The following is a 72,089-nucleotide window of genomic DNA, read 5'->3' on the forward strand; positions in this document are numbered from 1 at the left end:
TTCTTAAAACGATAACTCTAGATTATACCTTATAGCAAGAAATTTGAAATGTTTGAAAAATTTCATAAATTTCTAGCAATGGTTAAAACCATTAAGGAAAGTGGTTAAAGATCTTGCGAACTGATAGGGGTGGAGAAATAGTTAGTAGATATGCAGTTCAAAGATCATTAAATTAATTTTTGAATTATATCCAAACTTACCTCCTTAGAAATTTCGAGTTGCATATTGATGATTAGTTAGTAGTCGTTGCCTAAATCCTTCTATGGTAATACAATTTCAGAATGATGTAATGGTTGGGTACTTAATGTAAATCATTACTAGATTCATGGATGACCTAATCAAAATCTTAAGAAAAGCTAGAACTGTTAACCATGGTTTCTTAGCTATTCTAAGTGATTAGGGGTGGACCATCCCATTGTCAATAGATAAGAAAGTGTTTGTTCAAACAAATACTACTTTTCTAAGAAAATGACTAAGTCTGAAAAACAAGTAGCAAATAAAGGAGATATTTAATTCTTGATTCCAAAAGTGTTCTATCATCTTATATAACATATGATGATCCCACTGCCTCTGTTGTCTTGTCACAACCGAAGAGATCAATACCATTTAGTTTTCTTCGACATAATTCACGGTACCTTGTCGTAGTGGGAGAGTTTCTAGGAACTCACCTTCTTATGACTTGGGAGACACTAGTGATTAAAATCCATTGTGAGTTTAAACAAGTAATGGATTGTCAAGATAAGAAACTAAGAAGAAAGCCAATAAAACTATGGTTTAATCCATTCACATGGAGTAACCTAAAGTTTTCTATTACAAGGACATAAAAGGAAATTTTTGTTTATAAGTCCATTCAATGGATTTAACAAAACTTCCTGTTCCTAGTATTATAGGTTTGAGTTTATCTAAACCTATGGCTTGTGGTATACCTGGTAATTACTTACTCTAATACAAGCAACTTACTTTAGTAAGATGCTGAAGCATTTTCTTTCTAATGGAAATCTATAGAAGATTAAAACTTCTTAGGTATAGATTTTGTTTATCTAAGGAAAAGTCTTAACTATTCCAGAAAAGATAAAGCCATGAAAGAATTTCTTATATCAACAGTGAGAGGTCTTAGATATGCTTTTGTATGCCTTAGACCAGACATCTGCTGTTGAGTGGGAGTAATGAGTAGGTATCAGATTAATCCAGGAGAAGAACATTGGAAGACAATCAAGTAAATCTTAAGATAAAAAAGAGGAACTATATGTTAGTCTATAAGGGTGTGTTTAAAACTCTTAGACTACACCATATCAGATTTCGAAATTTGCCTTTGTGCTAGAAAATCTTTCTGATAAGATGGTGATTACTCTGGGGGTGGAATAGTGATTTTAGAGAAGTGTAAAAACCTATCTGAAGTCTCTAAGTCTACCAGAGAGAGACTGAATGTTAAAGCTGCAGGAAAGGTACTTATTCAGTCTAAGGAAAGTTCTATACATCTTTGGCACCATTCCAAATTGCCTTAAACTACTAGTGTTAATTTCCTGATTAACCAAAAGTAGTTGCCAAAGGTATAGAATCCAGTATCCCAAGAGAGTAGACATATAGAGAGGAATTTCACATTATCAATGATTTTGTGATTAAAGGAAGAGTAATGGTGGAGAAAAGGTTGTGGTTAATTCAACCTTTCAGATCCTATTACGAGGAGTTTACTACTACTACACTTGATTTGTATATCAAGGTGTTGAGATTATTTGAAACGCACTTTTTGTTTTATATTAGTGCAAGTGGGAGTTTGTTGGGTTTTATGCCCTAAATAAAACTCATTTCAATATAATCAGATTTACTTATTAATATAGATCAGAAATAACATTTAATGTTGCATGGTTCACATGATTTATTTCATGATTATATGTACATAATGTATAAATTCATCTGAAACCCTTTTCACATACTTGATCCTGTTTATTGTGTCGTCAACACATTGGAAAGTAAACATGACTATGTGAATAAAGTTTCCTAGATTTATCAGACACAGGGTTTTACTGATATGATAATCTACAACAGAGTTTACTTGCATTTGGAGAAGTGCTATGTTCTTTCCAGAACATTGGTTAAAGTAAAGCTCAGGTTGGATGCATGGAGTATGCATCGGAAGTGTAACACCCTAACTATCTTAGGCGTATTACGTGATTTTTAAACGTACTGTGCAGCTCGTTGCTAGTCAACGAGGTTTATGGAAAAACATGATTAATTAAAATTTTGCTTTTTCATTAAACTTATAAACCGTTTTACAAAAAGTCTCGGGATCCCGATTTATAAAAATATTTACAAACGTTTTAACTGTTCAACTTTTACATCAAAATAAAGTCGTCTAACGACAGTTACAAAAATCTCAGCCCTGCTGTCCCGAGGATCGTACGCTCCAGGCCTAACCGCCCCGACATGTACAATCTCATATGCTCGGTCACGGTCCATCAGCTACAGCCTTGCCTTTACCTACACATGAACGTAAACTGTGAGTCGACAGACTCAGTAAGAAAAGCATAATAATAACATACATAAAACTGACTGCCGTGTCCAACACGATACTGAGTCCCGCTACTGCCATGTCCAACATGGTACTGAGCACTACTGCCATGTCCAACATGGTACTGAGTTTTGAACGTTCAGGGGACGGTACTATTGACAAGTATCCTCCTGATCGGTCGAACCGGTCATACTCCGCCGCGGGTCATACTCTAGCCCGTACCGACGGGATAGGTCAATAGTCTTGAACCACCAACCGGTGTCGGCTGATCGGTCGAACCGGTCATACTCCATTCTTGGTCATACTCCGGCTGTACCGACGTGACGGGGTTGGGTGGTTCGAAGCCTAAATACATATCTAATGTAATCTAACGGGCTTCCTACATGCACGCTAAACATGTAATCTACATATGCATACCGTTATACTAATCTTACCCGGATTCCGATTTCGGGTGTGCGGTCAACCCGACCGGAACCGAAGGCCGAACGGCGGATTATCGGCTCCTAAACCATAAAAATCACAACGCTATAAGTGACACGCTAAATCACTTCCGGGGACTAAAACTTGAAACTAAAAGTTTCCCTATCGATAAAAAGCATGGCAATACCCCTAAAAACCCAAAAACGAGGAAAACTAGGGTTCGAAAAATCCCCAACCTACAGACGGTTGCCCAACCGAATTCCGTTCGGGAAATTCTCGAACCCCCATCCGAATTCCGGATACTCAACCGAATTAGGTTCCTCGCGAGCAGACAAACTAAAAATCTCCTAACTTGACCAATTCGAACCCAATTGATCCCAAACTTTCCGGACACATGCTCTATATGCCCCAAATAACAATTCCAAGGCATCGAATTCACCCAGAAAACACATATGCAAAATTCACCATTAAAGACCAAGCTTTGAGTTCAAGAACTCAAACTTGGTTAAATCCACTAACATGCATCCTAGCCTAGTTAATTCTACTTAACTAAGCATAAAAACACCTCTGAAAACATACAGAAACCTTCAGCAATTCACAGAAACAAAACACAACATTTTCTTTCAAAATTCCTAACTTTTTCACCTAAGCACTTAACCAAGTAGAACAAGGATTCAAGCATGCTATACAATCTCCTAAAACCTAATTATTTCAGCATTTAAACAAGGAACAACAACAATAATAATCAGCAGCAACAACATCCAAGAATCAAGCATGCAACACCCATTTTCATCAAGAATTTCAAGAAAAACAAGGAAGAGATTAAAGCCAAGAATTACCTTAAAGAAAATACACTTTGATCTTGCTAAAACACTAGAAATCACCAAACAAAATCCCAGCCTTGAACCCTCCAAGCTCAGCCGAAAGAGAGGAAAAGAGAGAGAGCTTTTCTATTTTTTTAAACTTTCTAATTTTGACTAAGTGTAAAAATGAGAGAAAAAAAGGATTTTCAAGCTTAATATACCATTTTATTAAATTTATTTCAGCCAACTAAAAATAATCAAATAACATTTAATTTCCATTTAATAAATCACATAAAAGACAAAACACTAATGGGGCAAAAAGACCATTTTGCCCCTCCACCATAAAATCATGAAAATCATACTAACGGGGTATTTTTGGGACATTCTAAATTCCCGGCCATTCCCGACATTCCCAATGTCTAAAACCCGTCCCCAAAATACTAACATACTAAGTTGTGATTTCTACTGAGCCAAACGCCGAGTTCCAAAATACCGGACACCGGAAATGCGAAATATAAAACTGCTGATGACATAATTATGCATATCTGAATTCCATAAATAACAATGATAAATTATTTAAATAGCTATAAATAATTTCCTGATTAACATAAATAACTGCTAATTTCCAAATTAACTAAGCGGGCTTTACAACTATCCCCCCCTTAAAAGGATTTCGTCCCCGAAATCTAACCTGAATAACTCTGGAAATTGAGCTCGCATATCTGAATCTAGCTCCCAGGTGGCTTCTTCCACCTTACTGTTTCTCCAGAGGACCTTGACCAACGCTATGGTCTTATTCCGAAGGACTTTATCCTTTCTATCCAGGATCTGCACTGGCTGTTCCTCATAAGACATATCTGACTGAAGTTGAAGGCTCTCATAACTGAGTATATGAGAGGGGTCTGAAACGTATTTTCTCAACATTGAGACATGAAATACGTTGTGCACTGCTGATAAAGCTGGAGGCAATGCTAACCGATATGCCACTTGACCTATCTTCTCGAGAATCTCGAAAGGTCCTGTAAACCTAGGGCATAACTTGCCTCTTTTCCCGAAACGTTTAATCCCCTTCATCGGAGATACTCGCAAAAACACATGGTCCCCTACTCGGAACTCAACATCTCTACGTTTCGGATCTGCGTAACTCTTCTGTCTGCTCTGTGAGGCAAGCATTCTAGTTTTTATCTTTTCTATTGCCTCATTGGTCCGCTGAACTGACTCTGGACCTAGGTATTTCCTCTCCCCTGTCTCATCCCAGTGGATAGGGGATCTACATTTCCTACCGTACAACAGTTCATAGGGTGCCATCCCTATCGTACTCTGATAACTGTTGTTGTACGAGAACTCTATTAACGGTAGGTATTTATTCCATGAACCCTCAAAGTCCATAACACAGGCTCTCAGCATATCCTCCAATATCTGAATTGTCCTTTCGGACTGACCATCTGTCTGAGGATGGAATGCTGTACTGAATTTTAGCTTCGTACCCATTGCCCGTTGCAAACTTTGCCAAAATTTGGAGGTGAATTTCGGATCCCTGTCCGAAACTATAGACTTTGGTACCCCGTGAAGTCTCACTATCTCCCTGACATATAACTCTGCCAACTGATCCACTGTAAACGTTGTTCTAACCGGTAGAAAATGAGCAGATTTCGTAAATCGATCCACCACTACCCAGATGGAGTCATACATACCCGTGGTCCTAGGTAACCCGACCACAAAATCCATCGTAATATCCTCCCATTTCCATTCTGGTAGGGTTAGAGGCTGCAACAACCCCGCCGGGTCTCGATGTTCGGCCTTGATCCGCCGACACGTGAGGCATCTCGATACGAATTCTACCAAATTCTTCTTCATACCGTTCCACCGAAGTACGGTTTCAAGTCTTGGTACATCTTGGTGGTGCCGGGATGCATAGAATATGGAGTAGAATGAGCCTCCTCAAAGATCTCGTTTCTCAAGTCCACACTGTTCGGGACACAAACCCTGGCTTTATACAAAAGCATCCCACTATCTGACACTGAAAAGTCTTTGGCTTGACCAGCCAATACCTCATCTCGGATTTTCACTAACTCCGGATCTGTCGTCTGAGCAACCTTTATTCTTTCCAACAGATCAGATTGCAGCGTCAAGTTGTGAAGCTGACCTACCACAAACTCAATGCTGGATCTAACCATGTCCTCAGCTAGCTGGGGTGAGATCTGAACCATGCTAGCTACTTGCCCGGGACCCTTTCTACTCAGGGCATCAGCCACCACATTGGCTTTTCCGGGATGATAGAGGATCTCACAATCATAATCCTTCACTAATTCCAACCAATGCCTTTGTCTCATGTTCAAATCTTTCTGAGTAAAGAAATACTTGAGACTCTTATGGTCGGTATAGATCTCACACTTCTCTCCATACAGGTAATGCCGCCAAATCTTCAGTGCAAAAACCACTGCGGCTAATTCTAAGTCATGGGTCGGGTATCGCTGTTCATAATCCTTTAACTGACGGGAGGCGTAAGCGATAACCCGATCGGCTTGCATCAATACGCACCCCAAACCCTGTTTGGATGCGTCACAATAGACCACGAATTTCTCCTCGTCCGAAGGCAAAGCTAGTACCGGAGCAGTAATCAACCTCTGTTTCAGCTCCTGAAAACTAGCTTCGCATTTATCTGACCAGATAAATCGCTGATTCTTCTTTGTAAGCTCGGTTAGGGGCATTGAAATTTTGGAGAACCCCTCCACGAACCTACGGTAGTACCCAGCTAATCCCAAAAAGCTTCTGATCTCTGTCACTGTCTTCGGTCTCGGCCAATCCCTGACGGATTCAATCTTCCCGGGATCCACCTTGATCCCATCTTTACTCACAATGTGACCTAGGAAGGACACCTGAGACAACCAGAACTCACATTTCTTGAACTTGGCGTAGAGTCTATGTTCTCGAAGTCGTTACAGTACCATCTGAAGATGTAACTCATGCTCCTCTTCTGACTGAGAGTACACGAGGATGTCGTCGATAAACACAATCACACAGATATCGAGGAAATCCTTGAATACCCTATTCATCAGGTCCATGAATGCTGCAGGAGCATTGGTTAGTCCGAATGACATAACCAGGAACTCGTAGTGTCCATACCTAGTGCGGAAAGCCGTCTTTGGAATGTCCTCCTCTCGGATCCTCAACTGATGATAACCCGAACGGAGATCAATCTTAGAAAAGACCGTCTTCCCCTGAAGCTGATCGAACAAGTCATCGATCCTAGGTAACGGATATTTATTCTTCACCGTCAGCTTGTTCAACTCTCTGTAGTCGATGCACATCCTCATAGATCCATCCTTCTTCTTCACGAACAAAACCGGGCTCCCCCAAGGTGACACACTGGGCCGAATGAACCCTATGTCAAGCAACCCTGGGAGCTGAATCTTCAATTCCTTAAGTTCGGTGGAGCCATCCTATACGGGGCTTTAGAAACCGGATCCACCCACAGTGCCAAGTCAATCACGAAGTCAATCTCCCGATGAGGTGGTAACCCACGGAAGTTCTTCGGGAAAAACGTCCAAAAATTCCCGAACCACTCGATGTCTTCGGCCGAATGGTGTACGGCCGAGTGGTGTCCACCACCACGGCCGTAAACCCTAAGCACCCACCGTGCAATAATTCTCTCGCCGACATAGCCGAGATCACCGGATCCGAGATCCCTGAACCGAACCCACAAATACGAACGGTTCTTCACTTTCCGGTTGGAAGACCACCATCTTCCTCTTACAAATCAATGCTCGCCGAATATTTAGATAGGAAATCCATTCCTAAAATAATATCAAATTCGACTAAGCTCATCTCTATCGGATCGCCGCTTAACTCTCTACCATCTATCCCGATCGGCATAGACCTAATCCACCTATTGGAGATAACCAATTCTCCGCTGTGTAACAGGGTTCCAAACCCTGATGCATATCTATCAAAGGGTCTACCCATCTTACTAAAGACTCTGGCCGCCACATAAGAACGTGTAGCCCCGTAATCAAACAAGATCGAATAAAGCGAGTTGTTAATAAAAAGCCGACCCGTAACAACCGATGGGCCGGCATCGCATCGGCCGCGTGATAGCGAACACCCCGGTCGGAGTGGGTATCGCCGGAGCTCTCGGTGCCTCCGGCCGGGCCCGGGGACATTCCCTCTTGAAGTGCCGGGCATGCCACAATGAAAGCATCCCGCCCCTTGCACTCTCCCCGATGATGCCTCTTGCAGCGAGGGCACTCGGGGTAGGAGAATCGGGTCTCATTACCACCGGGACGACTCCTGCGTTCGGTTCCCCGAACCTCTTGTTCGGCTCGAGCCGCCGAAGCGATGGGTGCCCTCTTCCTCCGATCAATGGCCGAACCACTACTCCCCGCCGAAGCCCGATGCAGAGGGGTAGGAGCTCCGCCACCAACCGAGTATCGGGCCGAATCCGACATACACCCCACCGCGCCCTCGGCTCGCAGCCTTCTCCACCATCCGAGCATAGGTGGTGCCGTCGTCGCGGGTAATCATCAGGTCATGCCTGATCTTGGGATTCAACCCGTCCAGATACTTCTCCTTCCTGCTGAAGTTGGTCGGCACAATTCCCGAGGCTAACCTCGCCAACCGGTCAAACTGAGTAGTATACTCAGTGACACTCATGTTCTCCCGCTGGGTCAGGTGAACGAACTCTTTCCTCTTGGCGCTTCTAACCGCCTCATTGTAGTATTTCGCGTTGAAGAGTTCCTGGAACCTTTCCCAGGTCATGGTGGTGACATCGTGAATCTGAGACACCATGTCCCACCATACCAGGGCATCCTCCCGGAACTGGAATGTGACGCACACCACTCTGTCGTTGCCGGTGACACCCATGAAGTTCAAGATTCTGGTGATCACCGTAAGCCACTGCTCGGCTTTCGATACATCTGGACCTCCCAGGAATACCGGAGGTGCTTGCTTCCGGAACCGCTCATACAAAGGTTCCAATCTATGGGCCGCCACCACTATCTCGGCACAGGCGGCGAGGGCGAGGTGCCACCGGAACTGCGGCACCGGAACCGCAGGAGCACCCCGCCGTCTCAACCTCTCGAATCTCGAGGTCTTGTTCTTCGATCCGGCTTGCATCTCCGCAAACCGCAACTCCCGCCCGTGGCTCCCCGATCGGGCAGGGGAGCACAGGCGCCCCGTGGCGGGTTTTCATCACCCCGGCCACGAGCCCTGCCTCGGGGACCTCTACCTCGGCCCCTAGCAGGTGGGGGAAACCGAGCTCCCTCTCCCTGATTCGACCCCACGGAGTTGCCCCGACTCCTGGTAGTCCGCCTGGCGTCCATCTAATTAGAACCGCCTGCGAAACCAAGAGTTGGCATATCAGGTCGTATTCAAGGCGAGCTTACTAATGCCGCTTAATTTGGAAATTAGAAATGAAACATGCGCCTATTCTACTATCAGGCTACTAACATGCTTCCTAACAGGCTTTTCTTTTTCATAACTGAATAAAATAAACTACTAAAGCAATAAAGGCTTACTGAACCGTGAACCGAGCTAACTGCTGATGATGATTGTACATGTCGTGACGATCTTCGGAAGACAACCTGGCGGCTCTGATACCAAATTGTAACACCCTAACTATCTTAGGCGTATTACGTGATTTTTAAACGTACTGTGCAGCTCGTTGCTAGTCAACGAGGTTTATGGAAAAACGTGATTAATTAAAATTTTGCTTTTTCATTAAACTTATAAACCGTTTTACAAAAAGTCTCGGGATCCCGATTTATAAAAATATTTACAAACGTTTTAACTGTTCAACTTTTACATCAAAATAAAGTCGTCTAACGACAGTTACAAAAATCTCAGCCCTGCTGTCCCGAGGATCGTACGCTCCAGGCCTAACCGCCCCGACATGTACAATCTCATATGCTCGGTCACGGTCCATCGCCCACAGCCTTGCCTTTACCTACACATGAACGTAAACTGTGAGTCGACAGACTCAGTAAGAAAAGCATAATAATAACATACATAAAACTGACTGCCGTGTCCAACACGATACTGAGTCCCGCTACTGCCATGTCCAACATGGTACTGAGCACTACTGCCATGTCCAACATGGTACTGAGTTTTGAACGTTCAGGGGACGGTACTATTGACAAGTATCCTCCTGATCGGTCGAACCGGTCATACTCCGGCTGCTGGTCATACTCTAGCCTGTACCGACGGGATAGGTCAATAGTACTGAACCACCAACCGGTGTCGGCTGATCGGCCGAACCGGTCATACTCCATTCTTGGTCATACTCCGGCTGTCTCGACGTGACGGGGTTGGGTGGTTCGAAGCCTAAATACATATCTAATGTAATCTAACAGCTTCCTACATGCACGCTAAACATGTAATCTACATATGCATACCGTTATACTAATCTTACCCGGATTCCGATTTCGGGTGTGCGTCAACCCGACCGGAACCGAAGCCGAACGGCGGATTGCGGCTCCTAAACCATAAAAATCACAACGCTATAAGTGACACGCTAAATCACTTCCCGGGGACTAAAACTTGAAACTAAAAGTTTCCCTATCGATAAAAAGCATGGCAATACCCCTAAAAACCCAAAAACGAGGACAACTAGGGTTCGAAAAATCCCCAACCGTGCAGGTTGCCCAACCGGAATTCCGGTTCTGGGAAATTTTGAACCCCCATCCGGAATTCCGGATGCTCAACCGGAATTCCGGTTCCTCGCAGGCAGCAAACTAAAAATCTCCTAACTTGACCAATTCGAACCCAATTGATCCCAAACTTTCCAGACCTGTTCTATATGCCCCAAATAACAATTCCAAGGCATCGAATTCACCCAGAAAACACATATGCAAAATTCACCATTAAAGACCAAGCTTTGAGTTCAAGAACTCAAACTTGGTTAAATCCACTAACATGCATCCTAGCCTAGTTAATTCTACTTAACTAAGCATAAAAACACCTCTGAAAACATACAGAAACCTTCAGCAATTCACAGAAACAAAACACAACATTTTCTTTCAAAATTCCTAACTTTTTCACCTAAGCACTTAACCAAGTAGAACAAGGATTCAAGCATGCTATACAATCTCCTAAAACCTAATTATTTCAGCATTTAAACAAGGAACAACAACAATAATAATCAGCAGCAACAACATCCAAGAATCAAGCATGCAACACCCATTTTCATCAAGAATTTCAAGAAAACAAGGAAGAGATTAAAGCCAAGAATTACCTTAAAGAAAATACACTTTGATCTTGCTAAAACACTAGAAATCACCAACCAAAATCCCAGCCTTGAACCCTCCAAGCTCAGCCGAAAGAGAGGAAAAGAGAGAGAGCTTTTCTATTTTTTTAAACTTTCTAATTTTGACTAAGTGTAAAAATGAGAGAAAAAAAGGATTTTCAAGCTTAATATACCATTTTATTAAATTTATTTCAGCCAACTAAAAATAATCAAATAACATTTAATTTCCATTTAATAAATCACATAAAAGACAAAACACTAATGGGGCAAAAAGACCATTTTGCCCCTCCACCATAAAATCATGAAAATCATACTAACGGGGTATTTTTGGGACATTCTAAATTCCCGGCCATTCCCGACATTCCCAATGTCTAAAACCCGTCCCCAAAATACTAACATACTAAGTTGTGATTTCTACTGAGCCAAACGCCGAGTTCCAAAATACCGGACACCGGAAATGCGAAATATAAAACTGCTGATGACATAATTATGCATATCTGAATTCCATAAATAACAATGATAAATTATTTAAATAGCTATAAATAATTTCCTGATTAACATAAATAACTGCTAATTTCCAAATTAACTAAGCGGGCTTTACAGGAAGGGACCGATATTGAACTTTGACTTAGATTTAATTAAACAACCGTAAAATCTATTCAAGTCAATATCGCCTAGTTGATCCTAGATCAAATGTTCTTAATCCTGTTATGATTAGGCTCAATCTTGAAAGGCTATTCGTGTTCCTTGAATTGTTAGTTAAGCCTACCTTTTGGTCAGGGTGATACGTACTTTTTGGGAACACGATAGTGCAATTGAGTGGGAGCGCTATCATAAACATGGAATCTATAGCTTCTATCTGGCGAATAGTAAGCAAAGGATGATCTCCTTCGAGCTTGACCAAACGAACATAAATGGTGGAGTACTCATTTCACATAAGCTGAAATATCATTTATACGGGGTCAAGTGTTTTAAGGAATAAATACATTGTAGGGTGTAACGGTAATTTAATCCCTTTACAGTGTAGATCATTCATATAGAGGATCATTGATCACATTAGGATTATAACAATGGATAACTAATGATGTGTCTATATGGTGGAACATATAGAGCATTCTATATACTGAGAGTGCAATTCTAAGTTCTATGCGTGGATTCAACGAAGAATTAATAAGTTAGTGAATTTTAGTGCTAAATTCTTGATCTACTCATTGGAAGCTCGGTTATATAGACCCATGGTCCCCCCACTAGTTGAGATAATGTTGCTTGTAAGACTCATGTAATTGGTTTTGATTAATCAATTATAATTCTCAATTTAGACTATGTCTATTTGTGAATTTTTCACTAAGTAAGGGCGAAATTGTAAAGAAAGAGTTTATAGGGGCATATTTGTTAATTATGATACTTTGTATGGTTCAATTAATAAATATGATAAATGACAATATTATTTAATAATTATTTATAGTTATTAAATAGTTAGAATTGGCATTTAAATGATTGAATTAGGAAATTGGCATTTTTGAGAAAATCAGATACAAAAGGTGTTAAAATTGCAAAATTGCAAAGCCCAAGGCCCAATCCACTAAGTGTATGGCTGGCCACCTATGTAGCTATTTTAAATTGATTTTTTCATTATTTTAATGCCATATAATTCAAATCTAACCCTAGTGGAATGCTATAAATAGATAGTGAAGGCTTCAGAAAAATAAGACTTTTCTTCTGACTTCTTCTGATTCAGAAAAACTGAGCCTTCTCTCTCCCTATCTTTAGCTACCACTTCTTCTTTCTTCTTCCTTTGAATTTCGAAATCCTTAGTGATTAGAGTAGTGCCCACACACATCAAGTGATACCTCAATCATAGTGAGGAAGATCGTGAAGAAAGATCATCAGCAAAGGAGATTCAGCATCAAGGATTCAGAGAAAGAGATCCAGGTTCAGATATTGATAATGCTCGCTACGTAAAGGAATCAAGGGCTAGATATCTGAACGGAAGGAGTCATTATATTCCGCTGCACCCAATGTAAGGTTTCTTAAACTTTATATGTGTTTAATTTATCGTTTTAGAAAGTTCATATTTAGGATGTTAATAAACATACTTGTGAGTAGATCTAAGATCCTGGTAAAATAATTTCCAACAAATAGAACCTGAACCTTCAATGTTGCATGTTTGGTCATTCCCAAGAATGACTTTGCCCCCTCTAGATTCCCTGTAATCAAACAAATAAGACTTATTGTTAGTCATGTGAAAAGTACAACCCGAATCAATAATCCAATCATCTTTAAAAGATGATGCAGCCACATAGACATCTCCACTTTCATAACCATCACTTAAGTTTGCATTTTGATAGTCATTCTTAGCCTTGTTTGATTTGTTTGATTCCTCTTGATGATCTGAATTTTGTTTCCAATTGCTCTTGTTGTAAAAGTAGCATTCTCTCTTGAAATGCCCTAACTTTCCACAATGGTAGCACCCATTTGGATCTTTAGGACCCTTTGAATTTGACCTCCCTTTGTGATGATGATTGCTGCCCTTGTGTGAACCCCTACGAGTGCTTGAACCTCTACTAGTGCTTCTACCCTTATTATGCCATGGTTTCTTTTGTCCAGGCCTTCCCCTACTTAGGTTAACATCCCCATTAGTATGCCCCGGTCTTTCAACCTTCATTTCCAAATCTTTTGATTTCAAAGCTGAGATTACTTCTTCAAGAGTGATCTCAGTTCTCCCATACTTAATGGCTGTCTTAACCTCCCTGTAGGATTCCGGTAGTGAATTGAGAATAATAATTGCTTGATTCTCATCACTTAAGGCCTCATTTTCCCCCGAGTTTGCTAACTCAATGTGTAATCTCAAAAACTCATCCAAGTTTTGTTCTAGAGATTTAGATGGACTCATTTTAAAACCAAAGATTCTCTCTTTCAAGTAAATCTTGTTGATCAAAGATTTCTTTTGAAATTGCTCTTCCAACTTGTTCCAAATCTTGGTGGGTGTATTTTCCTTGTCAACCAATCTGATTATAGCATCAGAGAGGTTGAAAATGATCAATCCGGTTGCTGTTTCAAGCAACTCTTCTTGCTGGTCTTTAGTTGTATCAGCTGACCATTCCACCGGATCTTTAAGAACCTTCAACAGCTTGTGTTGAGCCAATAGAGCCCTAATCTTCTTCCTCCAAATACGATAATCACCTGACCCATCAAACTTATCTATATCAACCTTCATGGAACTCATAATTGTATATGTATAAAGTTATTTCAAAAAAATTATATAGATAATGAGTTTAGAAAAATCCTGGTGTTATTCTTTGCAATCTTGGTTTTGTGTGTTTGAATTCTTGCTGGTATGAATGTGAATCTTGATGCTTTCTTGATGATTTCTTTATGCTTTCTTTATGCTTTCTTGATTAATCTTTGCTGCAGATTGTGCCTTGTTTGGCTCTGATACCACTGTAGGATTTTTATTCCTAATATATAACCTACACACAGCAAAGACTAGTCAAAGAAATGGTCAAATCTGACCTTTAAAACCCAGTCAAACCACCTTTGTTGACTCCCTTTTGATGAACCTAAACGACAGCCCCTAGTTAATAACTACAGGTCGTTTATTCACCAAGCTGAAACCCTAAATCATATCATATATAAGCATCATTTCATACAAACATACACACGGCACACACAAATAAAAAACCCTAGCAGAGTGTTATTTCCTTCTCCATTCTTCTCTGAAGAGTACAGAGATAACCACAACATAAACCCAGAAAAATCCCTTTGCCCAGTTTGAATCAAACCCGATTGCACCCAAGATCAAACCCAAAGAAATACAATCAACACAACCTATATACTAATCCATTCCAGATCATAAACACAACCCAGAAAAATAGTCTACAGCCCAATACGAATCAACCTCAACCAAGCTTTCTTCTATGTTCTTCTTTGAAGAACATGAAGAACACAAAGAGAAAAATCAAGCAGAAAATAGTATAAACACAATAGTAAATGCAGAAAATAAAATGGAGAGAACACACCAAAATTTTATAGAGGTTCCCCGAAATTGTGCGGGTACGTCCTCTTCGAGCTCGCCTCGTTCCACTATGAATCTTCAATGTTCAAGAGTTACAAAGCATGGATTCCAACTCACAAAGGTTAGTGGTAATCCGAATATATATTACAATGTTTTTCCTTTTTCCTCTCTGTTTTTCTCTCTAATCACAGTACTAACTATTGTGTTTTTCTCTTCTTTGATGCATGAACACACCCCTGGCTATTGGATCTCCGAACCACCACCTAGGTTCCAAAGCTTACACCATTGTAAGCCTCTTCCAAGAAGCCCCCAAAAAAAAAAAAAACAGTCGGTTCCCTCTTGTAAAACCAGATCTGTTTTTCCCTTTTTTGTTGTTCTTGCTCTAATTTTCTATTGTTGATGTTTGTACTGATCTGTTTGTGTTGTTGTCTCTGATCTGGTATTGTGTTGAAAAAATCTTAATCTGATCTGTTGTAATTTTGCCTTTTATATATGTTGTAGAGGAATACAGGAAAAAGAGTTAATAATAAAGTTTTAAACAAACTTTATTAATTAACTTATAAACCTGTCTAGGTAAATAAAGGCCAGAGGCCACCTAGTATTTTACTGCTTGTAAACTCTTTGTAAATGTCTGGTTTTACAGTGTGGTTAATATGGGGTTTACTTCAACATTAATTATGATGAAGAATCTACAACCTATGTTAAATGAATTATATGCTTCATTAATTTGTTACCTAGATTAACTTGTCTTCATAAAATTTAATATTTTTTCTAAGTTAAATAAATTGCATGCTTCATGGATCTATTGCTTAGTAAAAAGATTTAATTATTGAACACTTTACCGTAATTAATTTTAATTGGGAGACTGAGATAAGTCATTATCTGTAGGATTAATAGTTCAAATTAAAAATAAGAAATAATACTTATTATTGTTGTTCTTGATTGATTATTGAAAGTAGAGAATAATTCTTAACTGCTTTAATAATTATAATCGTAATTGTCATTTATTATTTGTTTTCTTTTTTACTTGCGAATTCAAAATCTCTCATTTTACTTTAAGTTTCATATTGAATAATAAATTAATTATAGTTCTCGTTTGTTCGGTCTGTATTTACTGTTATATTGAAGTAACTAGTAATATTGAAATAATAAAATTATTAAATTTGTTGTGATAAACGACACACCTCATAATCTATTTCACATGCATTTAAAATAAAAGAGACACACTTACAATAGAATATTTGAACCTCATTTTTGTCGAGTTAAATTATTTTAAAAGTAAAAAAATATTAAGAAAAACACCGATACTGTTATAAATATTAATAATTATGTGGATGTCCAAATCTTTTATTTATTACCATTAATTGTAATCAACATTCCTCTTTTTCTTAGTTTCCCTTTTTCTTAGTTTCTTAATATCTCACTCTTGTATTTGTATAAATAGGGGTTCACCCCATTGGAATAAACAACTCAGAAATTCTCATTCACTTTTTCTTTCTCTCTTCATCTTCTTCTTCTTCTCATCTACTTTATATTATTTTATAACACGTTATCAGCACGAGTCTCTGCCCAAGCTTTAAGCATGAGTCTCTGCCCAAGTCCCAATGTAAGTATCTTGTTAAAGTTCTTGAATTGTTTCAAAGTCAAAATACACTAAATATATATTTATATATATACTCCTCTGACTGAAACAATTTCAAGAATCATTTGGTTTCCTTTTTCTTTTTATCTATATATCTATATATTATATATGTATGTATATGTTTTTATATATTTATTATTGATTTCATATATATATATTATGTTCTTATCATTCATAATATTTACAATATATGTGTGCCTATGATATGATAGAGAAAATCTATATAAATTATACATATATCCAGAAGATTATGTATCATCGATAAAATATTGCATATATCCTAAAGATTATGCATCATCGATAAAATATTGCATATATCCTGAAGATTATGCATCATCGATAAAAAAATTGCATATATCCTGAAGATTATGCATCCTCGATAAAATATTGCATATATCCTGATGATTATGCGTCCTCAATAAAATCTTGCATATATCCTGAAGATTATGCAAACGTAATATTCATTATATAGTTGATGGATATATAATGAAAGAGATGAATACATATTTATATATATGTTCTTGTATTCTTTGAGGACAATGAAAAGTAATCTAATATCAATATAGATTTTGACAGACATTTCCTGAAGTAAATGTTTTATATTTGTCAAAAAAAAATGATTGTATTTATGTGAATACAACTAAAGAATCATTAAAAATGATTATTATTGATGCAATTTTATAGAGAGTTTTGAATACCTAAAAAGAATGTTAAGAAAATTGCATTGAAACATCAAAGTATAAGAATAACAGTGAGCATGACTAATGTTATTTAAATACATGAGACATGTATTTATTGTTCATCATTCCCTGCAGAGAATGATACGAATTGAATTCAACTACTTTTAAAGATTGTTTGTATTAGTCATGTTACTATACATTGTTATTGTTGGAATTTATTTTACCAGGATCTTAGATCTACTCACAAGTATGTTTATTAACATCCTAAATATGAACTTTCTAAAACGATGAAATAAACACATATAAAGTTTAAGAAACCTTACATTGGGTGCAGCGGAATAATATGACTCCTTCCGTTCAGATATCTAGCCCTTGATTCCTTTCTGTAGCAGAGCATTATCAATATCTGAACCTGGATCTCTTTCTCTGAATCTTTTATGCTGAAACTCCTTTGCTGATGATCTTTCTTCACGATCTTCCTCACTATGATTGAGGTATCACTTGCTGTGTGTGGGCACTACTCATACACTAAGAAATTTCGAAATTTCAAGAGGGAAGAGAAAGAAGAAGTGGCAGCTAAAGATAGGGAGAGAGAAAGGCTCAGGTTTTTCTCTGAAGGAAAAATAGAAAATTTTAGTGTAATTTTCCTGAAGCCTTCACTATCTATTTATAGCATTCCACTAGGGTTAGATTTGAATTATATGGCATTAAAATAATGAAAAAATCAATTTAAATTTCCTACAAAAGTGGCAGGCCATACACTTAGTGGATTGGGCCTTGCTTTTTGCAATTTTGCAATTTTAACACCTTTTGTATCTGATTTTCTCAAAAATGCCAATTTCCTAATTCAAACATTTAAATGCCAATTCTAACTATTTAATAACTATAAATAATTATTAAATAATATTGTCATTTATCATATTTATTAATTGAACCATACAAAGTATCATAATTAACAAATATGCCCCTATTAACTCTTTCTTTACAATTTCGCCCTTACTTAGTGAAAAATTCACAAATAGACATAGTCTAATTTGAGAATTATAATTGATTAATCAAAATCAATTACATGAGTCTTACAAGCAATATTATCTCAACTAGTGGGGGGACCATGGGTCTATATAACCGAGCTTCCAATAAGTAGATCAAGAATTTAGCACTAAAATTCACTAACTTATTAATTCTTCGTTGAATCCACGCATAGAACTTAGAATTGCACTCTCGGCTATATAGAATGCTCTATATGTTCCACCATATAGACACATCATTAGTTATCCATTGTTATAATCCTAATGTGATCAATGATCCTCTATATGAATGATCTACACTGTAAAGGGATTAAATTACCGTTACACCCTACAATGTATTTATTCCTTAAAACACTTGACCCCGTATAAATGATATTTCGGCTTATGTGAAATGAGTACTCCACCATTTATGTTCGTTTGGTCAAGCTCGAAGGAGATCATCCTTTGCTTACTATTCGCCACATAGAAGCTATAGATTCCATGTTTATGATAGCGCTCCCACTCAATTGCACTACCGTGTTCCCAAAATGTACGTATCACCCTGACCTAAAAGTAGGCTTAACTAACAAATCAAAGAACACGAATAGCCTTTCAAGATTGAGCCTAATCATATCAGGATTAAGATCATTTGATCTAGGATCAACTTGGCGATATTGACTTGAATAGATATTACGGTAAGTTTAATAAATCTAAGTCAAAGTTCAATATCGGTCCCTTCCGATGCATACTCCATGCATCCAACCTAAGCTTTACTTTAACCAATGTTCGGAAAGAACATAGTATTTCTCCAAATACAAGTAAACTCTTGTTGTAGATTATCATATCAGTAAAACCCTGTGTCTGATAAATCTAGGAAACTTTATTCACATAGTCATGTTTACTTTCCAATGTGTTGACGGCACAATAAACAGGATCAAGTATGTGAAAAGGGTTTCAGATGAATTTATACATTATGTACATATAATCAAGAAATAAATCATGTGAACCATGCAACATTAAATGTTGTTTCTGATCTATATTAATAAGTAAATTTGATTATATTGAAATGAGTTTTATTTAGGGCATTAAACCCAACAAACTCCCACTTGCACTAATATAAAACAAAAAGTGCGTTTCAAATAATCTCAACACCTTGATATACAAATCAAGTGTAGTAGTAGTAAACTCCTCGTAATAGGATCTGAAAGGTTGAATTAAACACAACCTTTTCTCCACCATTACTCTTCCTTAATCACAAAATCATTGATAATGTGAAATTCCTCTCTATATGTCTACTCTCTTGGGATACTGGATTCTATACCTTTGGCAACTACTTTTGGTTAATAAGGAAATTAACACTAGTAGTTTAAGGCAATTTGGAATGGTGCCAAAGATGTATAGAACTTTCCTTAGACTGAATAAGTACCTTTCCCGCAGCCTTTAACATTCGGCCTCTCTGGTAGACCTAGAGACTTCAGATAGGTTTTTACACTTCTCCGAAATCACTATTCCACCCCCAGAGTAACCACCATCTTATCAGAAAGATTTACAAGCACAAAGGCAAATTTCGAAATCTAATATGGTGTAGTCTAAGAGTTTTAAACACACCCTTATAGACTAACATATAGTTCCTCTTCTTTATCTTAAGATTTACTTGATTGTCTTCCAGTGTTCTTCTCCTGGATTAATCTGATACCTACTCATTACTCCCACTCAACAGCAGATGTCTGGTCTAAGGCATACAAAAGCATATCTAAGACCTCTCACTGTTGATATAAGAAATTCTTTCATGGCTTTATCTTTTCTGGAATAGTTGAGACTTTTCCTTAGATAAATAAAATCTATGCCTAAGAAGTTGTGAAGCTTCTCTAGATTGCCATTAGAAAGAAAATGCTTCAGCATCTTACTAAAGTAAGTTGCTTGCATTAGAGTAAGTAATCCACAAGCCATAGGTTTAGATAAACTCAAACCTATAATACTAGGAACAGGAAGTTTTGTTAAGTCCATTGAATAGACTTATAAACGAAATTTCCTTTTATGTCCTTGTAATAGAAAACTTTAGGTTATTCCATGTGAATGGATTAAACCATAGTTCTATTGGCTTTTCTTCTTAGTTTCTTATCTTGACAATCCATTACTTGTTTAAACTCACAATGGATTTTAATCACTAGTGTCTCCCAAGTCATAAGAAGGTGAATTCCTAGAAACTCTCCCACTGCAACAAGGTACCGTGAATTATGTCGAAGAAAACTAAATGGTATTAACCTCTTTGGTTGTGACAAGACAACAGAGGCAGTGGGATCATCATATATTATATAAGATGATAGAACACTTTTGGAATCAAGAATTAAATATCTCCTTTATTTGCTACTTGTTTTTCAGACTTAGTCATTTTCTTAGAAAAGTAGTATTTGTTTGAACAAACACTTTCTTATCTATTGACAATGGGATGGTCCACCCCTAATCACTTAGAATAGCTAACAAACCATGGTTAACAGTTCTAGCTTTTCTTAAGATTTTGATTAGGTCATCCATGAATCTAGTAATGATTTACATTAAGTATACAACCATTACATCATTCTGAAATTGTATTACCATAGAAGGATTTAGGCAACGACTAGTAACTAATCATCAACATGCAACTCGAAATTTCTGGGGAGGTAAGTTTGGATATAATTCAAAAAGCAAATTAATGATCTTTGAACTGCATATCAACTAACTATTTCTCCACCCCTATCAGTTCGCAAGATCTTTAACCACTTACCTTAATGGTTTTAACCATTGCTAGAAATTAATGAAATTTTTCAAACATTTCAAATTTCTTGCTATAAGGTATAATCTAGAGTTATCGTTTTAAGAATACAACGAAAAACTCATATCCACCCCTGAATGTACATCCATCTGCGAATGAGATGAACTACTTTCAGTGGATATAGGCATATTAACTCTTTGCAGAGATTGATCTTGTCAAATCCACTATGAACAAGATACAAATGCCATAGATTAAAAAAAAAATGTGGTAGTGTCTATGATGACATAGGTTTAGTTACATCAAAGAGTTCTTAGAATACTGCAAGTGGATCCTGGTCACAGAATACCTAACTCATATTCCATACAGTTTTAATCCATTAATAGAAGATGGATATTAAACACTTGAGAAAGTGTAACTGTATTGTATTCTGGAATTAGAAATATAAGAAAATTTCTATTTGGAATCTAAAATTAAAGTCAAAGACTTAAATTTATACCAAATATTATGAGTAATTCTATCTTGGACCACCACTACTGATACAAACTCTAAGTCAGATTTGCCCGTACAAGTAGGAGATTTCTAAGATTGAGGATTTTTATCAATTGGGAATAGAATTTCGGGATTATAATCATATGCGTCATTTAATTTCTTAAGAGAAAATATAATGACATGAAATGACTTATAGACCATTCATCCAATGATATATTATGGAGCTAATTCGAAATGAATAAGCTAAGAGGAATTAGGATAATTTCGTTTATAAATAAGAATCCAACGATGCTTCGATTAGCGAAAGACAAAGTAATCTTATTCATGTAATCTTCTTGTTTCATATTGTAAAAATACTAGTCTAAGGTGTCATCAATTGATGAACAGCTAGATGTCGCATATACAATATTTATCTTTCGAGATCTAACACTATTATGAATGTCTAATGGTGAAAATCCACTAGGGATTTATCTCATTAGATAAACAAGCCAAGTTAGACCAACAATGAAGATTCGAAATTAAACTACAACTTAATAACAGAAAATAACATGGTTCAATATAAATTCATACACAATTCAGAAATTATAAGCATATAGCAAGTAGGAATGACAAGTGAAAATACTAAAACATACAATCCTAAATAATTTCCAAGGTTTTCAACAAACTGATATCAGTGTCCTGTTTAGGCGAGAGTCAAAGCTACCATTCATTGAATAGAGTTGTCAGCTCGTCTAAAATGTTAAACATTCTAGCAACCTTTTATTCGATCAAGATTGGAATTCAGCGTTGTCCCGTTTAGGCGAGAGTCAAGGCAATTCTATCTTATGAGCTTCCACCATTGTTTCATAATTTGCAAGTCAAGTATGGTCGCCACCATTAGGGTGATCCATACCATACAAAACACTTACAAACTACTTATCATGCGAGGTTAAACGGTGCGAAATTGCTAATGAACGTTCCTCCATTAGGGAGGATTACTCACTAAAACAAACGCGGTGTAAAACCCACAATGGAGATCGAATGTCTTAATAATAAAGCTCATTATTTAAAAAGAGTTGTATTTTCTTTGATTCTCTTTATTTATTCTATTTATTTTAAATATATATTCATTTAATTAAAATCTTCAATTTAGAATGAAAAATTCTAAATATAAATTTTAATTTAATATTTATAAATTTTACTTAGATGGATATGAAAATAACATGAATTATTTCCATCTTAGTAATAATTTCCAATAAATATTTAGAAAAAAATATTTAAGTTGTTACAAAATTAATTTACAACTCAAATTTAATTTTCTATAAATATATATTGCATTTCGAAAAATTAAAGTATATAAGAATACAATTTTCGAAAAATGCATATTAAAATAAAAAATAAATCCTGGAAAAAATTATTCTAATTTAATGTTGGCCCAAAATTAATTAATAAAATTAATTTACAACAAAAAATATAATTTTCCTATTTAATTAAATATATAAGAAAAATTACAAATATTTAAGTATGATGATGAAAATCAACTTAAATATTAATTTTCTATTTAATTAAATACACTAGAAAATTACTTCAAGCAAAAATATCACCTATCTAGATTTTCCTTTGACTAATTAATTCTATTTCTAATAATATACTTTAATTCAATTTATTTTAAATTAATCAATAAATGAAAAAATCATTGATTTAAGTTGATCCAAGAATTAATTAAAATAATTAATTTACAACTTAATCTATTTTTCAAGATAAAATTCGAAATTCTAGCATTTAAGAAATGCAATTTCGAAAATTGATTAATAAAATAAAGAAAAAATATATTTTGAAAATTATTTAAATTTAGTTGAAAAAATAAATTTCAACTAAAAATAATTTTCTATTTAATTAAATGTCATGAAAAAGAAATATTTAAGTATGATGATAAAAATCAACTTAGATATTTAATTTTCAAATTAATTAAATGTATTAAATTCAAGAAATAAATAATTAAGTGTAGAGAAGGCTTAATTATTAATCTCTAGTTTAATACTAGGAAAAAATATACTTAAAATAAATTGTACCAAAATTAATTATTTAAATAATTAATTTCACAATGTATAATATTTTCCTATTTAATATTAGAAATAATAAGTAGTCTAGAAATAACTATCTAGAAAATATCTTATTTGACTAAGTATCTTTTCCACAAAATTTGAAAAAATATCTAATTTAAGTTGTATTAGAAAAAAATCTAGAACTTAAATATTTTTCAAATTTAAATTTAATTAAATATCAGAAATTAAGTTGTAACCACTTAATTTAAAAATATTCCATTTTAAGTTAATATTCGAAAAGATATTAACTTAAAAAATATCTAAAGAATCTTAATAACCAATGCCTAAAATTCTTCAACTTAATTTTGAAATTTAAAATTCAAAAGATATTCAGATTTAAGTTGGTTAGTTGTAGATAACTAAATATCAACTTAAATAGGAATATTTAATGAAAAATTTAAATTAAGCTCCAGAAAGAATCTAGATGGTTATAATTCTATATTTAATTAAATACAAGAAAATACATATAGTTTAGCTTAGAATAAAAAATTCTTTAAACTATAATTTTCTTAAATTAATTTCAAAATAAATGAAATTAATTATGTTGCTAATCAATTTTATTAGGTTAAACTAGTTTAATTAACCTAGTAGAGTTATTCAAATCAGGCAAATGGGCCTTCACAATTGGGTTGGTTCATGTGAGGGGGTGCTGGGTTCAGTATGTCGTACCCACTTCTATGGCTCCCAACTCTCACACAAGGCCCAAAAGAGAGGAATTTAACCTTAATAAGAACAACTTTTATTAATTGAATAGGCCCAAAAACTAAATGGGCCTAAATAAATTCTATAAAGAACTATGATAATTTATTTTAGCAAAAACAACCTATATGCATCTATAATAAAATTAAACATATAGGCTCACACAGACACACTTTGGATGGGTCCTATCATGTTGCTAGGTCATACACAAATGAAAGAAGATTGTAAATATACCTGTTACAAATTATTATCTTGACCAAGGGAGCCATCAGATCATTAGATCTGGCAAAAAGTAACCATGGCTATTTGCAATCAAGTAATAATAGGTTTTGAAAACTTACACACAAGCTAAAACAAATACTCCTCCAACAAGGTTAGCTGGATAGTTGGATGTAGGATTTATTTAATTTTAAATTAAATAATTAATTTTGAAAATTATTAAAAAAAAATTCGAAAATTTAAAAAAAAATTGAAAAATTAAAAAAATTCGAAATTTAATCAAATATTTAAATTTAAAATTAAACCTACAATTTTTTTTGAAAAATTAGATTTCAACCAACCTAAATATCATTTCAAAAAATTTGCTAACTACTTTTAAATTTTAAATGTTATTTTATAAATAAAAATTAAATAAAAAATTAGAAAAGTTAAATAAATATCTTTTTCAAATTTTAAATGTAATTTAAATAAATAAAATAACAAAATTTAAAAAATTAGCAAAATATCTTATATCATTTAAAAATTACATGATTATAATTATCTTATTTTAAATTTAAAATAAGATAAGATATAATCAAATTTTAAAATAAGATAGATTTTTAAGCAAGAAGATAGATACTAATTCTATTCAAATTCAAATTACACTAATATCTTGAATTAAATTTAAAAAATATTTAATTAATTCAAAATGATAATTAGAATTGAATTAGGAATAGTAATAGTATAAATATAGAACTACACAAAAAATCGGAAGTTAATTCCATGAAAAAGCATGAAAAATCGAAGAAAAACGAAAAAATTGTGAGCTGTACGGACAGTTTCCGCGATCGCAGGAAAATTTCAAGACAAATTCGATTTTTTCAAATCTTCAAAAATTCATAACTAATTCAAATAAAATCGAAATTGAGTTCTGTAAAAAAGTAACTTGCTTAATTTTTTCCATACTATCCAATAAAAATAATTTCAGAAACAGAATCGCAATTATTTTTCACGAAAATTTACAAACATCAATCAATCATCAAATAACACTCAATACAACATGATACCATCCAAAAACAAACAAACAATCGTTTTAAAGTCCAAATTTCTTGCAAGTAAATCAATTACCATGGCTCTGAGGCCAGTTGTTGGAATTTATTTTACCAGGATCTTAGATCTACTCACAAGTATGTTTATTAACATCCTAAATATGAACTTTCTAAAACGATGAAATAAACACATATAAAGTTTAAGAAACCTTACATTGGGTGCAGCGGAATAATATGACTCCTTCCGTTCAGATATCTAGCCCTTGATTCCTTTCTGTAGCAGAGCATTATCAATATCTGAACCTGGATCTCTTTCTCTGAATCTTTTATGCTGAAACTCCTTTGCTGATGATCTTTCTTCACGATCTTCCTCACTATGATTGAGGTATCACTTGCTGTGTGTGGGCACTACTCATACACTAAGAAATTTCGAAATTTCAAGAGGGAAGAGAAAGAAGAAGTGGCAGCTAAAGATAGGGAGAGAGAAAGGCTCAGGTTTTTCTCTGAAGGAAAAATAGAAAATTTTAGTGTAATTTTCCTGAAGCCTTCACTATCTATTTATAGCATTCCACTAGGGTTAGATTTGAATTATATGGCATTAAAATAATGAAAAAATCAATTTAAATTTCCTACAAAAGTGGCAGGCCATACACTTAGTGGATTGGGCCTTGCTTTTTGCAATTTTGCAATTTTAACACCTTTTGTATCTGATTTTCTCAAAAATGCCAATTTCCTAATTCAAACATTTAAATGCCAATTCTAACTATTTAATAACTATAAATAATTATTAAATAATATTGTCATTTATCATATTTATTAATTGAACCATACAAAGTATCATAATTAACAAATATGCCCCTATTAACTCTTTCTTTACAATTTCGCCCTTACTTAGTGAAAAATTCACAAATAGACATAGTCTAATTTGAGAATTATAATTGATTAATCAAAATCAATTACATGAGTCTTACAAGCAATATTATCTCAACTAGTGGGGGGACCATGGGTCTATATAACCGAGCTTCCAATAAGTAGATCAAGAATTTAGCACTAAAATTCACTAACTTATTAATTCTTCGTTGAATTCACGCATAGAACTTAGAATTGCACTCTCAGTTATATAGAATGCTCTATATGTTCCACCATATAGACACATCATTAGTTATCCATTGTTATAATCCTAATGTGATCAATGATCCTCTATATGAATGATCTACACTGTAAAGGGATTAAATTACCGTTACACCCTACAATGTATTTATTCCTTAAAACACTTGACCCCGTATAAATGATATTTCAGCTTATGTGAAATGAGTACTCCACCATTTATGTTCGTTTGGTCAAGCTCGAAGGAGATCATCCTTTGCTTACTATTCGCCAGATAGAAGCTATAGATTCCATGTTTATGATAGCGCTCCCACTCAATTGCACTACCGTGTTCCCAAAATGTACGTATCACCCTGACCTAAAAGTAGGTTTAACTAACAAATCAAAGAACACGAATAGCCTTTCAAGATTGAGCCTAATCATATCAGGATTAAGATCATTTGATCTAGGATCAACTTGGCGATATTGACTTGAATAGATATTACGGTAAGTTTAATAAATCTAAGTCAAAGTTCAATATCGGTCCCTTCCGATGCATACTCCATGCATCCAACCTAAGCTTTACTTTAACCAATGTTCTGGAAAGAACATAGTATTTCTCCAAATACAAGTAAACTCTTGTTGTAGATTATCATATCAGTAAAACCCTGTGTCTGATAAATCTAGGAAACTTTATTCACATAGTCATGTTTACTTTCCAATGTGTTGACGGCACAATAAACAGGATCAAGTATGTGAAAAGGGTTTCAGATGAATTTATACATTATGTACATATAATCAAGAAATAAATCATGTGAACCATGCAACATTAAATGTTGTTTCTGATCTATATTAATAAGTAAATTTGATTATATTGAAATGAGTTTTATTTAGGGCATTAAACCCAACAGTTATTACTTGCAATGTTGAAAATTATTGCATGTGACATATATTAAAGATCGAATTTTGCATACATCTTGGAGATTATGCAAAAATTGTATTCATATATTCTTTGAAATATTGTTAAAGAAATTGCTGAGTAATTTCTTTTTATATATGAACAAGTAATAAATTTTTAAGAAATTTATAATAATGTTCTACTTGTTCAACGTCATTCCACGAAGTGAATGTAATGATTTTAAACAATCGATGGCATTATTTACTCAAATATTTCTAGAAGAAAGTGGAAACAACCAAAAGGTGAGATACCACACACAATTAAAGTGTATAAAATCTATATATCATGTGTGGAATTGAATAATAATAGTCGCGTACCTGTAGTACGGACACACTTATATAATCAAGATAAAAGTATATTTGATTATTGAATAGAATGTGAATTGTACAAATTTATTATACATTTAGAATATTTAAATATCATTCCCTGAAGAGAATGAATAGACATGAAATTCTATTTCAAAGAATATAGATTTCACATATATTGACAATGCCAGAAGTAAATTAAATATACATATTTTATTATTTCTTGAAATCAATAGTTTCAAACTATTGTTGGTACAGGATATGTATATATATAGTTACTATATAATTCAGTTTGCATATTCCCAGAAGAGAATATATAACTTACTAATATTTGTTAGTGATCCAATATAATCAAAGTGATAAAGAATCACAAAATAATTATTTGAAAAGCTTCTTGAAGAAGTCTTACATACAATTGCTACTTTGAGTAGTAAAATATCTTTGTATGTACCTAGATGTATAACTTTTATCTAGTTATGAAAGTGATAAGAAATAACTTATTATGTGTACTTATTGTACATTTAAATATATAATATATCAAGTCATGATAATTAGACTGATGAATAGTCTATTAATAAATTAGACGACTTGTTAAAAAGATACCAGGAAAAATGAATGATATATTACGGTTATATCTATTTGACAATTACAATAACATGATGAAGTTGTCATGTATTTTTTAAATTATACACATCATTGAATTGATGATAGTGATTCCTGAAGAAATATAAAGTTTGATAAACATAATAGTGACTCCTGAAGAGTGTATATGTTTTGGAGAATAATATAATTATGTTATTCGTGTATATAAAAATGAAACTTGTAATGATTATGTTGTAATGAATTTACATTACCTTTTGAAAGTTTCATTGAAATACAAATTATAGTGAACCTGAAGTTCATGAATTGAATTTTTTGACATGATCAATCATATGCAATAAATTGTCAAAGAATTTGACTAAATTTTGTTGAAGAACCAGAAGATTCTTCTCATTGTTAATTTATAAGGCTCAAAAGAAGAATGTGCATATATTTGCACATAGAAAATATTTAAATTATATTTTTTTAACAGTCTTGAGCCATTATTAGATTTTTATCGCATAGTTTCTTATCGATGTGATAAGATTATATAATCATGCATTTACAAAATGTGTAAATTTATGTATTTCTAATTATACACGTATGACTCATTCTTAGAAATGAATTAAGTTCATAAGGATTGAACTTGAAACTGAAGTTTATTGAACCTGAAGTTCAATGTCATATAGTATATATGAGTTTAAACAAATATTGATTCATTGTGATATACTGAAATCCCTACAGGTATATTAATATTATTAGATATCACAATTTTTAAAAATTCTCTCGATCAGGGGGAGAGAAGCAGTTGGGATCGATGATAATTTTTGAAAAATGATCCTTGCACAAAGTATATAAGAACAATATAGTTCAAAATGATATATACCAACTGCAAATCAATATTATTCAAAGTTGAGATAGAATGAGTTGAAAACGCCTGAAGCGTAAATGAACAATGTAGAAATTATTAATAAGTGTTCATTTGATTTTCCCTGAAGTTGTTAAATCTAGAGGTACTCATGGAGATACCTTAATGTTATAAAGTATTAAAATGATAACCGTGATGAAAACGGTACTCGAAGAGACTCCCAAGAGAAGTTAGACATAACACATTTGATCATAATTGAATCCCTGAAGTGATTCTATATAGGTACCTATAAATGATAAACATATTTGAAAAATATGTAATTTAAAGAGATCTCTATAAGTTATGTCAATATGGGAGGAAATTATCATATAATGAAATTTTTGTCAACAATAGATGTTGAATGTTTGCATATGCAATAAACTAACATGAGATAGCAAGGATCATGGTATTAGATTTGTCGAGAATTATCGACATACATTTTGATTTTTGGCCAAAATATTATGACGCAGTCCAGGCAAGTTTACTCGCATAAAGTGAAGTAAGACTTGTAGGGTGTGCAAATAAATATTTCTAATGAGAAATTTTCATATATGTATTTGTACATAATGAATTGTTGTACAAAGTTTGCATAGACATGAGATTGATTGAAGTAAGGCTTAAATATTGAGAAAATATAATCATGATTTGATTATAGCCTGGAATATAATTTATGAGGATTTATAAGCGTCACATAAATGTTGCAACAAAAGGTTATTTATTTGGAGCTCCTAATATAGTGAGAATTTGAAATAAGCCTTATCTAAAAATTCTAGAAGAATTTAATACATGTCTTAAGTGATATAAATTCAAAGTCGCGCGCACTATATGACAAAGATCTTTGTATGAAATAAAGACATGTAAGTAAATTATTGTTTAAAAAATACGTATGGTTGTCTATGCAATATAAATTCGTAAATTATATGTTGTGATAGACTCTTGAAGATTTTTTTATTAATTGAAGAACAAACTTTTATTTCTTTTGTATTTCGAGAAATATTAATGTATAAAGTTTGTTCATTAGTATTGAAGTCCTGAAGTACTTCATATGTATCAAGAATTATAGATATATGATCATTTGATATGGAAATTAAGATCATACAACAAGATGGAGCAAATACGTGGTCTTGGAGTACCATCATTGTCACAAATGAAAATTTATAGTACCATTAATGTGTTATGTTCATATCTACTTGAAATTTTAAATTTTAGTATGAACAAAGTTGTGTACACATATGAATGATACAATTAGTTGGATAAAGACTAATGTTCCACGAACCCCTCATCTATAATTTAGAAGTCCATACATACTCTGAAAGAGTTATAGAAAATATATGATCAAAGATATATATGATGATATTTTAAAAGTGATAACAATAATCTTATGAGATATATTATCACCAAAAGAATTATGGATCATATGTGCATGAGGGGGAGACATATTCATGTTGCACTCTTTTTCCCTTAGTTCAGGTTTTGTCCCAATGGGTTTTCCTGGCAAGGTTTTTAACGAGGCAACTTGCAAATAATTATGAATATGAAATATACATTGTACTCTTTTTCCCTAGCTCAGATTTTGTCCCACTGGGTTTTTCTGGCAAGATTTTTAACGAGGCAGTTATAAATCATGTTAACATACTTGCATTTTGTGAAGCAAGTAGAGAATGTGTGGGAGTGAGATCATTGACATAGCATATTCGGGAAACATATGGATTGCACTCTATAAAGAAGTATCAACACAAACAGTTCTCTATGAAGATAATACTGTTTGCATCGCTCAACTAAAAGGAGGGTACATTGAAGGAGATAGAGTTAGAACACATTTCACCAAATTCTTCTTTATACGCTTCAAGAAAATGCATATTGGTGTTCAACATATTCAATCGAGTGTCAATCTTACAAACTTATTCACAAAGTTATTACCAACATCAACATTTGAGAAGACGGCAGACAAGATCGAAATTCGTCGATTAGAAGATCTCCACAAATGCCTAAATGAGGGGGAGTTAGTTTACGCTATACTCTTTTTCCTTTGATCAAGTTTTCAGCAAGATTTTTAATAAGACAGTTATTATGGACATCCAAGGGGGAGTGTTATAAATATTAAAAATTATGTGGATGTCCAAATCTTTTATTTATTACCATTAATTGTAATCAACATTCCTCTTTTTCTTAGTTTCCCTTTTTCTTAGTTTCTTAATATCTCACTCTTGTATTTGTATAAATAGGGGTTCACCCCATTGGAATAAACAACTCAGAAATTCTCATTCACTTTCTCTTTCTCTCTTCATCTTCTTCTTCTTCTCATCTACTTTATATTATTTTATAACAGATACACATATTTCTGAGGGCGGGCCAAAGAATTTATATGGTAACTTCAAAGTTTTTTATTATTATTTATTAGTTTTTTAAATAATTTTGATGTGGTAATAAAAATGTATCTTAAAGATTAAGAAAACACAATATAACCTAAATGAGAATTGCTAAAGGGCATTCATTGTTCTTATCATTCTTGTGAGATATTAATGCAATTCTATATCAAGTCTCACTTAGTTTACTTTATTAAAGATTATTAATATTAATTATTAATAATTGCTAACTAATATTTGGACACCACCTCGTAGTGATGCTTGGCACCTTAGTGCTCCATAGCAATGCTCAACCTAAATAGGTTTAATAGTAACATAAATGTATCTTAAACAACAATATAATGTAATATAGCCTAAAATTGAAACTATGGTTTTTTTTAAGTAAGTAATAGAAACTAGAAAAGTACCAAATATGTGTATAAGATAAAATTGTCTAAAAATTAAGCTTTTTTTTTTCTTTTGTAAAAAGTAACCAATCGGTAACTTACCAAATGAAAAATTGAAAATAGAATTACATTGCATAGTGAAAATTATACATTTGAAAGTTTTTATACAATCGGTAACTTACCAAAAATATGAAAAGTTATTTTATGGAAAAAAAGAAAAAAATAGTATAAAGTAACTAGTTACCGTAAAAACGTAATTGGTTATCTAAGAATAATTGATTACTCCAAATTATTTTTTCGAATTTTTTTAAATTTTTCATACAAAATAATTTTTTATTTAAAAAAATATTTTTGTACCCTGCAGGAAAGAAAAAAAATGAAAATTTCTTGTTGGTATGTTCTTAGTTTAAGGTATGAAAAGGTTTGGATATATGCTGGTAATAAGTAAATGGGCTTTGTACACCACATACAGAAGTTTTCAATTTTTTTTTTCTTTTTATGGTGGAGTTTTTCTTTTCAAAAGTATTATATTTTTTTTTTTCAAAAAATACTGTTTTTTTTTTCAAAAATACTTATATTTTTTATACTATGTATTGTGTTAAGTTTTTACTGTTGTTCCACGGTTATTTTCTTAATTGCTCTGCTGTTGTTTTTTTTTTTATCAAGAAGAATGAGCTTCATTAATCACCAACAAATACAAGACCAACAAACAAGAGCCACAGCCAAAGCCCCTAATTACAATATAATCTCATCAAATAATTTTGCTCATGGCTACTCAAACATCTATTTTTAACTATTTGTAACTTGTAAAAAATAATTATTTTTACATCATTTACAATGGAGTTGACAGATTTAGAATATTGAAAAATACAATTGTTTATATTAGTCCAAATATAGTAAACAGTTGCTGCAAACACTACTATGTGAACTCTCTTTCACCATGTTGGAGACCTTCAAAGTTAGCCAACTCTTCCAGCCACTACCATCAAGAGGCCAAGCCTTTGATCCCAGCTAAGAAAATAGCTTTTCTACAACTCTACATGAAAGAGAACAATAAAAAAAAAAGTTCATGAGTCTCAGTTGCCATTTCACAAACTGGACAGTCCAAAGAGTCTAACACAATGTGAAATTGCATTATTTTATCTCAAGTTAGAAGATGAGAGTTAACTACTTGCCACAGGATGAACCGGTGTTTAGGCAAGTTTAGAGAGCTCCAAATAGCTTTGCTGTAGTTGAACTGGTGTTGAGGAAGTGAGCTATTATACAACCAGTTCGTTTTGAATCTACCACCAACCTCAGCCTTCATAATCTCATTGCTCGAAAATTTATCCATCAAGTGACAAAGCTTACGCCAATACCAACTCAAATCTTGTTTGAGTTCATAGGACCAAAATGTACTATTCTTCAAGTAAACATTATTGATCAATTTCACCCAAAGCAAATCTCTTTTAGAAGAGATTGCCCAAATGTAATTGGCTAGGATAGCTTGATTCCATTTGACTCCATCTTTAAATCCAAGACCACCAAACTTTTGGGAGACAAATTTTCTCCCAAGAAGCCACATGAATCTTACTTCTATTGCCATTCCAACCCTAAAGAAAACCTCTACAAATTTTTTCAACTTTCTTGGTATGGTAACACTATGAGGAAGTATGAATATGATCATCCAATAATTTTAAAAGCCAAGAAGAGCCAAATGAATCAACTAGACTCTCCCTACATAGGGTAGTGCCTGCTAGCCCAAGCATGAAGCCTTTGTCTCATTTTCTTAATGATTATACCACATTCTTTCACTCTCCATTTAGTTGGTCTTAGAGGAACTTATTTTACTGTTGTTTTAATTGTTCTGTTTTGTTATTTTACGGTTATTTTATAAAAGATAGTATTTCTGTAAAAAAATTCGTGTGATAATAAAATTGTAAATTTTTATCCAAAATTCAGTATTTTTGTAAAAAGTCATAAGTTAATTTTCATGTATTTTTTGGGCTCAATTTCCATTCTTACGAAATTGTAGCCTTTGTCGTATGTTTTTAATGTTGGGCCCAATGATATGAGATCTGTCCTGGTCTAAATTGACGTTTTTGGCTGATGAATTTCGCACGTGCGTGAAAACCAATAATGTTACAATAACAAATCCTAACAATCACACGATATACAGAATATGCCTTTTTCTTTTTCTATTACAATATTATTATTGTTTACAAAAGAAAGAGTTACATAGATGTGTTAAACAAAACGACCATAATTTTATATGTATTTTTTTTTTCCAAAATATCATTATAGAATATTAGTTTAGGGACCCTATTAATAATTTTATTGCAAAGAAAACGATGATCACTCATTCTTATTTGTTTAAGTAAATAAATTATCATATTTATCATTTTTTATGCAAAAATCATAGTTTTAATCTTGATATTTTTAGTATTATTATTATTATTTTAAACAAAATTTGCTAATATTATTTAAGGGAATTACTCCACATATTGTTTTTTATTTATTTATTTATTTTTTTTAAAATTACGGCTTCAGTTTCTAAAGTAGTTGTATTGTAATAGGAATTTTTCTATGATTTTTTGTGTGTAAAAATAAAAAAGCTCCTATTATTTATTCTTATTAAAATATAATTTTAAACAATCAAATACCTAATTTGAATTTAAATTCTTTATCTTTTTATTAACTTGAATTAAAATTCTTGAATAATATTATTTGGTATTAGTATGCCTAAACCTGATAGGATTTATTTATATTTGTGTGATTTATTAAAAAAATAAATTAATTTTATCCTTTTTATTATATTCATTAAGAACCATTCAACATAAAATATATATAAAAAATAAATTACATATATATATAAATACATAAGCTTTGGGTACACATATAATATATAATCAATTAATAAGAAATAGAATATTCGGAAGGTTTCAAGTACGACCACAAGAGTAGAGTAATACTAATTACAAGTTCTTCTTTTTCTTAGGGTTTTCTCAGCTTCAGTTTTTCATTTTTCCTGGTCTTTTCTTTTACCCATTTCGACATTTTCAAACCCCTTTTAGATTTTTAATTATAAAAGGGGGGATTTTTGCTTCTTGGGATCCATGCGAGAACAAGCTCAAGCTTGGTGACTTGAATTCTTTTAATTTAAAATTTTTCTCATAGTGGTTTGGAAACTATGGAGGCTCGAGCTGGGATTGTCGTTGAAGGAGGGCAAAGAGCTTTGAATACAGCTCACGGAAGCGTCGTTGATGGTGGCGCCAGGAAATTGTTGCAGCCGCAGCCTCAGCCTCAACCTGTTAAACAGTCTTTGAATCAACAACCGCATATGGGTTCGGTGCATTTTCTCGCCGGAGGTATTGCTGGTGCTTTTAGCAAGACCTGTACGGCGCCCCTCGCTCGTCTCACCATTCTTTTTCAGGTTTTAATTTCCCCTTTAATTGTTATTATTGTTGATAATTCCACTTATTGAATTTTGGTATTTCTTTCTTTCTTTCTTTCATTTTATTTTCTTTTGGGGGGGAATGATATGGGTTTTTATTATGTTGGCTTCTTTGGGAACTGGAAGATTATTAATTTTGGGGAAGTGGGGTATTTTGGGTATGGTTTACATGTGTTCTGAGATATTATTAGGAATTGCAATCGTTTATGGTAGTTAATTCTAAAAATTTGTTTACTTGATCAACATATGTATAGAAAAGACCCTGCTTTTCAAGGGCTTTTTTTTCTGAGATGTTGTAAATATAGTTTTAGTGTGAAAACTTAAACAAAAATGTACCATTGATCGTATCTAGGGCATTGAAACCTGCGTGAGTCCCCTTGGTTGTTTTGCTTTGTAGGGATATCTTTCTAAATTACCCAATTAGTGTATTTATTTTTTAAACATTGTGATTGCTTTTAATTGATGATTATGTTGTAATGCGTTGCAAACGGATCATTCTAAGTGCAAGATCTCTAGTAATAAGAACTATAATTTTGTTTTGTCTTTCTTCCTCAAAAATACTTATGAACTGGGGAGGCATCAAATTGTATATTCAAAGGGGTTTATCTTTTCTATGATATTATAATTCTCTTACAGATCCCTGCTTTAAAATATGTTATTAAAAAGTACTGAACCAAAGTTTTTTTTTTACCATGTTTTCTGTTATAGCCTTGATGATGTTTCGTGTCTTAATATCTTACTAATGAGGCATCATAAGTAATATCATTTGGTTTTGTTTTGTTTTGTTAAATGTTTCTTAATATGGTGTTTGAAAGCTCTGTTTTTGATTTGTTTTTTTTTTTTCATATGTTCTAGGTGCAAGGAATGCACTCCAATGTTGCAACAATGAGTAAGCCATGCATATGGCATGAGGCTTCTCGTATTGTCAAAGAAGAAGGGTATAGAGCACTTTGGAAAGGCAATATGGTTACGATTGCTCATCGTCTTCCTTATTCTTCTGTCAACTTTTATGCTTATGAACGCTACAAGAATGTAAGACGATATATATTTCAGTAATCAATACAACTATGAAATTTAATTATTGTAAATTAATATTTTAAACTTTTAGCTATTTCAATCATCATTTTCTTTATTGTTGCAGTTTTTGAAATCGGTTATTGGGGAAAATTATAAGGGTAATGTGAATACAGAACCTTTAGTGCACTTTGTTGCTGGTGGAATGGCTGGAATGACAGCTGCCTCAGTAACATATCCATTAGATCTTGTGAGGACACGGCTTGCAGCACAGGTAATTTGGGAAAATAGTCATGTCCTTTGAATTTTGTTTAATTTATTACATTTCAGTGTGATGATTAGTACCACTTTGTTGGTGTGGTCTGTGACTCAGTAACTGTCAATTCCTTGTGAATTTTCATTATGGTTCATCGGTGTTTCAATTTTGCAGAGAAATGTAATATATTATAAAGGCATGTGGCATGCATTTCACACTATTTGCAGAGATGAAGGTTTTTGGGGCTTATACAAAGGACTTGGACCAACCCTGCTGGTAAATTTATGTTAGTCTTTGTTTCATTTATTGTTGGTAAATTTTAACTATGTCTATTTGCACTGATTTTCTTTTTTTCTTGTTGCAGGGTGTAGGACCAAGTTTAGCAATAAGCTTTTCTGTTTATGAGGCACTGAGGAAGCATTGGAACTCTCATAGGTGAGGGACACATTTATAGTAAATTGCAATTTTTATTGAAAAGAAGAAAAAAAAAAATGAAAAATGAAAGCACTTTACAAGACATACTTGTTCTATGTGAATGTGACCTCTGTGTGCATTTGATTTAATATCATTATATTTTTTACTCAGGCCGAACGATTCCACTGCCGTGGTCAGTTTAACTTGTGGAGGTCTCTCTGGCATTGCATCATCAACAGGTAAGTTATTCACTTAAATGTTAAGTTACTTGCACGATAAGTTAGCCGCTGTTCAGTTCTAGAAAAACACGAGTCATCTGCATTTGCTTGGTATGTCTTAAAAAACATTGTTTCAAATTATTTTACTACATCAAGTAGTTGAGTCCAAGATGATAAAAATAAGCTTTGGTGGCTGAATACTAAGGAAGTATTCCTCACCTTCACTTAGATTTGTCTCTGGCGTTTATTAGAGCACGATTCACTAAAAAAAGTTAGGACTTACAGAAAATTGGTAATTGTTTACGACTATTTATGGGGATACTGTTTAATGGAGGAAAAGAAAATAAAATTGTGAATTCGTTTTTTTATAGTTGTCATAAAAATTTTATAATTGGAAAAGTAGAAGAAGCATACTAAAGAGTTAACGAAAAGACATAGTTGTGTAGAATATAAACAGCATAGCTAAGTATTAAGTTGATCAGAAAAATGTTTCCATTATTGCATATTAAGTTGATCTTTTGGTGGAGTATATATTACATTACAGAATGGTTTCCAATGCATGAAGAGTCTCGTTAGCCTTTATGATTCATGTAAGTTTATAAACAATATCTGCCAGTAGCTTATGGCGACTCGTTAACATGTTTTATAAAAGGATCCAAATGTAGTTAACCAGTGTCATCAAATAATAATTGGATTGCTCTTGTACTTATGGAATATATCTATGATCGTTTGTTTCTTGTCGCTCCTATCTTTCAGCAACTTTCCCTCTGGATTTAGTAAGGCGAAGGATGCAGCTGGAGGGAGCTGGCGGTCGAGCACGGGTCTACAACACTGCCTTATTTGGCACATTTAAGCATATATTCAAGAACGAAGGCCTGCGAGGCTTATATAGAGGCATTCTGCTAGAATACTACAAGGTCGTCCCGGGTGTAGCTATTGTGTTCATGACCTATGAAACACTACAGATGTGTTGGTCAAGAATCCAAACAAGTTATTAGTATTGATTTCCCATATTATTAGTTGTGTTTGTCAAGCTGATTAGAGCCATGTTTGAAAACAAGAAAAAGAATGTATTAGTCAAAAATCAGGAGAGGTAGATAGGAGAAATATTTCTATGGTAGTAAATTTTGCAGTTGCTGCCAGGATTCCATAATTTTTTTCCCCCATGTATAGGTATTTAGCTTTCTTGCACCAATTCTCTATACAATTTAGGTCTTAGTCTTAAAGCATTTGTTGGTGATGATTATACCATATATCAGTTTTTTTATATTTTTTTTAAGAAAATGTTACCCGGTGTTTGGGGAGTTACCCTTTTCTTATTAATTATTATATTATATTTCTTCACGATTGTTAAATGTCTGACACTAATTTTATGAAATTAGCAAGTTTAAGTGTTACTTGATTATATATCTTTATTTTAATAATGAATAGTATTAGATTAACTTGTTATTAATTGTAAATTATGTCAAGGAACTTCCTTTAATTCCGGCTTTCTTAATTGGTGTGTAATCTGATTGTAACCTCCTTTAATTGGTGTGTAATCTGATTGTAAGACTTGCTTAGTTATTTCAAAATCACATGTTGAAACAAAAAGTAAAAATACTTGTAATCACTCTCATATAGTAGATAATGCGGACTGTCTGCATAAATCGATTCAATTTAATGATAACCAATTGATTCAATTTAATGATAACCGTTAAACATTAGATATCTAATTATGATTAGATTGGATTAAATGTTATTTTGGAATATCCAATTAGATCGGATTGGATGTTGGATGGGTGTTTAAAAATTCAATACATTTAACATCTAATCGAATTAATTAGTATTTTCATTTAATTTGGATGAGTAATTAAATTTTATATTGTTAGTAAATTATACATGTAAATATAAAAAATAAACATTAAAATTTTACTCTTTTTTTCTTAAATTAGATGGATTCATTTTCAATCCAATCCAATACATATCTGGACCTAAAATATTGGATGGATCCGATTCGATATATGGGAAATTTACAAAAATACTGGAATTTGGGTTAAACTTTTACAAAAATACTGTCACACAGAAAAGTTTTCAAAAATACTGTGTTTTTATAAAACATCAGTAAACACAAAGCAGAACAACTCAAAACAACAGTAGAACAACTAAAAAACACCCGTAGAACACCAGTGAAAACTTAACACAATATACTGTAGTATGAAAGTTATAAAAAAACGGGTTAATAGCGGCATAAGTACCCAAAGTTTTAAGTTTGTAAGTGGCATAATCCCAATGTTTATTTTTAGCGACATAAGTACTCACATGTTTGTAAAACTGTAATTTTTTCTCTAATTTCGTCAGTACAAACTCTGTTATTTTCTTAAATAGGCCACATATAAGGTCGAGATTCTAGATCATTGGGTCTAGATAAAAATATATAGTATCATTTACTTCCAAATGTTCATTTAATAAATTTAAAACAAAGTCTGTACTGACAAAACTGGAAGAAAATTACAGTTTTACAAACATTGGGTACTTATGCCACTAAAAATAAACATTGGGTTTATGCCGCTTACAAACTTAAAACTTTGGGTAGTTATGCTACTATTTACCCTAAAAAAATACAATAAAAGTAAAAAATACCGCTTGACAGTACTTTTGTAAAAAAATAGCAAAAGTTAGTATACCATGTAAATTTCCGAAATATACTACGTCTAAAATATTGGATAAATCTAAATTAAACCAATAAATATATATATGAAATACATCTAATGGATAGAGCTTATTTAATCTAACATCCAATAGATGTTGGATGAAATGTATGACTGAAATTAATTGGATCAAATCGAATGGTAAAATTTAACATTTAATATATAATTAAATCGCATGTGAATAAACCTAAAAATATTAATGTGGTCCAATAAATACCCCTAATTTTATTATCTTCATTCCTTATTGTGACTCATTGATTTGGATAGGTGACTATTTTAATATGTAAACATATTTTTTTTATTTTTTATTTTTTGAAAAAGATATATTTCCTTAAATTGTTGCTTTTCACAAATTGGTTTTGGAATTTTGTGGTTGGACCCATGAAAACGAAGAGGGATTTTTATGGCAACCCTAAGGAAAGTAACTAGTTACTCTTTTGTTTAGAAGAATTTTTTTTATTTATTTTTCATAAAAATGTACTTATAAGTAATAACTGAAATAAATTCATTATGCTTACAATGCTAGTTCAGTTTATATAAACATCATCATAAACTTGAAGTACGGTCAGTTTATAGACATCATAATGCATTACATCATTTTGATTAGGCACAGCATTTTTAACAACGAAAGTGGCTTTTATGTTTAAAAAAGATTATCAAAACGACAAGAGAAAAAGTAGTCAGTTTTTCAACACTAAATTATATTTCCTTTTTTGTTTTTCAAAAAAAAAATATATATATATTTTTCCTTTATTCAAAATCCATGCAAAGTTGGCACATATTATACGTGGACCATATATTTGATCGGAATTTAAGTAACATAATGGAGCGTCCCCACTTTAAATTGAATATTCTATCCAACTTAACAATTATTATTATTATTATTATTATTATTATTATTATTATTATTTTGAATGAAAATAATCTTTATTAGACAGAAACATTGGCTAATACAAAGGCCTGAAGAGCAATGGGAGCATCGCTCTCAGTAAAACGACGACCTGACCAATAACAAGCACCACGTGCCATACAGTGCGCGACTTTGTTAGCAGACCGTTTAACATAGAAACATTACTTAAAGAAGATAAAATAAATTGACAATCTTTAACGAAGAGAGACCAAAAATAGAAGGCATAGCTATCGAACTAAGAATAGCTTGAACAATTAAGATGCAATCTGTCTCTAAAATGACATTCGACTTATTATGCCTCTTTATCCAACTAAGTGCCTCTTTGACACTTAGAATTTCTACAATCTCGGGTCGGCAACTGACAAAAGAAATAGTTGAAAACGCCTCAATTATTCGACCATCATAGTTGCGCGCTACAAAACCAGTGTTGATCTCATTTGTGCCTTCAAAAACCGCCCTGTTGTGAAAATTATATACGCAAGTATACGCAGTCACACAAGTAATAAAGTGATAAGTAAGATCGTCTCCACAGGGATTGCAAACAAAGTTTGATATAAAATCAACTAATTACAACTTAAAATAAAAAGAAATAATATGTAAATGGTTGAGTAATGATTCAAAATTAAAATTGACAAGAATTAAACTTGCTAAAATTAAAACTACTGCTGCTAGAAAAATTGTTTGCAAGATAAAAATATAATATGGCAAAAATGGCTTGAATAACTAATTCCTTCTAGTCAGGTTTTTTTACGAACAAGATAAAGCATTGGTTCAAAGCATTACTTTAGCAATCTGCACAGAGATAACAACAAATTCCTCTAGGCTTGTGAGAATTTTCCAACACTCACAACTTTAATCCTACCATTAAGCTCAATATATTCCTATATCAAACCAGCAAGCAGGACACCATTCAAGCATTCATTTGGTAAGTTATGCAAGGTAAATGAAATATTCCTATCCACTTACAAAGAAAAGCCTAAATCTAGGTTTTCACTTGCTTCATTCAAGTTGAACTACTAGATCTAGCCCTTCCAGTACAAGATCTAGCTTAGCGAATTGTTATTCATGGCCAAAAAACAACAATCAATTAAAATGAAACTCACTTGAATGAACAAAGGCAAACAAATACTAAAGTAAGCTTAAAATTTAATCATACCCAACTTAGAAGTTCATAGTCATTCAAGCCTCAAAAGCTTAGCTCATATTCAAATAAAAAGATAAAATCCAAGCTAAAAATACTTCATCCATGGCTGCTGCCCAAATTTACAATCTCAAGAAGTTTTGAATACTAAGTACAAACAACAATAACAAAGAGAAAAATAAAGAAGACTATCAAGAAAGGGTAAAAGAAAATTCAAACACTAGGCTTGGTCCCCTCTTCTTTCTTCTTTGTTGTACTTCCTGCTGCAATTAAAGCTCCTCCATAGAAAAAAATGGCAGCTGCCCCGTACTGTACATACAAGATGATGAAGATGACTCCCATGTACTTCCCTTTCCTTCTCTTTTTGTTGTTGGGTTTTTAGGGTACAAACTTCATACCCCAAAATAGAAGCCCAAACTTTTCCACTTTGGCCCACTAGGGTTAGACCCTTTCTTCCACGTCAGCTGGCTGGTGCAATTTGAGTGACTGGACCGAAGTTGCTGAGGTGGATAAGTGAAATTCGTGTTTCCACGTCACTGCCAGGATGCTGAATTCACTTCAGCATTGCTTTAGCATTGCTTCAGCAATCAACCCAGTTTCAGCTTCTGCTCCTTTTCTTCCTTGCTTCTTTTACTTTTACCTATCAATTTAATTCCTCATTTTTCAACAAAATAAGCACAGTTAATTGGAAAAACACACCCAACAATATCAATATTTACAAAACTTAAAGGTTAGATTACTAAATAGAAAATAACACTAAAACTAATTAAAATTAAGCAAAATAAACACATTTTCACTACTCTCCTCACAATACTTTAGTTTAAAAGCATAAAAATTAACTCTATAACATAGAGTTATCACACCCCAAACTTAGAGTATTGCTCGTCCTCGAGTAATGAAAAACACAAAGAACTAAATAATAAGAACAGAAAATGACAGCGACACTAACACGCTTGCAGTAGAGAAAATCTTGCTCTTTCACACTTGGTCTAGGGACGAAATTTGCTCTCAGAATTAGACGAAATGGAAATGTAATTGGTAGTAGTGAATATGCCTCGAACTTGTGTGTTTCAACAGAATTTTGCATGCTATTTATGTCCTTAAAACTTATCAAGAGTAATTCGATCAAATAAGTGTGCAAATACTTCCCACCAACAACTTGAATTTCTATAACAACCACCTTTGATCCTCAAGTTTAAAGGTTTGCTTCCATAAGTTGAATTAGTGCAATCCTCTCCACTAATGTAGCTTAGCTTTGCAACTTAGATCAAAAGGACTTGACTAGGCTTGAATGTTAGGCTTGGGTTAGGGTATGGTATAGGATGTATTTAAGCTAGCTCAACACCTAACCACTTCACTTGTCAAAAACCGAGTCTCTTCCGTAATTTTTTTTTTCTCTTGACCCTCTTCCCTAATTCAATACTCACAAGTACTTGATATTAAAATTGACTTCTCTTGCTATGTTTATTCTCTTCTTTTTTTTTTTTTTTTTTTTCATTGCTGATTTTTTTTTTTCATATATTAGAAAGACATTTATTACTATATTATACTTATATAATAAATAGCAAGAGAAGGTTAATTGAAAGTTCATACTCATATACTTTGTGAGCTAATTCCCCCACCCCAAACTTACAATCCAACATTGTCCCCAATGTGGCTAAAAGTATAACCTTGAATTAGCTTGCCACAAGTTACACTCACCGCACTCACCCCAAACTTAATGTGAAACTTGACTCTTGACAAGTGAGCAATTAAGTTAGGATATATGTGGAAATGCAAATTAGGATTGGCGTTAGATGTATGATTGGGTTGCACAACAAGAATAGGCTAAACGGCTCAAACTTGGGTGACTAGAGAAAAATTGATTTTATAGGGAAGGTTAGAAAGGCTCAAACGTCCAAAGATGGCCTAAATCATTTCTAAGTTATAAAGCTCGCCAGGATTTCGCCTCAAGGATTACACTAGCTAATTCTAGATGCTTAAACTCTCTCAAAGTGTTAGCTATTCTAAAAACTCAAGGTATGGTGGAATAACACAAGCACACAATTGTTGAAAGCATTCCTCATAGGCTAGCATTTGGACAAAAATAACACTTAAAATTAGCATTTTCAACACACAAACCAAGGCACTCCACAAATGGAGGGAAATAGATATTTTTCATCATCGAGCGCTACCCTAAACCAAGCTGAAAATACAAGCAGTATTTTTCTCATTTGCAAGCTAAAACAAAACGTGACAAACATGACAAAACAACATGATTAATACACATCTAATCCACATAATATTTATTACTCACACAACTAAAGACAACAATAAAAGTAAACTAAGTAAACAATCAAACACAACCAGCAATAACAATTTAACTAAGGAAAAAAAAAAACTCCCTCAAGATTTGAACTCTTCCCCACTAGAGTCTCTGCTTCAAAATGCTGAAGCGATGCTGATCCAATGCTGTACTGGGACCTACTGCTTCAACATACAAATTTGCTCACACCATATTGCAGCAGCCCCTTTTTTCTGTCATTCCTTGCTTTGCACCAGCAATAAAGATCACCACACTACAACAAAATCATTAGTAAATGTAGGAAATTAAAAGTTATATATATGTAATTATATAAGTATGTATATACTAGTTTTTTTTCCTTTTTCTTCTTTTCCTCTTTTTTTTTTTCTCTTTTTCTTTTTTTCTTTATTTTTTTTTTCAAGGGGTGGCACACCCCAAACTTAATTGTAAATACATATATATTTTTTCAAGGGGTGGCACACCCCAAACTTATTACATAGCATATATATAACTAAATATAATCTTGTTCCTCCGCTCTTGGGTTGCCCAAATGTGATTCACTACAGCCATGACAACCCGAGACCCTTCTTCCTCAAGCCTCTTCCAATGTGATGGAGGTCTTTGCTCGATCAACCTCACCACTCCCAAACTTCACTCCTTGGCCTTTCACCAAAAATTTTCTTCTTGAAAGTGCATCACGTAGTTCTACCACCCCATCGGGGTACACTCTCACCACCAAGAAAGATCCATCACACCTTGAATCTAGTCGTCCATGAGTAGCCTTCGTTAAAGAGTTAGCAAAAATCACTTGTTGCCCAACTTCAAACATTTGAGACCAAAATTTTCTACTAAACTTCTTTTTCTTTCTCTTCTTTTTGGGTGGTTTTTTAGGGTCAAATGATGTTTTGTCTTTGCTTTCTTGCGGCTCGTGATCCTTAGCAATTTCTTTAAGGGGAATCTTCTTTCTCACCTTCTTACTATTTTTGAATTTGGACTCCTCAACCCTGTTAGGATTCATATCTCCAATTGCTAAGCATTCTCCTATTGCATCCGGAGCACGGATAGGATTAAAGACCTTGAATGTGGCTTGCTCATCTTGAGCTCTCATGGTAAGCTCTCCCTTTTCAACATCTATCAAAGTTCTTCCCGTGGCAAGAAAGGGCCTCCCTAAAATGATTGGAACTTCCCTATCTTCCTCATAATCAAGAATAATGAAATCGGCCGGAAAAATGAACTTATCCACTTGTACCAACACATCTTCAATTTTCCCTTCCGGATGAGCCATGGAACGATCCGCTAATTGCAAAGTGACGGTGGTTGGCCTTGCTTCTCCAATTCCCAACTTCCTAAAAATAGACATAGGCATGAGATTAATACTAGCTCCCAAGTCACAAAGAGCTCTTCCAACATCTCGACCCCCTATAGAAATAGGAATTGTAAAGCTGCCCGGATCTTTCAATTTGGGTGGAATTTTACTTTTCAACATAGCACTACATCCCTCCGTCAAAGCGATCGTTTCAAACTCGCCAAGCCTCCTTTTCTTTGTCAAAATATCCTTCAAAAACTTCACATAAGTTGGCATTTGCTCCAAAGCTTCCACTAAAGGTATATTGATGTGGAGCTGCTTTAGAACATCAAGAAATCTCCGGAATTGACCATCGTCTTGTTGCTTCTTGAACCGTTGAGGAAATGGTGGCGGTGGCTTTTGCAAAGACTTTTCTGCAGTAGAATGCTGACTGGATGCTGTAACTACTGGGGGAATGTCAGCAGCTGAAGTTGTTGGTTTTTTCTTCATTTCCCCCTCTTTTTGGATTGAAGAGGGCTCTTTACTGCATGCTGCAGCCACATTTGACTCAATTATTTTTCCACTTCTCAAGGTTACCGCTTTGCAATGTTCTTTGCAATCTCTTCTTGGGTTTTCGGTGTCACTAGGCAAAGTGCCTTGTGGTCTATTCTTCAAATCATTGGCCAATTGCCCCAATTGAACTTCAAGATTCCGAAGAGATGCTGCTTGGCTTTGAATTACAGCGTCATTCTTGGACATATAATCTCTCATTAAGCTCTCCAAAGAACTAGTTTGAGAGCCTTGAGGTTGGTGAGGTTGTTGAGGTCTTGGTTGTTGAGAAAAACCCGGTGGAAATGATTGCTTTCCTTGTGCTTGTTGTGCTCCACTTGAACTTGCCCCTTGACCTCCCCATGAAAAGTTCGGATGATGCTTCCATGCCGGATTGTAGGAGTTTGAGTATGGATTGTTGTTGCGGTTGAAGTTTTGATTACCCACATAGCAAACCGAAGCTGGATTTGAAGGGCAATTTTCAAAAGTATGCCCATCACCACAATACACACAAGAGATTTCTGCCCTTTGAATGGCAGCGGCTGGTTGTACACTTCCTCCCATATTCATATTCTTCAAAATGTTGGTCATTGAGGCCATTTGAGCGGTTAGAGCGGTCAAAGCATCTACTTCAAGAACACCCGCTACTTTTCGGCTTGTAGGAGCTCTATTAGTTGACCATTGATAGTTGTTGCTAGCTATCCTTTCTAAAATCTCAAAAGCTTCATTGTAAGACTTGGAAAGAATGGCTCCATTAGCGGAAGCATCCAACACCATCCTAGAGGCCGCATTGAGACCATTGTAAAATGTCTCAAGTTGAATACAATGAGGAATACCATGGTGTGGGCACTTCCTTAACAACTCCTTGAATCTTTCCCATGCATCACTAGTAGTCTCGTCTTCCAATTGTTAAAAAGACATGATCTCGCTTCGAAACTTTGCATTTCTTGTTGGAGGAAAGTACTTTCTCAAGAATTTTTCAGCCAAGTCATTCCAATTAGTCACCGAATCGGGAGGAAGAGTGTTAAGCCATGCTCTAGCCCGATCCCTCAAGGAAAATGGGAACAACTTTAATCTTAAAGCCTCTTCACTTACTCCTTGTAGCTTGAAAGAATCACTCACCTCCAAAAATGAGCGAACATGGAGGTGAGGATCTTCCGTTGGCGACCCACCAAATTGACCAACCGTTTGGAGCATTTGAAACATGACAGGCTTGAGCTCAAAGTGAGGTGCTTGGATTTCGGGTCTCACAATACCCGGATTTAGCTCATTGAACATAGGGGCTGCATACTCTCTTATTGCTCGGGCTCTATCATCGGCCAAAGCAATAGAATTGGCTTCATTATGAGCACCTCCAATTTCAAACCCATCGGCCATATTGCAACGTTTTTTAGCCTTTTGTTCCTTCCTCCTTTGTCTAAAAGTGCGTTCAATTTCGGGGTCAATAGGAGCAAGTTCAAGGTCTTCTTCTTGCTCGTTCATACACTAGATTACACCTGAAAAAGAAAAATTCAGCGCACCAAAATAAGATTAAAACTTTAAACCAGAAAATAAATTGCAAAATAGTTGATAATACACAATTTTTAGTTTCAATCCCAAGCTTTCTAAACTTTGTCTTTATTTTGTTTCAAATTCAATAAACATGCAATGTTAAATGGCTTTGACAATTGCATTGTAGTTTTTTTCTCTCTTTCTTTTCTTTTTCTCTCTTGTAGGTGCAAGCATAAAGTCAAATGGAATTGGACGCACTTATGGAGGTTGACACAAGCAAGTTTGCACATCATTGACTAGGGGAGTTCTTCTTTAACTCTTCTTTATTTATTTTTAAACTTGCTCACACATATTTGAGAATTTTGTGCTTAACATGTTTTGGGAAACTTAATATAGTTTTTTTTCTTTTCTTTTCTTTTATTTTGCTTGTTTGAATTTTTTTTTTGAGGCATATGTGCTTTGGTTTGGTGATTTTTCACATTCTAATACATGATTGATAGGGTGCATAACTTGTTGAAAAATGTAAATATTGTTTGAGCTTGTGACTAATTCTTGTGCTAGTTTCATTTTGATTGAAATATGTCTAATTTTGAGCACGAATGCCTTGATCATTTTATTGTGTGTGATTTGGTGAAAGTTTGTGTAAATATATGATTTTGTGATCTCACAAGTCTTAGAATTTTGTTTGATTCTCTCTTGAGGCGAAATCCTAGACAATGCTTAACCAAAGACATGATTTAGGCCATTTTTGGAACGTTTGAGCCTTTCGAGCCAACCATAGTATTATTTCATCCCTAGTCACCCCCTTTGCGCATAATTAATCCCTTTATTTATTTTTTTTTACCACATGTAAGGCTAGCCAAATACAAATTTTTCCACCATATACCCTTTGAACACCTTATTATTCTAAGATATTTGTTTGTTGTGTCATGAAGGGGATGTGAGAAGTGCAATTTTGGTAGAGTGGTAATTGGGTGAGTGTTTTCATTGTGGTACTTTATTATTCTCACTATTGGGTACAATATTGAATTTTAAGTTGGGGGAGAGTTACCATATTTTGTGTTTATTGCCATTATTATGTTTGTATTGTTAGTTATTCGGAAAAAAAAAATGTTTAAAATTAAGTTTGGGGTGTGACACCCCTTGAAAAAAAAAAGTGTTCAAACTTAAGTTTAGGGGCTTAAAAAAAAGTGTGTTTAAAATTAAGTTTGGGGTGTGCCACCCCTTGCAAAAAAAAAAAAAAAAAAAAAAAAGAGCAGGATTTTTTTTAGAAGCTTGAAGTCCAAGGTGTTTTAGCATTGCTTCAGCATTCTGGAGCAGAGACACAAAAAAAAAAAATGTTATGCTAAGGCATTGCTATAACTCCTGGGAGCACATTATTTTGGAAAATTTTGGGGCAATAAATAATGGCAATATTAATACTCAAATTTTTTGTGGGATATTCTTTGAGGAAGTAAGTGTGAGGTCTCATTTTGGTCTTAGAAAAATTAAGGTGTTTTTAGGTGATTTGAGCCAAAAATGACTTCTCTTAACCACCTTCACCTAAGCCTTACATTACAAGCTTGAAAAAGTCCTTTTGATCTTTGGTTTGTGTTTGTCTACATTAGTGGAGAAAGAGATGAAAAACAAACCTATGAGACTTTGTCAATTTAGAGATTTTGTGCTTAATTCATATTTACATAAATTGATCTAAATTGCAAGTAATATTTTGATAAAAGGCATTTCACACACACACTTGGAGTAATCAAAATTGGAATGAAACTTGTTCTTGAATTTTTCACAATCATTGGACAATCTTTTTATTTTTCTCTAAGCTATGTTCACTAATTAATCTTTAAGGAAAATTCAAAGATCACCAATTTTAGTGTCATATTGCCTCTTGTTTTATTTTCTTTATTTTTCTTTTTGCTTGAGGACAAGCAAAGTTTTAAGTTTGAGGTGTGATAACTCTATGAAAATAGAGTTATTTATATTTTTTTGGGCATTAAATTAGCTTTGTTCTCAAGTATTTTTAATTTATTTTAGTGACTTTTATTTGGTTTTATTCAGTTTGCATAAATATTCATTTTAGTATTTTGAAATTAGTTTTAATTAATTTTCTTAATTTTTATTTATTTATTTAGTCTCCCAATTAATTAAATACAATTGTTTGTGGTGTATTAAAATTTTACATGCAAACTTTGCATTTAGTATTATGGGCCCATCTATTTAAAAAGAGAAAACAAAGCAAGAAGGAGAGAAAGAAATTGGGCCTGACGTGACTTTTAAAGGCTTGGGTATATATGCATTGGATATATATGCTAGGCATATGATTGAAGGCAGTGAAGAGAATTAGAGAAGAGGAGGCGGCTGACAGTGAAGAAAAGAAGAAAAATGAAGAAAAAGAAGAAAAAGAAAAAAAAAAAGAAAAGAGAGAGAGAGATAGTTTTATTTAGGGTTTTAATTTAGCATTTTTAATTTTGAGATTGGCAAAAATCAAGAGGAAGAAGAAGAGAAATTTGGAGAAGAAACTTAAAGTCTTGTGACAAGCTCTAAATGGGTTTTTATTTCTATCTTTCTTTTCTTTTAAATTTTGTAATTTTTGCACAATCTATTATGAGTTAATTTTCTTTTTGCTAGAATTATTTTCTTGACTTAAATTGTGATTTGATATTTTGTTGCTATGTTTTAGTGAATTGATTTTGTTCATTCAAGTGTGTTTATTGTGCAATTGCTTACTTTTGCTTGATCACCATTAGTAGGTACTAGCTAATATTAATTTTAGAAAAAATAGGGTTAGTGGAATTGCTTGAATGATTCATGAATATCACTTTGGAAAAATGTGATTTGTAAATGGCATAGGAATATGTTATTTACCTTGTATGACTTGAAGGAATTGTACTTAAATTGATATTCTTAAATTAATTGGGCATAGGAATATGTTAATTAATTAGAGAATTAAACCATAAACACTTTGGAAAAAGGATTATGACATTTTAAATTCCTAGTTGACATTATCAATTTACAACAATACTCATTAGCACCATTATATCAACTTTGCATTTTTAGGCCAATTTAATAATTCTAGCTTGTTTTCTTCGTAGTTTGTGTTTGTTAATTTTTTTACATATTCTCATCACTTTATTTTATTTTTGTTGAAACCAATTTGTGAGTAATTAGTTTTATAAATCAATTTCCAATTTTTAATCCCTGTGGATACGATACTCGATTTATCACTTTATTACTTGTTAACGATTGCGTGCACTTGCGTATACAATTTTCACAACAAGTTTTTATGCTTTAAACTTGTTCTCTTGACAATCTTTAACGAAGATAAAATAAATTGACAATCTTTAACGAAGAGAGACCAAAAATAGAAGGCATAGCTATCGAACTAAGAATAGCTTGAACAATTAAGATGCAATCTGTCTCTAAAATGACATTCGACTTATTATGCCTCTTTATCCAACTAAGTGCCTCTTTGACACTTAGAATTTCTACAATCTCGGGTCGGCAACTGACAAAAGAAATAGTTGAAAACGCCTCAATTATTCGACCATCATAGTTGCGCGCTACAAAACCAGTGTTGATCTCATTTGTGCCTTCAAAAACCGCCCCATCCACATTAATTTTTATCTGTCCAGCAGCCGGTTTGGACCATTGTTCTCTTGTGTCAGTGCGATTGGAAGCCAGGGAACCCGAATCCAGCCGCTTAGACTGGGCACACGTCCATTGTCGAAGAGTAGTACGAGCCAGCCAAACAACATCAGCAGCACTACAACTTTTACCATTCCAAAGCATATCATTCCGAGCTTTCCAAATTGCCCAGCCAACCATGACAGCTTCTTCAATCAACCCCTTATTGCCTACTGCCAACACCTTCATAAACCAGTCAAAAAAATTGGATGCTGCAGAATCACTAACACCTAACGCCGATCGGAGCCAACATGAATGAGCAAAGGAGCATTGAACCAAAACATGGAAAATTGACTCATCCCCATAGTTGCACAATACACAGCGTAAAGCCACAGGAACATGTTTACTATGAAGTTGAGTACGCGTAGGCAAACAACCCGAAAGAGCTTTCCAAGCAAAATGTAAAACCTTAGGAGGAGCTTTAATCTGCCACAGTATTTTCCAGACATCATCCTCCATGGATGAGTTCCAACTACCATTGACCGTCTGTAAGTGATTATTATTATTATTATTATTATTGTCTCTCCCTAAAATAAGAAAAGAAAAAAAATAGTTTCGTTATTGAGGGTCTGACACTTGTAGTTTAATTAACATCAATAATTTCTTTTTATATTAAATCAAATAAATCTTTTATGTTCACTGTTATCTCTTAAAAATCTAATGTAATTATGTATAAATTTTTGTTCTAGATATAAAAGTGTAAGGGAGCACATTGTACCACCTCCAACCGAATGAGCACATTGCACCACTATCTACCAGAGGAGCCTATTGTACGTACTAAGCTCCCTGTTCCATCAGTTGCCAAGGCATAAAGAGCTCCTTAGCTACCAAATTACCTCAAGGACCTAATTGGCATGGACCATTAAAAAACCCAATTGGCTTCCCACGTGTGCCCATGACGATTCGAGTCTGCCAAATGCGAAAGACACGTGCTCTTAAAGCTATTTCGAAAATATAGTCGAGAAATGTTAATTGAAGAGATATTTTTTTTAATGATTATTTTATTATTATTTTGTATTTCAAACTTAACCCAACTATAGTTATGGGAAGAGACACCTATGGTTAAGGATTTTAAATCCTAGAAGAAAACTTATACAAGGGAATGAAATCACTTGTAAAGAGACCCTGAATTTAATACTCACAAAATCACATTCAAGAGCTCCCATTCTCTCATTCTGAAAATTCACTTGAGGTTTGAACTCTTGGAGAACATAACTATGAAGAACTCTCCTTAAGCATTGAAATCAATAACACTCCAAGTGGACTAGCCTATTACTGCCAAAAAATGGTGAACCACTATAAGATTCTCATGTTCATCTTTGTTGAATTTACTTTATAAACCGATTTACTTTGATTGACTATTACTTGTGTTCATCTTGCTTGTGTATGATCTTCTTAGATTTGTTGACAAAAAAACACATCAACAGTTTGGTGCTTTCACTGAGAGCAGTGAACACAAGTGTTAATCACCACTTATAAACATGGTGAGTAGGAGATAGACGGACTATGAGGATGAAGACCATGATGACCCCATGAATGAAGAAAATACCATGGAACACCATGAAGAGTATTAACCCGTTGAACCCACTGGTGAAGGGAACTCTCGACACCTAGGAAAACAACCCATGCCTGATGACAAAGGTCAATTCAGAGATGCTGGAGGTTCATCATCACCATCCCATGGTATACAACAAACTAGCAATGTCCATGAGGTGTTCGTGGAAAACAAGGTATTACGCCAATACCTAGATGAAACTTTCAGACTCAACAGACAATGGAAATAGAGATATGGTTGCCAAGATGCCACAAGGCCAAAACGACGAGAAACCCACGAGCGTCCCGGTATGGCAAGAAAGGGACGATCCCGTGGGAGCCGTTCGATACGTTACCCTATCGAAGGCCAAGAGAGATCTAGGTCACAAATAACCCAAAGTCATGATACTAATCGTAATGCCATACCACAACGACCTTCTCATGAGAACAACATCCATTGAAGGAGGACTGAGCGTCCTCCATCACAATAATGACAATGGGAAACGACACCAGTCGTGGGAACAAAAAGAACAATACATTCCCTCCTACATAGCAACAAACTAGGAGGGACGTGTAAGAGCTTGGTGCCCCTCAAAATAACGTTCCACATTTCCCCACAAAGAGGCACCTGTGAGGAGAGGGGCACAACACACAATAATGGAGTCCCGTCATCTCAACTATCTTCGACTCCTAGGGATATTGGTGTTGATGAGGATGAAAGAGATCATGTCTAAAACCCACCTTTTCCAATCAGGTTCCCCCCATCACTAATAAGACATCCTTAGCCTCCTCGACCTAACGCACCGCCACTACATCAACCATCCAAGAGAGGGAGGTCACGACAAAGGGAGGCACCGCCCACTCGTATTCCAAGTTAAGACTTGACTCGGCCCCCTTGAGACAGGCGAGAGGACTCTTGAGACAACCATGCTCGACAGGGACCTCAAGCTAGCAGACATGGATGGGAAAAATGGCGCACTGCATCCCATGATAATTATGCCCATCTGGGACCGACACCCAAGGAGACTGGACCGCAACATGCACAACCTTATCCACCACAAGACAATAGTTATTTGTAAAGATCTCGAACTAGCACAACAAAATTGTATGCCCAACAAGGGCCTGTACCTGGAGGCCTCAACAATAGAGGGCGGTTAGTTTCATGGATGACAGTTACGCTCTAACTCAAGGAGTCAGTTTGTGAGTGTTCATGACAATGCTCCTCCTCTATATTATGAGGAACATCCTTGACACCCCCACATGATGCAAGAAAACTGGATCTCTGGGACCATCTGAACCAAAGGCGACAACCTAATTTGAGAGACCACTTGAACATGGGTCACGCACAAAGCGAGGTTCCTTATCGAGCACCATATGATATTCCTCTACAACAAGGAGTATATGTGCCCCGATATAATGCAAACGCTCCTCCACCAGCCGGTCCCAATGTTCCTGCTCCTGTGATAAATGAACCACGATTTATAGCACATGAACAACAAATTCAGCAGTTGTTGAACGCCCAAGGGATAGTTGAGGGATACAAATCTGTTGAGGAACTTGAGCCTTTTGCTCCACACATCTTGGCATTTTCATACCCCCAAGGATTCAAGATACCTACCATGAAAAATATCATGGAAGTACTAACCCGAGAGTCTAGATTAGTGATTTCAACACATTAATGAGGATAAGCTAAGTAAGTGGGGATCTGAAATGCATGTTGTTCCTAATGACCTTGTCAGGAGCAGCAAGAACATGGTTTAACAAATTCAAGAAGCATTCAATCACCTCTTTGGACAAACTAGCAGGTGATTTTAAAAGAAAATTTCATGTCGCCAAGTCTAGAAAACTTGAATGCTCTTCCTTGGATAACGCAAAATAGTAGCTGTTGGGTTTTGTGCCCTAAATAAAACTCATTTAAATATAATCAGATTTACTTATTAATAAAGATCAGAAATAACATTTTATGTTGCATGGTTCACATGATTTATTTCATGATTATATATATATATAATGTATGAATTCTATTTAAGTCCAGAACATATGAATTTGTTAAAGATTATAGTATTGTCATCACAGTGGAATATAATCTTAATTATATGTTCGAAATTTTATTCCCTGATTTGTCAGAACACTGGATTTAGACTGACATGGTATAATCAACGATATGTATTCTTACACCTTGGAAAAGTGTTATGTCTTTTCCAGAACATTGGCAAAGTTTACCAGTATCGGATGTATGGAGTATACATCGGAAGGAACCGATATTGAACTTTGATTAGATATATTAGAATTTACCGTAATATCTATTCAATTCAATATCACCTGTTGATCCTAGATCAAATGATCTTAATCCTGATATGATTAGGTTCAATCTCAAGAGCATTATTCGTGTTCTTTGATTTGTTAGTTAAGCCTACTTTTGGGTCAGGGTGATACGTACATTTTGGGAACACGGTAGTGCAATTGAGTGGGAGCGCTAACATAAATATGGAATCTATAGCTTCTATCTGGCGAATAGAAAGTAAATGATGATTTCCTTCGAGCTTAACCAAACGAAAATAAATGGTGGAGTGCTCATTTCACTTAGCTGAAATATCATTTATACAGGGTTAAGTGTTTTAAGGATAAAATACATTGTAGGGTGTTACGGTAATTTAATCCCTTTACAGTGTAAATCATCTATATAGAGGATCATTGATCACATTAGGATTATAACAATGGATAACTAATGACGTATGTATATCGTGGAACATATAGAGCTTTCTATATGACTGAGAGTGCAATTCCAAGTTCTAAGAGTGGATCCAATAAGGAATTAACAAGTTAGGGAATTTACTTGGTAAATTCAGTTCGACTTATTGGAAGCTCGGTTATATAGACCCATGGTCCCCATACTAGTTGAGACCATACTGCTTGTAAGACTCAGTTAATTAATTTTAATTAATCAATTATAATTCTAAAAGTTAGACTATGTCTACTTTATGAATTTACACTAAGCAAGGGCGAAATTGTAAAGAAAAGAGATTCTAAGTTTATTTATTAATTAAGATACTTTATATCTCTAAATTAATAAATATATTAAATGGCAATATTATTTAATAATTTTTTTAAGTTATTAAATAATTAGAATTGGCATTGGAATGGTTAAATTGGAAAATTGGCATTTTTAAGAAAATGGGAATGAAAAATAACAAAATGGGAAAGTTGCAAAGTGAGGCCCAATTTTCTTATATGGGCCGCCCACTATGCATAGGCTTTTACCATTTTATTTTTTCATTAATTTAATGCCACACAATTCTAACCTAAACCTAGAGGGCATTCTATAAATAGAAAGTGTTGGCTTCAGGAAACTCATAACTTTACACATTGTTTCCTTCAGAGAAAAGCTATGCCGCCCCTCTCTCTCTTTTCCTCTCTAAACTTTCGAAATTCCCTTGAGTGATAGAGTAGTGCCCACACACATCAAGTGGTACCTCAATCATATAGTATGTAAGACTATGGAAAATCAGCATCAAAGAAGGAGAGAAAGAGATCCAGATTTAGATCTTGATAATGCTCTGCTACATAAAGGAATCAAGGGCTAGAGATCTAAATGGAAGGAGTCATAATATTCCGCTTCACCCAATGTAAAGTTTTCTTAAACTCTTATGTGTTTATTTCATTGTTTTAGAATTCATATTAGGATGTTAATGAAACATACTTGGTAGTAAATCTAGATCCTGGTAAAATTTTCTAACAACTGGTATCAGAGCCATGATAATGATTTACTTTCATGAAATATGAATTAAAATGATGTTTTATGTTGATTTGGATGGTTTCATGTTGGTTTATGTGGTTATGTGATGAATGTATGTGTTGTACGAAATTTTTCCATGAATTTTTTTTTTTCTATTTTTGAAAATATTTTATTTGGATTCCTTGTGAAAAATTAAGCAATGTTTTTACGGAACTTGATTCTGATAAAAATTGAGAAAGTTATGAATTTTGAAAATATCGGGATTCAATGGTGTCGAGGGTGGTGCTCATGCGCCCAGACCCTTGGACAGCCCCCCCCCCCATCCGCGCGCGTGGGCTGGACATCACCCTGCTGGCGCCGAGGTCTCTCACCTAGCTCTTCCTGGTCTGCGCGCGTTTTGTGTGTTTTGCAGCCTCTGGAGGCTGCACGTGCAGCCTCCTAGGAAGCATTCACCGAAAATTGAGTTTTTTTTTTTAGTTTTTTCCCCAAAAATCCAATTTTTTTATGGGATTGTTTCCCAAAATTCAATTTTTCCAATTTTAGATTTTTCCAATTTGAAATATTTCTTTTTTTTTTTTAAAAAAATATTTCCAATTTGGAATATTTCCAATTTTAAATATTTCAAATTATGGTCAGATTTAAAAATTTGTTAACTTCTTTAATATTTATATATTATTTAATTATAAGATTAGATATTTTGATATTTAACATATTTTAAATTAAAAGATAACTTTGTCTTTTTATTTAAAATATTATATTAAAATTATCTTATATGACAAATTAAATAATTAATAAATTTGAAATTAACATAGATATTTTTATAGATACACTTACCATAATATTTTCAAATTCAAAATTTGTTATTTTGTTAAATATTTAATTATTTATAAATTATAAGTTTAAAAATGATATTTTTTCTATATATATATCATTTTTTTTATTGGAAATTTATAAATCATATCTTAAATATTTAAGTAACTTAGATATTTTGTAGAAATTTGAATATTGCTTAATTTAGATATTTTGACATATAATTATGGTAATTATTATTATTTATTATTTTATTCCTAAAATAATAATTATCTAACCAAATCTATTTTAAAATTGGTTTATTTTATTAAATTATAAGATTTAAAAGTGATATTGAAGATTCTTTCTTTCAAAACATGGATCTTATTTGATATTTAATTTAATTTGATTCAAATAAACCTAGATATTTTAAAATTAGTTTCTTTATTTTGAGATTTTAGGGTTTGTTTTAACAACCCTAAATTTTCAAAATCTAGTTGGTTAGTTTAAGAATAATAATTTAATTATATTAATATCTTATTTCACATCTGTTACATGGACAATGTTTGTTTATTTATTTATATTGTTTATTCAAAATTTTTTTTAACAAACCTATTATTTATTTGATCTAAATTGCTATGATTAACTTGTTGATAGATCCAATGATCTGATTTTAATTATAGTCCAATTGTCAATAGATCTTATAAATAATTTGTAACAGGTAAATTTTGTACTTCTTTCATCTGTGCAAACCTAGTAACATGACAGGGCCCATCCAAATCATTTGACCTGTGTGAGCCTATATATTTGTTATTGGGCTTAGATGCATATAGGAAGCCCATTTAAGTTTTACTAAGTAAATGGACTAGGTTGCTAAAATAAAATTTGACATAAGTAATTTTATTTAGGCCCAATTAGATTTGGGCTTATTCAATGAATAACAATTGTTTATTTCAAGATTAAATTCCTCTCTTTTGGGCCTTGTGTGAGAGTTGGGGGCCAATAGAATTGGGTACGACATACTGAACCCAGCTTCCCCTCACATGAACTACCCCAATTGTGAAGGCTCATTTGCCTTATTTAAATAATTGTATTAGGTTAATTATATTAGTCTAACCTAATTAAAATTGAATTAGCAACATAATTAACTTTTAAAATATATGAAATTTATTTTTTATTTTAATATTTTAAAGTTAATTTTAGAAAAACACTTAGTTAATGATATATATTCTAGATAGTTATTTCTATACTAGTTATTATTTCTAATATTAAAATAGGAAAATATCTTTGATTGTGAACTTAATTGTTTAATAATTAATTTTGGTACAATCTAAGTTTAGTATATTTTCCTAGTATTAAACTAGAATTAAATTAAGTTTCCTCTATACTTAATTATTTTTTTCTTGAATTTAATACATTTAATTAAATTGAAAATTTCAATATCTAAGTTGATTTTTATCATGATACTTATTTATTGTTATTTTCATGTTATTTAATTAAGGTTGAAAATTATCTTAAGTTTGGAATCTTATTTCAGAATAACTTAAATTTGAATAATTTTCAAAATATATTTTATTTTATTTTATTAATCTTTTTCCCACAATTTTGAAATTGCATTTCTTTAATGCAGAAATTTCGAATTTTATTTGAAAAATAGATTAAAGTTGAAAATTATTTATTTTAATTTTGGACCAACTTAAATCAATGATTTTTTTTCATTTAATGATTAATTAAAATAAATGAACTAAAATATATCATTATTAGAAATTGAATTAATTAGTAAAAAAAAGTCTAGATAGTTATTATCTCTTTTGCTTCAAGTATTTTTCTAGTGATATTTAATTAAATAGAAAATTAATATTTAAGTTGATTCTTAATCATGATACTTAAATATTTGAAATTTTTCTTTAATATTTAATTAAATAGGAAAATTATATTTTTTGTTGTAAATAAATTTTATTAGTTAATTTTGGGCCAACATAAAATTAGAATAATTTTTTCAGGATTTAATTTTATTTTATTTTAAAGCATTTTTCGAAAGTAGTATTCTTATATACTTCAATTTTTTGAAATGCAATATATATTTATAGAAAGTTAAATTTGAGTTGTAAATTAATTTAAATTGATTTTGAAACAACTTAAATTGAATAATTTTCTAAATATTTATTGGAAATTATTACTAAGATGAAAATAATTCACGTTATTTTCATATCCATCTAAGTATAATTTATAAATACTACATTAAAATTTATATTTAGAATTTTTCTATTCTAAATTGGAAATTTTAATTAAATAAATATATATATTTAAAATAAATTGATTAAAATAAATGTTATAAGAAAATACACTTTAAATAATGAGCTTTATTATTATTAAGACATTCGATCTCCATTGTTGGTTCTACATAGTTCTTGTTTTAGTGAGTAATCCTCCCTAATGGAGGAACGTTCATTAGCAATTTAACGTCGTAGAATCTCGAAAGATAATATTATTTGTAAGTGTTTTATATAGTATTGATCACCCTAATGGTGGCGACTGTATTTGACTTACAAAAGTATGAAACAACGGTGGAAGCTCATAAGATAGAATAGCCTTGACTCTCGCCTAAACGGGACAACGCTGGATTCCAATCTTGATCGAATAAAAGGTTTCTAGAATGTTTATCATTTTAGATGAGCTAACAACTCTATTTAATGGATGGTATCACTGACTCTCGTCTAAACGGGACACTGATATCAGTTTGTTGAAGACCTTGGAAATTATTTAGGATTGTATGTTTTAGTATTTTCACTTGTCATTCCTACTTGCTATATGTTTAATAATTTCTGAATTGTGTGAATTTATATTGAACCATGTTATTTTCTGTTATTAAATTATAGTTTAATTTTGAATCTTCATTGTTGGTCTAACTTGGTTTGTTGTTCTAATGAGATAAATCCCTAATGGATTTTCACCATTAGACAAACATAATAGTGTTAGATCTCGAAAGATACATATTGTAAATGCGACATCTAGCTGTTCATCAATTGATGACACCTTAGACTAGTATTTACAATATGAAACAAGAAGATTGTATAAATAAGATTACTTTGACTCTCGCTAATCGGAGCATCGTTGGATTCTTATTTAAAACGAAATCATCCTAATTCCTCTTAGCTTATTCATTTCGAATTAGCTCAATGACATATTATTGGATGAATGGTCTATAAATCATATAAAGTCATTCTATATTTTCTCTTAAGAAATTAAATGACGAATATGATTATATTCCTGAAATTCTATCCCGAAATGATTAAATCCTCAATATTAGAAATCTCCTACTTGTATAGGCAAATCAACTTAGAGTTAAATTAGTAGTGGTGGTCCAAGAAAGAATTACTCATCATACAGTTACACTTTCACAAGTGTTTAATAACCATTTTCTATCAATGGATTCAAACTGTATGAGTTAAGTATTCTGTGACCAGAATCCACTTGCACTATTCTAAGAACTCTTTGATGTAACTAAACTTAAGTCATCAAAAGATACAACCACATATTTTATAAATCTATGGCATTTGTATCTTGTTCATAGTGGTTTTGACAAGATCATTCTCTGCAAAGAGTTAATATGCCTATATCCACTGAAAGTATAATCATCTCATTCGTAGATGGATGTACATTCAGGGGTGGATATGAGTTTTCGTTGTATTCTTAAAATGATCACTCTAGATTTTGCCTTATGCAAAAGAAATTTGAAATGTTTGAAAATTTTTATGAATTTCTATCAATGGTGGAAAACCATTAAGGTAAGTGATTAAAGATCTTGCGAACTGATAGGGGTGGAGAAATAGTTAGTTCATATGCAGTTCAAAGATCATTAATTTGATTTTTTAAATTATATCCAAACTTACCTCCCCAGAAATTCGATTTGCATATTGATAATTAGTTACTAGTCGTTGCCTAAATCCTTCTATGGTAATATCATTCCAGAATGATGCAATGGTTGTATACTTAATGTAAATCATTACTAGATTCATGGATGACCTATTCAAAATCTTAAGAGAAGCTAGAACTGCTAACCTTGGTTTGCATGTTTGTTAGCTCTTCTAAGTGATTAGGGGTGGACCATCCCATAGTTATTAGATAAGAAAGTGTTTGTTTAAACAAATATTATTTTTCTAAGAAAATGACTAAGTCTGTAAATAAAGTAGCAAATAAAGGAGATAATTTTTCTTGATTCCAAAAATGTTCTATCATCTTTCTTTACAAGATGATCCCACTGCCTCTGTTGTCTTAACACAACCGAAAAGGTCAATACCATTTAGTTTTCTTAGACATAGTTCACGGTACCTTTTCGTAGTGGGAGAGTTTCTAGGAACTCACTCTTCTTATGACTCGGAAGACACTAGTGGTTAAAATCCATTGTGAGTTTAAACAAGTAATGGATTGTCAAGATAAGAAACTAAGAAGAAAAGCCAAGAGAACTATAGTTTGATCCATTCACATGGAGTAACCTAAAGTTTTCTATTACAAGGACATAAAAGGAAATTTTCGTTAATAAGTCTATTCAATGGACTTAACAAAACTTCCTGTTCCTTGTATTATAGGTTTAAGTTTATCTAAACCTATTACATGTGGTATACCTGGTAATTACTTACTCTAATGCAAGCAACTTACTTTAAAGATGCTGAAGCATTTTATTTCCAATGGCAATCTATAGAAGCTTCACAACTTCTAAGCATAGATTTTATTTATCTAAGGAAAAGTCTCAACTATTCCAGAAAAGATAAAGCCATGAAAGAATTTCTTAAATCAATAGTGAGAGGTCTCAGATATGCTTTTGTATGCCTTAGACCAGACACCTGCTGTTGAGAGGGAGTAATGAGTAGGTATCAGATTAATCCAGGAGAGGAACATTGGAAGACAATCAAGTAAATCTTAAGATTAAGAAGAGGAACTATATGTTAGTCAATAAGGGTGTCTTTAAAACTCTTAGACTACACCACATCAGATTTCAAGACTTGCCTTTGGGCTAGAAAGTCTGCTGATAAAATGGTGATTACTCTGGGGGTGGAATAGTGATTTTGGAGAAGTGTAAAAACCTATCTGAAGTCTCTTAGTCTACCAGAAAGAGACTGAATGTTAAAGTTGCAGGAAAGGTACTTATTCAGTCTAAGGAAAGTTCCATACATTTGTGGCACCGTTCCAACTTGCCTTAACTACTAGTGTTACTTCCTGAATAACCAAGAAGTAGTTGCCAAAAGTATAGAATCCAGTATCCCAAGAGAGTAGACATATAAAGAGGAATTTCACATTATCAAGAATTTTGTGATTAAGGAAGAGTAATGGTAGAGAAGAGGTTGTGTTTAATTCAACCTGTCAGATCCTATTACGAGGAGTTTACTACTATTACACTTGATTTGTATATCAAGGTGTTGAGATTATTTGAAATGCACATTTTGTTTTACATTAGTGCAAGTGGGAGTTTGTTGGGTTTTGTGCCCTAAATAAAACCCATTTCAATATAATCAGATTTACTTATTAATAAAGATCAGAAATAACATTTTATGTTGCATGGTTCACATGATTTATTTCATGATTATATTTATATAATGTATGAATTCTATTTAAGTCCAGAACATATGAATTTGTTAAAGATTATAGTGTTGTCAGCACAGTGGAATATAATCTTAATTATATGTTCAAAAGTTTATTCCCTGATTATTCAGAACACTGGATTTAGACTGACATGGTATAATCAGCGATATGTATTCTTACACCTTGGAAAAGTGTTATGTTTTTTCCAGGACATTGGCAAAGTTTACCAGTATCGGATGTATGGAGTATACATCGGAAGGGACTGATATTGAACTTTGATTAGATATATTAGAATTTACCGTAATATCTATTCAATTCAATATCACCTGTTGATCCTAGATCAAATGATCTTAATCCTGATATGATTAGGTTCAATCTCAAGAGTGTTATTCGTGATCTTTGATTTGTTAGTTAAGCCTACTTTTGGGTCAGGGTGATACGTACATTTTGGGAACACGGTAGTGCAATTGAGTGAGAGCGCTAACATAAATATGGAATCTATAGCTTCTATCTGGCGAATAGAAAGTAAAGGATGATTTCCTTCGAGCTTAACCAAATGAAAATACATGGTGGAGTACTCATTTCACTTAGCTGAAATATCATTTATACAGGGTTAAGTGTTTTAAGGATAAAATACATTGTAGGGTGTTACGGTAATTTAATCCCTTTACAGTGTCAATCATCTATATAGAGGATCAGTGATCACATTAAGATTATAACAATGGATAACTAATGACGTATCTATATCGTGGAACATATAGAGCGTTCTATATGACTGAGAGTGCAATTCCAAGTTCTAAGAGTAGATTCAATAAGGAATTAATAAGTTAGGGAATTTACTTGGTAAATTCGGTTCGACTTATTGGAAGCTCGGTTATATAGACCCATGGTCCCCATACTAGTTGAGACCATACTGCTTGTAAGACTCAGTTAATTGATTTTAATTAATCAATTATAATTCTAAAAGTTAGACTATGTCTACTTTATGAATTTTCACTAAGCAAGTGCGAAATTGTAAAGAAAAGAGATTCTAGGTTTATTTATTAATTAAGATACTTTATATGTCTAAATTAATAAATATATTAAATGGCAATATTATTTAATAATTTTTTTAAGTTATTAAATAATTAGAATTGGTATTTGAATGGTTAAATTGGAAAATTGGCATTTTTAAGAAAATGGGAATGAAAAATAACAAAATGGGAAAGTTGCAAAGTGAGGCCCAATTTCCTTATATGGGCCGCCCACTATGCATAGGCTTTTACCATTTTATTTTTTCATTATTTTAATGCCACACAATTCTAACCTAAACCTAGAGGGCATTCTATAAATAGAAAGTGTTGGCTTCAGGAAACTCATAACTTTGCACATTGTTTCCTTCAGAGAAAAGCTATGCCGCCCCTCTCTCTCTCTTTTCCTCTCTAAACTTTCGAAATTCCCTTGAGTGATAGAGTAGTGCCCACACATATCAAGTGGTACCTCAATCATAGTATGTAAGACTATGGAAAATCAGCATCAAAGAAGGAGAGAAAGAGATCCAGATTCAGATCTTGATAATCCTCTGCTACAGAAAGAAATCAAGGGCTAGAGATCTGAATGGAAGGAGTCATAATATTCTGCTGCACCGAATGTAAGGTTCTCTCAAACTCTTATGTGTTTATTTCATTGTTTTAGAATTCATATTAGGATGTTAATGAAACATACTTGGTAGTAAATCTAGATCCTGGTAAAATTTTCCAACAGTAGCTCGGTGAGAGTCTAAAGGCCTATATTAATAGGTTCAACATCAAAGCGGCCAAGGTCAAGAATGTTGATGATAGTGGGGGACTCATGGCACTTGGAGCAGGAATAACTCATGTGTCTTTACTATCAGATAGCCTCCAAGGAAGGGGTGCCCCCACCATGGACGAATTTATGAAGAGGGCCCAAAAGTATGTAAACATTTAGGAGGGCAGAATAGCCAATAACCTACCTCTTCGCTCAACACAACCTGCTCCAGTTAATACCACAATGAATTCCAAAAATCCAAAGGCAACAACTACCAACCACCAATAATTCTGGGCTCAATAACAAGAAAAAGGGCGACAATGGAGGAGATCAAAAAATACTAAGAGGAGCAAAGGTTACTAGCCCATGTTCACAATATACTATGAACTGGTGGAGACACAAGAAACCATATATGTGGCAAACGAACATCGGGTAGCCTTTCGGATACCTAAATCTTTGAAGGGAAGTCGTGCGAAGAAGGATCCAACCAAGTATGTCGTATACCATAAAGACATCAAGCATACCACTAACGAGTGGTTGAACCTGAGAGATGAGATAAAGACTCTCCAATGTAATGGGCCTCTTGCCCACTATGCAAGGAATAGTCAATACAACCCACAAGGGGCTAGTGCATAACAACCTATAATCCTACGTGCCAATGTGAAACCACACGTGGCACTAGGAAATAATGCTCTTGTTGGGTTTCGTGCCCTAAATAAAACCCATTTCCATATAATTAGATTTACTAATTAATAAAAGATAAAAAATTATTTTATGTTGCATGGTTCACATGATTTATTTCATGATTATATTTAATGTATGAATTCTATTAAGTTCAATATATATATTTATTCATGATTATAGTGTTGTCAACACATAAGAATATAATCACGGTTATATGTTCAAAAGTTTAAGTCCCATGATTTGTCAGTACACTGGATTTAGACTGACATGATAATTAGCGATAATGTATACTTACACCTTGGATAAGTGTTATGTCCTTTCCAGAGTATTAGCAGAGTATACTAGTATCAGATGTATGGAGTATACAACGGATTGGACCGATATTGAACTTGGATAAGATATCATAAACATACTATTATATCTTTCTATGTCAATATCACTGGTTGATCTTAGGTCTATAGATCTTAATCTTGATATAGTTAAGTTCGATCCTAATTGTATTATTTATGCTCTTAAGTTTGTTCGTTAAATTCGACCAATTGGATTTTCTCGTGACTTACAGATTAAGGACATAGTACTTCAATTGAGAGGGAACGCTAATCATAGATATGGAATCTATAATTTCTATAAGTGTTTATAAGTGAAACGATGATTTCCTTCGAGCTTGGCTTAAGGGAGATAAATGATTGAGGCTTCATTTCAATAATTTTATTAGTTTACTGAAATATCATTTATAGGTAGCTAAGTATTTTAAGGATAAAATACATTGAAGGGTAGAACGATAAATTTGTCCCTTTTCGATGTAGGTCATCTATAAAGGATATTTGACTATTTGTATTGTAACAATGAATAATTCATAACGTATCTATATCTTTGTACATATAGAGTGTTCTATATAATTAAGAGTGCAATTCCAAATCTATAGTGGCGCTAGGAGGAATTAATAAGTTAGAGAATTTACTTTGTAAATTCTAGTTCTACTTATTTGAAGCTTGATTATATAAGCCCATGGTCCCCACACTAGTTGAGATAATACTGCTTGTAGACTCAGTTCATTAGTTTTAATTAATCAATTATAATTCTAAAATTAGACTATGTCTTATTTATGAATTTTCACTAAGAATGGGCTTAAATGTTAAGAAAATATGTTTTGGGGTTTATTTGTTAATTAGGAGACTTTGTTAAGTCTAATTAATAAATAATATAAATGGCAATTTTATTAGATAAATAATTATAATTATTAAATAAATAGTTTTGACATTCATTAAATTGAAATTAGAAAATATAGTATTATTGAAAGAATGACAAGTGGTTGAAATAAAGTTGTAAAATTGTAACTAGTGAGGCCCACATAATGGACGCCCACTTAGTCAATTTTTGTCCATTATTTTATTCCTTTTTTAATCCATATAATTATATCCTAAACCCTAGTTGAAATACTATAAAAGGAACATGGTGCTCTCATTCTCATCCAACTCACTTCAACCAAACTAAACCTAGTTTTTATTCTCTGACAACTAGTATATGAGAGACTCCTTTCATAGCGATTTTGCACCTTATTCAATGTTCTTCATCAATTCAAGCCATATTGATAGAGTACCACGACCACATATAGCAAGTCAAGTACTCAATCATAGTGCAGAAGACAGTGGTAACCAACCCGAAGGATATCCAGGCTCATATCTTGTTATTACTCTATGATAGAAAGGAACAAGGGTTAGAGATCTGAGCGGAAGGAGTCATATTATTCCGCTGCCATCAATGTAAGTTTTTTTAAACTCTTATGTGTTTAATTTCATTGTATTAGAGAATTCATATTTAGGGTGTTAATGAAACATACATGTTAGTAAATCTTGATCTTGGTAAAATAAATTCTAATAGCTCCTAACGACCCCAGGTGATAACATCTGAAATCAACAACAGGGGGGTAAGGAGAATCCTGGTCGATAATAGTAGCAACATGAACCTATTATACAAGACAACCTTAGAGAAAATGGGGTTCATTTTCCAAGATCTACAACCATGCACCACAAATTTTGTTGGCTTCATTGGAGATAGCATAGCTAGCACTAGAAGAATCACTCTCCCATTGACACTCAGGGAAGCCCTAAAGATAACCACCTAAATGACTAAGCTTGTGGTAGTAGATTTATCGTCTTCATACAATGCCATTTTGGGGAGAATATCATTGTATTCACTAAGGGAAGTTACATTTATCAAGCATCTAGCCTTAAAGTTCCTAACTAATGCCAAGAATGAAATAGTCAAAGGAGATAAACTAGCTGCACGTGAGTGTTATAATGTGGCCATGAGTGGGAGACCCCAACTAGGGGCCCAGATGTTGGTTGTAAACAAAGTTAATGAAGTGGAAAACATGGAAGCAAGAGAAGTTCCTGAAGTTGAAGAGATAGACCCTCGTGTGGGCGATGACTGGGGAGACCTGCGTTCCATTGAGAAACTTGAAGAAGTTTCTTTCAATCCAAATGAACCAACAAAAATTGTGAAGGTTGGGAATCCCCTAAATAAGGAGATTAAGAAGGCTATTGTTCAATTCCTCCATGAAAACCAAGAATTATTGCATGGGCACATTTTGATATGGTGGGTATAAGTCCAAATGTGATGACTCGCGTACTAAACTCAAACAAGGATGTTCCCATTGAGCAACAAAAGAGGAGGTTACATGATGAAGCCAGATCTATAGCCTTGAAAGAAGAAGTCAGTAAGCTTTTGGCCAACAACTTCATTTGTATAGTTCAAATCAAGTAGTATTGGTCAATTTATTTTATTTTTTTTATTCCAAATATCCTTAGAGACTATTAATATTTTTGTTATTTTTAAAGTTTGAATAATAGTATTTATTTATTAAAAAATAGTTACATTTATATTGCCAACCTCAAAAACAAGTAACCAAGGATAATAATTAAAGCTTAGTTACTTTGGGGCATAAGGATATAGTTATAACTACACTCGTTTTAGTCCTACAATTTCTATTAAGAAACGATTTTTAGAAAAGTGGTAAATTTTTTAAAATTCACAAACATTAAACTAAAAATTATAATGGATAAAGAGTGGATTTAATTATAATGATTTTGTTCTCATGATGAGACCGTTTGGTGCAACACACGTGTTGCACAAAGATCATGCTCGGTAGATAAATGTGTTAGGGGAGTCATCAGACAAAAAGGGTGTGTGCAATGGTGGTGTGCACACTACCATGATCTGACATGGGGACAATATCTAATCCTGTGTCAGAAAAAGCTGACAAGTGGGCGAAGATCGTAGCACCAGAAATGGAGGAGGACTTGTTAGTGTAGTTTGAGAAATCTCGGTATTTGAACATTGACATTGTTGGATTCTGTGCCCTAAATAGAACTCATTTTAATATAATCAGATTTACTAATCAATATAAGATCAGAAATTTCTTTTATGTTGCATGGTTCACATAATTTATTTCATGATTATGTTTAATGTATAAATTCTATTAAGTCCAGAATATATATAAATATATATTTATTCATGATTATAGTGTCGTCAGCACAGTGGAATATAATCAGGATTATATGTTCGAAAGTTTAATTCCCATGATTAATCAGTTCACTGGATTTAGACTAACATGATAATCGGCGATAAGGTATACTTACACCTTGGATAAGTGTTATGTCCTTTCTAGGATATTGGCAAAGTTTACCAGTATCAGATATATGGAGTATACATTGAAAGGGACCGATATTGAACTTAGATAAGATATTATAAACTTACCGTTACATCTTTCTAAGTCAATATCAATGGTTGATCTTAGGTATATGGATCTTCATCCTGATATGGTTAGGTTCAACTTAGTTGTGTTACTTATGTTCTTCAAGTTGTTTGTGGATGCTAACCAATGGTTCTGGCAGATATTTACATCTTCGGAACATGGTAGTTCAATTGAGTGGGAGCGCTGATCATAAATATGGAATCTACAGCTTCTATAAGTATTTAAAAGTAAAGCGATGATTTCCTTTGAGCTTGGCTGAATAGAGATAAATGATTGAGATCTCATTTTAGTAATTATATTAGTTCACTAAAATATCATTTATAGGTAGCTAAGTATTTTAAGGATAAAATACATTGAAGGGTAGAACGATAAATTTGTCTCTATTCAGTGTAGATCATCTATAGAGGATCTTTGACTATTAAGATTGCAACAACAAATAATCATAACGTATCTATATCGTGGTACATATAGAGCATTATATATAGTTGAGAGTGTATTCAATTCCAAATCTATAGTGGTGCAAGGCGGAATTAATAAGTTAGGAAATTTACTTGGTAAATTCTAGATCTACTTATTGAAAGTTCAGTTATATAGGCACATGGTCCATTCACTAGTTGAAATAATACTACTTGCAGACTCAGTTAATTGGTTTTAATTAATCAATTATAATTCTAAAATTAGACTATGTCTTACTTATGAATATTCACTAAGCAATGGCTTAATTGTGAAGAAAAGATGTTTGAGATCAATTTATTAATTAAGAGACTTTGCATGGTCTAGTAAATAAATTATATAAATGACAATTTTATTTGATAATTAATTATAATTATTAAATAAATATTTGGCATTTATAGGATTGAATTGGAAAATATAGTATTATTGAAAGAAGAATAAGTGGTTGACATAAAGGGCAAAATTGTAACTAGAGATTGGTCCTTTTATGTGGCTGGCCTTAGAGTTAATTTTGTCCAATATTTTATTCTTTTTTAATCCATATAATTAAGCCCTAAGCCCTAGTTGAAACACTATGAAATGAACATAATGCTCTCATCTCATCCTCTTGTCAACTTGACTATTCAATTTACCAAATCTAGTTTTCATTCTCTGGCAACTAGTAGATGAGAGACACCTTCAATAGTGATTTCAAACCTCTTTCATCGTTCTTCACCATATTCGAACCCTTAGTGAATGAGTACCATGTCCACACAGCAAGTCAAGTACTCAATCATATTGAGTAAGACGGTGGTAACCAAACCCGAAGGAGAGAAAGAGATCCAGGTTCAGATCTTGATAATGCTCTGCTACAGAAAGGAATCAAGGGCTAGAGATCTTGAACGGAAAGAGTCATTATATTCTGCTGCAACCAATGTAAGGTTTTCTAAACTCTTATGTGTTTAATTTCATTATTTTATAGAATTCATATTTAGAATGTTAATTCAACATACTTGTTAGTAAATCCAGATCCTGGTAAAATATTCCCAATAGACACATGTGGAACTTTACACGGTTAATGTCCACCCTGGAGGATTAGTTAAGACTGGAGCTGTAGTGGACTTGCAAGAACAGGCTTGCACTTGCGGCTTGTTCTAAATCATGTACGCACTATGCTCACTATATTACACAATAGAATATTAGAGGAGTACATATGAAGGCACAATTATGCTAGTTTGTGATGAGAATGATTGGGAATTGCCTGATGACATAAAGAACATGACAGTTGGAGTGCCTGTTGAGAAGCAACTAGTAGGGCAACCAAAAAAGCAAAATGTTGGAAGAATTAAGTCAAACCAAACTATTTGTAATGGAGAAAGGGTTGTGGTAAAACTAACTTGTAGCAAGTGTGGTGGCAAGGGGCACAATAGAAAGTTAAGAAACTTACATCATCAGAAAGCCATTCCCTTTTAGTAAATAGCTTCTAGAGCCAAGCCACGCCATGTACACCAGTGAAGACGTCCCTCGAATACTTGTTTCCAATGGTTCCTACTAACTAATTTTGGAAACTATGTAGTAGCTTTTGATCAACGGGCCAAAGTGGGTCAACATTCACATGAGCTATCGATGGCTTCATCTTCTTCTTAATTTTGGTGTACTCATCAAACAACCTCAACCTCTTCTTGGGTCTCTTCTCCACCGGTGTTGGAATGGTCTCTAAAACTTGTGCCTCTAAATCTTGCGTATCTATAATGGACGTGATTGACATGTTCTGAGGTGTATGGAGTACATCTTCGCCATCATCAGCTCTGTAATCATTGGGAAGAATGAACTCATCTCCGAAGAGACGGGGTCTAGTTGTGGCTCTGCCTCTGCGTTGGGCCTTCTCGGATCTCCCATGAGTGTTAATGGGGTCTTCAAGTAACTCATAATCTCTGTCTGCCCTTTCAGAAAATCGGTCTTGCCTTACTTCAAAGTAAGTTATTCCCTCTCAACACTCTCTAATCTTGCCAATACGACAGAATATATTGGTTCCCGAGGCTGTGAAGTGTTGGGAATAGATGTTGATTGTAGCATAGATGCAAAATGGGGCATCAATGCAGATAGTGGAACAAAATGGGCCCCTCATGGTAGAGAGTGTGGTAGTGTATCCTCTCTAAAGATTCTAGCTTCCTCGGGTCGTTGTTCTAGGGTTTGTGTAAGCTTTGAGTCCTAGCTACACAAACTATCCTGGGTGGGTTGTCTGTAAAGACCGCTTAGTTTAAATTTGGAAAT

At 33.5% G+C, this 72,089-nt stretch overlaps 1 protein-coding gene and 1 non-coding gene across 2 annotated transcripts; both read left to right on the forward strand.

Moving 5' to 3' along the window:
* The first annotated feature begins 35,033 nt into the window (after window positions 1-35,033).
* Window positions 35,034-38,796, forward strand: LOC115697747 (uncharacterized). The gene is made up of 7 exons (XM_030624867.2): window positions 35,034-35,589; window positions 36,466-36,642; window positions 36,752-36,898; window positions 37,055-37,156; window positions 37,245-37,315; window positions 37,466-37,533; window positions 38,269-38,796. The coding sequence occupies exons 1-7, from the start codon at window positions 35,347-35,349 to the stop codon at window positions 38,508-38,510; spliced, it is 1,050 nt and encodes a 349-aa protein (XP_030480727.1). The 5' UTR covers window positions 35,034-35,346; the 3' UTR covers window positions 38,511-38,796.
* An 8,407-nt stretch (window positions 38,797-47,203) lies between these two features.
* LOC115698391 (small nucleolar RNA R71) lies at window positions 47,204-47,310 on the forward strand. Its single transcript, XR_004008140.1, has one exon. It is a non-coding gene; the product is annotated as a small nucleolar RNA R71 (small nucleolar RNA).
* Window positions 47,311-72,089: the final 24,779 nt, after the last annotated feature.

This window comes from Cannabis sativa, chromosome 7, assembly GCF_029168945.1.
Source record: "Cannabis sativa cultivar Pink pepper isolate KNU-18-1 chromosome 7, ASM2916894v1, whole genome shotgun sequence".
In the NCBI taxonomy this organism is placed as follows: Eukaryota; Viridiplantae; Streptophyta; class Magnoliopsida; order Rosales; family Cannabaceae; genus Cannabis; species Cannabis sativa.

What these genes read in the sequence shown, in the direction of transcription:
- LOC115697747 (XM_030624867.2), top strand. Translation starts at nt 35,347, where the DNA reads ATGGAGGCTCGAGCTGGGATTGTCGTTGAAGGAGGGCAAAGAGCTTTG. An exon ending in CTTATGAACGCTACAAGAAT is followed by an intron (nt 36,643 to 36,751) that starts GTAAGACGATAT and finishes TTATTGTTGCAG; the next exon opens with TTTTTGAAATCGGTTATTGG. An exon ending in TGGCATTGCATCATCAACAG is followed by an intron (nt 37,534 to 38,268) that starts GTAAGTTATTCA and finishes CCTATCTTTCAG; the next exon opens with CAACTTTCCCTCTGGATTTA.